The 60948-nt window shown below is 51.7% G+C and overlaps 3 protein-coding genes across 3 annotated transcripts in view; 2 read left to right on the top strand and 1 right to left on the bottom strand.

The window, feature by feature from the left end:
* Positions 1-17961: 17961 nt before the first annotated feature.
* Positions 17962-22692, top strand: LOC103630802 (inactive protein kinase SELMODRAFT_444075). The gene is made up of 9 exons (XM_008651868.4): positions 17962-18461; positions 19715-19857; positions 19934-20028; positions 20114-21114; positions 21188-21348; positions 21533-21609; positions 21700-21847; positions 21963-22112; positions 22201-22692. Exons 1-9 carry the CDS (start codon positions 18260-18262, stop codon positions 22399-22401), a joined length of 2178 nt encoding a protein of 725 aa, XP_008650090.1. The 5' UTR covers positions 17962-18259; the 3' UTR covers positions 22402-22692.
* On the bottom strand, positions 22669-23805 carry LOC103630801 (strigolactone esterase D14). The gene is made up of 2 exons (XM_008651867.3): positions 23408-23805; positions 22669-23245 (listed from the first exon to the last, which is right to left on the bottom strand). The coding sequence occupies exons 1-2, from the start codon at positions 23761-23763 to the stop codon at positions 22735-22737; spliced, it is 867 nt and encodes a 288-aa protein (XP_008650089.1). The 5' UTR covers positions 23764-23805; the 3' UTR covers positions 22669-22734.
* A 35430-nt stretch (positions 23806-59235) lies between these two features.
* LOC100194047 (carboxy-lyase) overlaps positions 59236-60948 on the top strand; it is a 3487-nt gene continuing 1774 nt past the window's right edge. The window contains exons 1-2 of the mRNA NM_001139106.1: positions 59236-59686; positions 60366-60463. Of these exons, the coding sequence (NP_001132578.1) occupies positions 59423-59686; positions 60366-60463 (362 nt within the window). The 5' untranslated portion in view covers positions 59236-59422. The remainder of the gene's footprint in view (positions 59687-60365; positions 60464-60948) is intronic.

Genomic DNA, 60948 nt, shown 5'->3' with positions numbered 1-60948 from the left:
GCTGTCCGAGGCTTCTCTTGCTTAGTTAAAGGAACCCTCGGCCGCTCTTCGATGAGCCGAAGCCGGAGGTAGCGGTGTCAGCACGGACAGAGGCGGAGTTGGCTCGAAAAGAAGACTTCGTCGGCCAGAGCCTGGCCGGGCCGTCCACTGGCGGGACCGACGCCGAAGTCGAGTTGCCGAGGCCACGAGCCGGGCTGATGTCCTTGGGGGACAGCTGGCTGAGGCTTCGGGGCGGCCGGCTGAGCTGTCTGCTCGAGCCGGATTCCTGGAGAAGACCCCACCGGCGATGGTTCGGGTGCGGTGCTGATGTCGTCCTTCAGAGTAAAGATCCTCCGATCGCGTCGCCGTCCGAGGCTAGGTCGGACTTCGCCAAAGGTGTAGTTGACGCCGAGGGTGCCGCCGCTCCCTTCGATTGTCAAGGTCCGAGCCTGCAGGGTCGGTTTATTTTGTAGTGTGTGTATGTTTTCTGCGGCCACCGAGGCCCAAACACGCTGTCGTCGTGTTGTAAAGCCGCGTTTCTTTTCCTCTTGTTTCGAGTATCTGGACTTATTTGTCGGTAACAGAATTGTTTGGCCGAGCGAGAGTTACTTTTCACGGAAGGTGATGAGTGAGGTATCCGTATCCCGGAGGCGTAGGAGTCCCTCGGCTCGGTCGGCCTTGCCGCTTAGGTGTACTCTTACTCGTCCGTAGGGTTCTGCCATCGATATAGTCGAGAAGGCTCGAAAAATCGTTTCGTCAGAAGAGTTTTCGAGCGTGAAGACTTGTTCGGTCCGCGGAATCACCTATCCGAGCGTGAGTTACTTATCGCAGAAGGTGATGAGTGAGGTATCTGTATCCCGGAGGCGTAGGAGTCCCTCGGCTCGGTCATCCTTGACTGCTTACGTGTACTCCGTCGTTTTCAGGATCCCACTTTCGAAGTAGTCGAGAAGCACGAAAGACATTCTGGCAGAAAAGATCTTTTTCCGAGGAAAATTTTGACGCAGAGGGGGTTCCCCCCTTCTAGCCCCCGAGGGAGGGTCGAGCTTTGCCGAGGCAAGGCTGACCCTTCCTTGATGGTTAGACTTTGTGTGTGAACGAAGTGTACGAACGACTTGAAAGCATCTTAAGGGTAGAAGCGACGTAGCTGTCGGATGTTCCAAGCGTTGCTGTAGACCTCGCCTTGACTGTTGGCCAGCTTGTACGTCCCGGGCTTCAGAACTTTGGCGATGACGAACGGCCCTTCCCAGGGAGGCGTGAGCTTGTGCCGCCCTTGGCCGTCTTGTCGCAGCCGAAGCACCAAGTCGCCCCACCTGGAGGTCTCGGGACCGAACCCCTCGGGCGTGGTAGTGTCGCAGGGACTGCTGATACCGCGCCGAGTGTAGCAAGGCTATGTCCCGAGCCTCTTCCAGCTGGTCCAGTGAGTCTTCTCGGTTAGCTCGATTGCTTTGGTCATCGTAGGCCCTCGTCCTCGGGGAACCATATTCTAAGTCTATGGGCAAGATGGCCTCGGCCCCATAGACTAGAAAGAACGGTGTGAAGCCCGTGGCTTGGCTTGGCGTTGTCCTCAGACTCCAGACTACCGAGGGGAGCTCCTTCATCCATCGCTTGCTGAACTTGTTGAGGTCGTTGTAGATCCGCGGCTTGAGTCCTTGCAGGATCATGCCGTTGGCGCGCTCTACTTGCTCATTCATCATGGGGTGAGCCACAGCGGCCCAGTCCACCCGGATGTGGTGATCCTCGCAGAAGTCCAGGAACTTTCTACCGGTGAACTGGGTGCCGTTGTCGGTGATGATGGAGTTCGGGACCCTAAAGCGATGGATGATGTTGGTGAAAAACGCCACCGCCTGTTCGGACCTGATGTTGTTTAGGGATCGGACCTCGATCCACTTGGAGAATTTGTCGATGGCGACCAGCAGGTGCGTGTAGCCCCCGGGTGCCTTCTGCAAGGGGCCGACGAGGTCTAGACCCCACACAACAAACGGCCAGGTGATGGGTATGGTCTGTAGAGCCTGAGCGGGCAGGTGGGTCTGCCTTGCATAGAATTGACACCCTTGGCAGGTGCGGACAATTCTAGTGGCGTCGGTCACCGCGGTCGGCCAGTAGAAGCCTTGTCGGAAGGCGTTTCCAACAAGGGCTCGAGGTGCTGCGTGATGACCGCAAGCCCCCGAGTGTATTTCTTGTAAGAGCTCCTGGCCTCCGGCAATGGATATGCATCGCTGGAGGATGCCTGAGGGGCTGCGGTGGTAGAGCTCCTTCCCGTCCCCCAGCAAGACGAACGACTTGGCGCGCCGCGCCAACCGCCGAGCTTCGGCTCGGTCGAGGGGTAGCTCTCCTCGGTGGAGATATTGCAGGTACGCGGTCTGCCAGTTTCGATTAAGCGTGACCCCGCTCTGCTCCTCCTCGACGCGCAGTGCCTCACCTTCGGGGGCCGAGGGTGCCTCGGGCCGAGCCGAGGGTTTCCTCGGGCTGGGCCGAGGTCTTCTCGGGCTCGGGCGTGTCGTCGGTCTTGACGGAGGGTTGATGCAGGTCTCGGGAGAAGACGTCCCGGGGAACCGTTGTTCGCCCCGAGGCTATCTTAGCCAGCTCGTCCGCAGTCTCGTTGTAGCGTCGGGCGATGTGGTTGAGCTCGAGCCCGTAGAACTTGTCCTCCAGGTGCCGAACCTCATCGCAGTAGGCTTCCATCTTCGGGTCGCGGCAGTGGGAGTTCTTGATGACTTGGTCAATAATGAGCTGCGAGTCACCGCGAGCGTCGAGGCGTCGGACCCCTAGCTCGATGGCGATGCGCAACCCGTTGACCAGAGCCTCGTACTCGGCCACATTGTTGGACGCCGGGAAGTGGAGGCGTAGCACGTAGCGTAGGTGCTTCCCGAAGGGCGAGATGAAGAGCAGGCCTGCGCCTGCCCCTGTCTTCATCAGTGACCCGTCAAAAAAATGGTCCAGAGTTCCGGTTGGATCGGAGCTGTCGGGAGTTGGATATCGACCCATTCAGCCACAAAGTCCGCCAAAACTTGGGACTTGATGGCCTTACGAGGGGCGAACGAGATTGTCTCGCCCATGATTTCCACCGCCCACTTGCAATCCTACCCGAGGCCTCTCGGCACTGGATGATCTCCCCAGGGGGAAGGATGACACCACAGTCACCGGGTGAGACTCGAAGTAATGTCGCAACTTCCGCCGCGTCAGGATCACCGCGTACAGCAGCTTCTGAATTTGTGGGTAGCGGATCTTGGTCTCGGACAGCACAACACTGATGAAGTAGACTGGCCTCTGGACGGGCAATGCATGCCCCTCTTCTTGCCTTTCAACCACGATCGCGGCGCTGACCACCTGAGTGGTAGCGGCGACGTAGATCAAGAGGGCTTCTCCGGCAGCGGGGGGAAACCAAGATGGGCGCGTTCGTGAGGAGCGCCTTCAGGTTCCCGAGGGCTTCCTCGGCCTCCGGGGTCCAAGTGAAGCACTCGGCCTTTCTTAAGAGGCGGTACAGAGGTAGGCCTCTTTTGCCGAGGCGCGAGATGAAGCGGCTCAGAGCCGCCAGGCATCCCGTGACCATCTGTACGCCTTTCAAGTCCTTGATGGGTCCCATGTTGGTGATGGCCGCGATTTTTTCCGGGTTGGCCTCGATGCCCCGCTCGGAGACGATGAACCCCAAGAGCATGCCTCGGGGGACCCCGAAAACGCACTTCTCGGGATTGAGCTTTACGCCTTTCGCCTTGAGACACCGGAATGTCACTTCAAGGTCGGAAAGGAGGTCAGAGGCTTTCCTCGTCTTGACTACGATGTCATCGACGTAAGCCTCGACCGTTCGACCAATGTGTTCGCCGAACACGTGGTTCATGCACCTTTGGTATGTCGCACCCGCATTCCTCAAACCAAACGGCATGGTAACATATCAGTACATGCCGAAAGGTGTGATGAAAGAAGTCGCGAGCTGGTCGGACTCTTTCATCCTGATTTGGTGATACCCTGAGTAGGCATCGAGGAAAGACAGGGTTTCGCACCCGGCAGTGGAATCCACGATTTGATCGATGCGAGGCAGAGGGTAGGGAACTTTCGGACATGCTTTGTTTAGACCAGTGTAGTCTACACACATCCGCCATTTCCCTCCTTTCTTTCTCACAAGCACAGGGTTGGCAAGCCATTCGGGATGGTATACCTCTTTGATGAACCCTGCCGCCATTAGCTTGTGGATCTCCTCGCCTATGGCTCTGCGCTTTTCTTCGTCGAATCGGCGCAGAGGCTGCTTCACGGGTCGGGCTCCAACTCGGATATCCAGTGAGTGCTCGGCGACATCCCTCGGTATGCCAGGCATGTCCGAGGGACTCCACGCGAAAACGTCGGCGTTCGCGTGGAGAAAGTCGACGAGCACTGCTTCCTATTTGGGATCGAGCTCGGAGCCGATCCGGATCTGCTTGGAGGCGTCGCTGCTGGGGTCGAGAGGGACAGACTTAACCGTCTCCGCTAGCTCGAAGTTGTCGTCATGGCGCTTCACATCTGGCGCCTCCTTGGAGAGGCTCTCCAGGTCGGCGATGAGGGCCTCGGATTCGGCGAGGGCCTCGGCGTACTCCACGCACTCCACGTCGCATTCGTACGCGTGTCGGTACGTGGGGCCGACGGTGATGACCCCGTTGGGGCCCGACATCTTGAGCTTGAGGTAGGTGTAGTTGGGGACGGCCATGAACTTGGCGTAACATGGCCTCCCCAACACCGCGTGGTAGGTTCCTCGGAACCCGACCACCTCGAACGTGAGGGTTTCCCTTCGGAAGTTGGAGGGTGTCCCAAAGCAGACGGGTAGATCGAGTTGCCCGAGGGGCTGGACGCGCTTCCCGGGGATGATCCCATGGAAAGGCGCGGTGCCTACCCGGACCGAGGACAGATCGACACGCAGGAGCCCGAGGGTCTCGGCGTAGATGATGTTGAGGCTGCTGCCTCCGTCCATGAGGACCTTGGTGAGCCTGACGTTGCCGATGACGGGGTCGACAACGAGTGGGTATTTCCCGGGGCTCGGCACGCGGTCGGGATGGTCGCCCTGGTCGAAGGTGATGGGCTTGTCGGACCTGTCTAGGTAGACTGGCGCCGCCACCTTTACCGAGCAGACCTCCCGACGCTCTTGCTTGCGGTGCCGAGCCGAGGGGTTCGCCACTTGCCCACCGTAGATCATGAAGCAGTCGTGGACCTCGGGGAACTCTCCTGCTTTGTGATCCTCCTTATCGTCGTCGCGGGCCCTGCCACCTTCCGCAGGTGGCCCGACCTTGTGAAAGTGGCGCCGAAGCATGGCGCACTCCTCAAGGGTGTGCTTGACGGGCCCCTGATGATAGGGGCACGGCTCCTTGAGCATCTTGTCGAAGAGATTGACACCTCCGGGAGGTTTCCGAGGGTTCTTGTACTCGGCGGCGGTGACAAGGTCCGCGTCGGCGGCGTCGCGTTTCGCTTGCGACTTCTTCTTGCCTTTCTTCTTGGTGCCGCGCTGAGTTGACGCCTCGAGGACATCTTCCGGTGGGCGGCCTTGGGGCTGCTTATCCTTCCGGAAGATGGCCTCAACCGCCTCTTGGCTAGAGGCGAACTTGGTGGCGATGTCCATCAGCTCGCTGGCCCTGGTGGGGGTCTTGCGGCCCAGCTTGCTCACCAGGTCGTGGCAGGTGGTGCCGGCGAGGAACGAGCCGTTGACATCCGAGTCGGTGACGTTGGGCAGCTCGGTGCGCTGCTTCGAGAATCGTCGGATGTAGTCCCGGAGAGACTCTCCCGGCTGCTGGCGGCAGCTTCGGAGATCCCAGGAGTTTGCAGGGCGCACGTACGTGCCCTGGAAGTTGCCGGCGAAGGCTTGGACCAGGTCGTCCCAGTTGGAGATCTGCCCCGGAGGCAGGTGCTCCAGCCAGGCTCGAGCGGTGTCGGAGAGGAACAGGGGGAGATTGCGGATGATGAGGTTGTCATCGTCCGCTCCACCCAGGTGGCAGGCCAGCCGGTAGTCCGCGAGCCACAGTTCCGGTCTTGTCTCCCCCGAGTACTTTGTGATAGTAGTCGGGGTTCGGAACCGGGTCGGGAACGGCGCCCGTCGTATGGCCCGGCTGAAAGCCTGCGGACCGGGTGATTCGGGCGAGGGACTCCGACCTTCCCTGCTGTCGTAGCGTCCCCCACGCCTGGGGTGGTAGCCTCGGCGCACCCTCTCGTCGAGGTGGATTCGACGGTTGCGGTGAGGGTGTTCGTTGCCGAGGCGACCCGGAGCCGCATGCGCTGTGTTGCGCGTGCGCCCGGTGTGGACCGAGGCTTCCCGCATGAATCGGGAAGTCGCGGCGCGATGTTCCGAGGGGTACCCCTGCCTTCGGGAGGCAGAGCTTTCGGCCCGTCGGACCGCGGCATCTTCCAGGAGATTCTTGAGTTCTCCCTGGATACGCCGCCCCTCGGTGGTAGATGGCTCCGGCATCACGCGGAGAAGTATTGCCGCTGCAGCCAGGTTCTGGCCGACCCCACTGGAGGCCGGTGGTGGCCTTGCCCTAGCATCGTCGGCGATGCGGTGCTGGGTGCTCTGGGGTAGATGACGCGCTTCTCCGGCCGGAGGTTGGCCTGCCCATTCCTGCCTGATGTCCCGGCGGAACGGCTCAAGTGTTCCTGCTCCCTCGTCGAGCCTGGCCTGCATCTCGCGGATTTGCTCGTGCTGTGGGTCATGACCCCCCGTCGGGACGGGGACCACAGCTAGCTCCCGAAGGATGTCAATGCGAGGCGCAGGCCTAGGGGGATCACCGTTTTCCGGCATACCAAGATGGTTGCCTTCGCCGGGACCCCCTAGATCGACGTGGAAACATTCACGACTTGGGCCGCAGTCCTCGTCGCCGAGGCTGCGGCTACCGTCGGAACAGTCGGAAAGGCAGTAGTCGCATGCGGTCATAAAGTCCCGCATGGCACTGGGGTTACCAAGTCCAGAGAAATCCCAAGAAAAGTCGGGCTCGTAGGTCGAGACGGCCGTCAGCCGGTCCCAAGGTGACCGCATACGATACCCCAGGGGGTTTGGACTCGCCTCTATGAAAGCGTCCACCGAAGCGAAGTCGCTTGGTGGGTCGAGGCTGAATCCAAAAGGCACGAGATGGGAATCGGTCGGTACCTCTTGGTCGACGGGCGGTGACGAAGTCGCGTCAGGGGCGGACTGCACCGTCGTCTCAGGTACGAGGGTGACGCCCAGCAAGTCTTTTGCGAGCGTGCCGGCGTCGTCCGTTTGCTTGGAGTTGGCGTGTTGCGGGGAGACGACGCTCGTCATCGTCTCAAACGCGAAGTCGATGCCCGACGTGTCCCCCGTTGGGGCGCCGGCGCCGTCGACTCGCTCGACAGCCGACGAGGTGCCGCCTCCTGCTTGGCCTTGGTTGCCCCGCCTCCTCCACCGTCGGCGGGGGAGGCGACGAGATAAACCCGAAAGTCGTTCTTCCGCCACATGGGGAAGACGTCGTCGATTCCGTCGCCGGCGGGCGGGTTGTTGGCCGCCATTGTCGCTGTCGCGCGGCGGGGGAAGGAGTATCATGTCGTAGCTACCGTCGAGGGACATGAACTCAAGACTCCCGAAACGGAGCACCGTCCCAGGCTGGAAAGGTTGCTGGAGACTACCCATCTGGAGCTTGACAGGAAGCTGTTCGTCAACACGCAGCAGGCCCCTACCTGGCGCGCCAACTGTCGGCGTTTCAACCCCGGGGGGTCCCTGGACCGACGAGTAAATTGTCGCCGCGTGCCCCAGCCCAGATGGGTCGGCGTGAGACGGAGCGCGAAGGGGGGAAGAAGCCGGAGGGAGACAGGCGTAAAAGGGGAAACCCACGGCCTTCGTGTTTGTCCCACGCCCAGGTCGGGAGCGCTTGCAGTAGGGGGTTACAAGCGTCCGCGAGGGAGGGAGCGAGAGGCCTAAGCGCGTGCCGTCCCGTCCTTCCCCGCGCGGCCAACCCTTTGTAAGAGGGCCCTGGACCTTCCTTTTATAGGCGTAAGGAGGGGGTCCAGGTGTACAATTGGGAGATGTAGCAGTGTGCTAACGTGTCTAGCAGAGAGGAGCTAGTGCCCTAAGTACATGCCATCGTGGCAGCCGGAGAGGTTTTGGCACCCGGTTCGTGTGGTGTCGTGGCCGTCGGAGGAGCGCTGGAGCCTGGCAGAAGGACAGCTGTCGGGGCTGTCGAGTCCTTTCTTACGTCTCCTTGCTTCCGTAAGGGGGCTGAGAGCCGCCGTCGTCATGGAGCATGCGGGGCGCCATCATTACTTGTTTACCAGGGCGAGCTAGATGGGACGTCGGTCTTGTTCCCCGTAGCCTGAGTTGGCTTGGGGTAGGGTAATGATGGCGCCTCCTATGACGTGGTTGGTCCGAGCCCTGGTTTGGGCGAGGTGGAGGCTCCTCCGAGGTCGAGGTCGAGTCTGTCTTTTGAGGCCGAGGTCGAGTCCGAGCCCCTGGGCCGGGCGAGGCGGAGACCGTCGGCTGAGGCCAGGGTTGAGTCCGAGCCCTGGGGTCGGGCGATGCGGAGTTCGTTGTCTTCCGGGGCTGAGCCCGAGTCCGAGCCCTGGGGTCGGGCGATGCGGAGTTCGTCGTCTTCCGGGGCTAAGCCCGAGTTCGAGCCCTGGGGTCGGGCGAAGCGGAGTTCGTCGTCTTCCGGGGCTGAGCCCGAGTCCGAGCCCTGGGGTCGGGCGATGCGTAGTTCGTTGTCTTCCGGGGCTAAGCCCGAGTCCGAGCCCTGGGGTCGGGCGATGCGAAGTTCGTCGTCTTTCGGGGCTGAGCCCGAGTCCGAGCCCTGGGGTCGGGCGATGCGGAGTTTCCTATGGCGCCTGAGGCCGGACATGGCTGCTGTTAGCCTCACTCTGTCGAGTGGCACAACAATCGGAGCGGCGCAGGCGGCGCTGTCCTCTTGTCAGGCCGGTCAGTGGAGCGGCGAAGTGACTGCGGTCACTTCGGCTCTGTCGACTGAAGTGCGCGCGTCAGGATAAGGTGTCAGGCCACCGTTGCATTATATGCTCCTGCGATACGGTCGGTCGGCGTGGCGACTTGGCTAAGATTGCTTCTTGGCGAAGACTGGGCCTCGGGCGAGCCGAAGGTGTGTCCGTTGCTTGAGGGGGTCCTCGGGCGAGACGTGAATCCTCCGGGGTCGGCTGCCCTTGCTCGAGGCTGGGCTCGGGCGAGGCTAGATCATGTCCCTTGAGTGGACCGATCCTTGACTTAATCGCACCCATCAGGCCTTTGCAGCTTTTGTGCTGATGGGGGTTACCAGCTGAGATTAGGAGTCTTGAGGGTACCCCTAATTATGGTCCCCGACACTTCGGGAAAAAGGTTATCTGAAGAAGAGGTTATGGAGGCCAAACACTACGCCCGAGAACTGAAATACCCGAAGGGGGCCGTAGTGTTCAATGGCACAGACGAAGATGATTTCCTTTACTGCCTCCCGGACAACAAAGAGATATCCGTCTGCCACATATGGCCAAAAGTTTGGGATTTCCGAAGCTATAAGCTGGCCTCTCTGCCACGTCGAAGGATGATCTTGCGGACAACCTTGCATAGAACAGTCTGAAGGTACAGAAGTTGTGAACTTAAAGTCTATGAACCTGGAAATAAAGTCTTTTATTCTTGTGCTAACGTTTTATTCTTCTTTTGTGCAGGGCTTAATTCTCAGCAACGCCCTGAGGGCGCAAAAGAATGCAGAGGATGAAAGCTTCACGATAGCTCTCGGCAACCTTCGATCAGAAGTCATCAAGCTGAGAAATGAAGCCTTGGAGAAGGACAGAATTCTACTTTCATTGGTGAGTAAAGTGAAGGAAGATGAAGCGAAATCCAATGCTCAAGCCGAAGCTCATAAAGCCGAGGTTAAAGACCTTCAGAAAAGGCTCACCGAAGCTAATGAGAATTTTGCACTTGCAAAAGCTAGTCAAGAAATTAGTGAATGGTCAAAAACTAGGTTAGAGAAAAATGTTGAGGAGCTTCGCGAATCCAAGGAAAGGTGCTTGGAGAAGTCCTTGGATTGCGGGGAAAAAATGAAAAGCAGCTTTGCAAAAGTAGGTGCCTATTCTCCCGAAGAAAACTTCATTCGAGGCGACCCCGAGGGCGTTATTGATTGGATAAGCGGGGAAGCCAAAGCTTTTGAAGAAATCTTGAACCATCGCGGGGATATTTGTGCTTTTTCTGGTGCTCGAGGTATTGCGACAATTCTGGAGAAGGCTGGTTGCGACCACATTACAAATGTTGCCCAGACTGAGGCCGCCTTCTCCACAGACGACACAAAAGACCCTTCGACTGAAGCTACTTTAGTGGGCGGAAAATTTTATTCTGATGTATGGGTGAACGGTAGCCGGGAATTGGCCAACGAAATTATAAAGAAAAATGAAAAGGAAACCCATGAAGCCCGAAAATAAGCTAGGCGAGCCGAAGAAGTTGCTGAACGCGAAAGGCGCATAGGTATTGTTTTTGAATTTTAGCTTCGGCTCCTATTTTCTGGCTTCGAACTAACAGTTTGCTTACTACAGCTGAATTGTCACCGCTGCCCGAGCCATACAACCCCCTAGCCGATCCGGTCATGACAGAAGCACTGGATATAATGAACGTGGCTAACTCCATCGTCGCTCGGCGCTGTGTCACCGCGTGCCCAGCTTCAGACCGTGCCCTACCGCCACTCCGGCCGGTTGCGAAGCGTGGGGGAGCTTCACCAGGGTGCGTCGGAAGTATCCGCGACATCGGTGGGGATAAGGGGTCCGTTGTGCCTGCGGAATTTCTCACCGGAGAAGTGATTTCCGCCGAAACTGCGTGTTGTCGTGGCCATCATCAACCAAGCGGCGATCCACGGTACGGGATACCCAGCTCAGCTCGCCTTGTTTCCCCGTTCGCGCTGCGCTAGACAGACCATAGTTCTAGGGCTCGGGCCGCCGGATGACCGCCTCCGGTGAGGCGCAGCCGCAATGTCGTCGCTGTGCCGAGCTCGAGGGAAGGGGGAAAACCAGGTCCGGGGTCGTCGATCTGACCACAGACAGTCCATATTAGATAGGCGCATACCCTTTTCGCTAAATTAGATTGAGCCATGTGTCCGGGATCGTGTGGCTGAACGTTGATCGTAAAGGTTTAATCTGAACCCTTTATTACCGATCTAACGACGGAGAGTAAACAGGGGGCGTGTCCTTTCAACACTTTACATCTGAGGGCTATAATTGGGCTCTGGCGTGGTCGGATCTCGAGCACTGGTTTCGGATCCGAGGGTCAAGAGCGGGTACTGGTTCAGTAACCGGGAGATCTTATCTGGGACGCTTATCTCTGATCCATCGGTCAGAATAAAAGGATACCACATCGGGTCGTAGATTTTGCATAAGAGCCCCTAGTGTTCGCAGTCCACCCTTATACGCAGAACCTTTCAATTAGGCCCAGAATTTTATGAAATTGATCCTGAACTTCTTTAAAATAGTACCCGCGGTCCACTGAATTGGTGTATTAATAAAATTAATTCTAAAAATGATTTCTAGTGTAAAGTTAATTCCACAAATTTTTTAATTCATAAGTAACACATTTTAATTCCTTTTTATTCCGTTCCAGTTGAATTAATTTTGTATTAATATTGTTTATCACCTGGTAACTCTGTTTTATCATGAAATATAGATTAGAATTGTCCACTTAGTTTATTCCATATCAAACACTTGAAATTTTGGAAAATCATAACTCTTTAACCATAACTCAGAATTTAATGATTCTCGAACCTACGATCTCGTTACGATGCGTAGAATATTATTATGTAGTATGTTCTCATGTTTGGTGTGATGTTAATTTCTCCTGTACTATGTTTGTTTGTATTGCTTCGAGTAGACGAGCAAGTGACCGAGGACCTCGATACCCAACATGTGAAAAATACTGAGCAGGAGCTCGTTGAAGGCAAGTTGTGCCCTTCACCACTTTTATTTATCCAATAATGTTCTCTATAATAATTTTTGCATGCTTAGAATTAATTTTGATGGGACCCAATAGGTCATCCTAGTTTGGTCATCTTTACACCTTATTTACCCCTGAACTTTTGGGTAATCTCTACTATTGCTATATGTGGTTTGAGTATTAAGGTAATTATTACTCATGGTCATACTTTATTATTGTTGTTCTATTATGTTCTTGATAAGACTATTGTGTTAATTAGAACATGAAGCTTAACTTGAGATAAACGTGCCACCACAAGGGTGGAATGGGACGCCCTTGGCCGACTAATTAGGAAAGCTAGTGGAGGTCTACCTTACCCGAAAGGGGCAAGGGCAGTAGGGGAGTTGTCGGTGTAGGGAGGTTATCGGGTTGATTTTGCTGCGATGGCTTTTCAGACGGGGGATTCCTACATTGCGCTCCCTAGACTGTAGCGGGTTTTCTAAAGCTAATGGAACTTTTGTAAAGGCCTCGTAGCGTTACCCTGTCTCACTTCCTTCGTAGAGGTGTATGGGGCCCGTATAACCCCGTGGCAGATGGGTAACATGACTTGTGGGTAAAGGGTACAACCTCTGCAGAGTGTAAAACTGGTATACTAGTCATGCTCGCGGTCATGAGCAGCTCAGGATTCTTGAATGATTAACTTATGAAAAATTAAACTCAATTTGTCATTTGCGTCGCATTGTTGTTTTATTATTAATTTTGATAGATTATTACTTTGGTTTGGTATATACTTACATTTAGTAAGTGCTAATAAAATTTGACCAACTTATTAAAAGCAATGCTCAACTTTAACCCTTATTTGTTGATCAGCCTTACACTACACATGAGCTCCCACCTTTGGTGAGTTCATGCACATTATTCTCCACAACTTGTTGAGCTATGATCTTGTGTGATCTCACCCTTGCGATATATAAATCCCCCATAGGTGAAGAGCAGTTAGCCCAGGAGGAGGTCTACAACGAGGAGTATGAACTTATCTAGGTGGCGTCTCTAAGTCAGCTTGATGGCGCCAAGGAATAATTATTAGTTCGTTTTATTGTTATCATTTATTTTTATAAGATACTTCCGCTATGTAATAATATTTGTGACATTTATCTCTATACACTTGGTCATTATATGTGTCGTTCTTCTTTGGCGCACATATGAGACGCACTCGGCTTTACCCCTTAAATCCGGGTGTGACACACTCCCATGCTATCTCCTTTAGCATTACTCATTATGTTCTTTATTTTAAACTTTATTCTGCAAACAATATAGTTTGCCGTACAAGATAGAATAAAATAGTGCAAACAAAATAAAATAGTATTTTGTATGATTATATATATGATCCGCTCATAAATTGCTCTGGTTTCCTTAAAAGCAATAAGCAATAAAATACTGTAGGACCCCCCTACAGTAACATTTACTTCAAAAAATAAATAAATTGAATCTACATTACTCTCACTTTTGTAAATTTAGGGTTCAAAACAGTATTTGCCATCGTTATCGTAATTTTCCACGCATTCACGATATCCCAGTTTTCCCTGGCATTAACGACTGCAAGTCCTAGTTGCCTACTTAATCAAGTGTTTGTTCCGTATTCTAGCCAGATTATAGCAGCGCTTCTAGCCACGTGTATGAAAATCTCTTAAATGTGAATACAAAATCTATAGAGTCATCGTGATAGTAGAAAATCGATTTCGCTTTTCCAAAACCCTACTGTCATCTTTATCTTATTTTGCACGCAATTCTCGTGGTAACCAGACAGGTAGATTATTCAGAAATCTCATAAAAAAAACTCAACAGACCCATGATAAAGTTCGTCACAGCACCACACAAATTTGATGGAAATAATGAAATTACAAGGGGCTTTTCAGTAAAAGAAATCAACGTCCTTTTGACTGGCTACGACTGACCATGCACGATGAGTCTTGAGACTTGGCAGGTGATCGGTCAGTCCGTCACCTATTTCTACGCTTTGTAGTCTTCAACTTGGTTCATCATTATCAGGTAATTCAAGTCTTTAAGCTGTAGATGGTAGATCTGGGGATTGGATTGGATTGGATTGGATTAGAAGAGAAAGGGAGGAGAGATGGGGAATCGGGAAGGAAAGTGGAGCGGATGGTGGTGTGGTCGGCGACTAGCAAATATAATGTTGCTCATCTCAGAGGCCAGATAACTGCCGAGTGGTTAGGAAAATTTGCCGAGCGCTGTGCAGTGGCGGATCTAGGTTTTCAGTATAGGGTGTGTCACAATAAAATTTTAAACATTATAAAATAGACATAACCCTCCCTTAACACTAGCATAGGATTTACAAAACACAATACAAATCTTAGAAATTAGGGATACCAGAGGCTGAATCGCTGTTGAGTGGAGGGCCAGAGGAAAGCGCTGCCCAGCTAACCATGAGGCGTTCAGGCGACGGTGTGTGATGGCAGGCGCTAGGGTGAGCTCTGTAAGCGCTACGCGACAAGGGGCACAGCCACAAGGGCATCGGACGCGCGTTGCACAGCTGAAGATTGAAGAAACGGTAGGTCGAGGTTGAGGAGAGTCTTGGTGGACGATTTAGGGTGTATCGTGGCCCACCTGTTCGCCCCTGGCGCTCATCGCTGGACGTACATAGCGTTGATAGGCATAGCTAGAGATGGCAATGGGTACCCGAAACCCGAAACCCGATGGGTTTTTACCCCATTAGGGTACGGGTTTGGGTCAATTTTCATACCCATGGGTTTATTAATGGGTATAAATGTATACCCGACGGGTTTATGGGTACGGGTTTGTTCCTATAGTACCCAAACCCGTGAACCCGTGGGTTTTTTTAAACCCGACCAAACTTAGTGCACATTGTCATTTTATTTTATAAACGAACAACAAACTTGTTATCTACTTATTTACTTCCTAATTTTTATCAAATAGTGAATGTATAAGTAGTTGGTGATAGTGTTGCTTGCTTGCTATTATAGTTATTACTAGTGTTATATATGTGGTGGATGTATAACTTAGTGCAAGGTAACTTGATTATACAACTAATTATTTGTATTTAATTCTCTCTACAAATATTTTTTATACCAAATCATGAACTCGTTCATTACATAAATTTTGGACCACGATCTCATTAATCATTACGATACTTATTGATTATAAAAAGAATAAGCATATTGGAGATAAAAACCCGCGGGTAACCCGTGGGTACCCGCAAACCCGATGGGTACGGGTTTGGGCAAAATTTCAAACCCGTCATGGGTATGAGTTTTTTAATGGGTGTAAATATTTTTCACGGGTACGAGTTTGGGATAGCAAAACCCGGCGGGTTTGTACCCGTTGCCATCTCTAGGCATAGCGTTGATAGGCTGTCTATGGGAGACCTACTCTTGAACCTCGTGGAGTAGCAGCTGCTGCGGAGACCCAGATGGACTCGACGATGAGCATTGCAGTTGCAGGGATGTGATTTGTAATGGGAAAAAAACGCATGGAAGATAATACAAGAGAAATTTATAATGGGCGGGATGTGATTTCGAATTGCACACATGGAAGAGAATACAAGAGAAGAGAGTAAAGCGCCATGATTTGATTTGATTAAAAGCAAGCATCGAAGGGGGAAAAGGGGGGTAAGCCCCACGAGGTCGAAGAAAACGCATGCAAGGCTGCCTCGGCACAGAAAAAGACAGCTGCGCGACGCATGCAAGTAAGCGCCAGTACATGCTAGTAATATGGTGTACTACCTCTCTCCCCATAAAAAAATGTCGTTCCTTTTATTAAAAAATCATAATTATTATTTATTTTCATTTAATTTAGTTTGTCATACCATTTACTTTAACTATAAACTAAAACTTTCTATATTTTCACAAATATTTTGAATAAGACAAAACGCTCAAACATGGTCTAAAAAAAGTCAAACGACAAACTTTTTGAGACGGAGGGAGTATTATGTATAGATGATAGATGTAGAGGAAATCGTTATAGGAGCTATACTTTAGGGGATGAGGGACGGTGAAAAAGTAAAATTTAGTGTTGGGAACCGTTGAAGCCCTAATAGCAACAACAGAACGGCAAGGTGGTGACCTCAATTTCAATCAAAATGAAACAAGGAAATAAAGAAGAGGGGGACTGAGGGGAGGGACCCACATCGAAGGTGAGGTCGACGTCACCACCGAACCGCACCGCTCGACTTGTCTTTCATGGCGCTTCGTTTCCGCCACTTGTTCATCCCATCTCGGTCCTGGGCACCCAATTCAGAATCTCTAATTCCAAATGCAGTGTCAAGCCTAAGCCGGTTGGGCGACATTCCTTCGTTTACGCTGCCAACAACCAAGGCTGTGGGCGGTCGTGTCGGCTGGAGGTGGTCGCGCGGCCAACTACCAAAGGCAGCTGCGGCCGGGGGCTCCTTCGATCTGCGAGGTGGCAGTTAGGTCTCCTCCGTTTCCATTCCGTCGTCGTCTTCTTCTTCTTCTGCTGCTACTACACAGACAGAACAAAGCGGGAGGATCCGTTGCTTTGCTTCCGAAAGGGGAGGGGAGGCCGTTCCATTTTGGAGCGAGCGGTTGCGAGTAATCCCATAAGCAGAAATAGGTAGGCAGGGGCCATCCCCATCCCATAATGGCTGATTTGGTGGATAGGGATCCATTGATATCTATGAAGGAGTAATCCCCTTGCTATTCAAAATTAGATAGTAAGCGGATTCCTTTCCATGGATCCTCTCGTGATCTATGTCCACCAAATCAATCCTAAAGCACCCTTTCTCACTACCACTTAGGCTGTCTCCAACAGCAAACGCTAGTGTTCGGTACGCTAAATATAGTGTTTCGTGTTGTTCACAAGGGCTCAAGCAACATCTTGTAAAAGGTTCGGTAAAATAGTGGTTGTACTTCTCGTGTGCTAAACCTGGCACACTTTTGTCCGTTCGCTAAAGCTTTTCGGCCTATTCTCTCGTGCCAGCTAGAACCTTCCCACCGCTCGTTGTGGGGCACGTGTCTCTGGTGTACAACAGAAACAGCTGATTCACGTTTACATGAACGAAAAAAAATCTCCACCACGTTAAAGTGTAGTTGTAAAATTTATTTAATAATTTTAATATAAATAATATTTTGCATTTTAGGTACTCATACATTTTTTTTATCATGAACACATGCTATCATAAAAAAACATCAAATTTTAAAAAAAGTTTACTTCATTTTTGCGTTACGTACCTAGTTTAAATTGTATTTAAATGAATATTATAAAACAATCAATATAGTGTATAAATTCTGTTATCACTGTAGATTTAGAGGACCGAATTTAAAAAACGTTGCTGGAGATGAAGAAGATATAGAAGGAGAAATCTTTTACGCCCCGTTTGGATCAATGGAATTGAATTCCATTCTAATAATAGTAATTTAGACATATATCAATTAAGCTAATTCAGTTTTATACAAAATATATTTGTATACTATTATTAGCAAGATATCAGAGATATTTATGTGCTATATTTTTACTGTAGAGGAGTGAGACGAAAAGTGTCACGTAAAGTTACAGAGTAGAAACAAATTCTACTACTGTATAAAATCATTTTCTATCCCCTATCCCATAAATTTGAGATAGACTAATATCTGAACTTTGGAAAGTGGTGGAATATCAAATTCCAAACTAAATAAGTTATTTTATTGAGTGAATTTCAATTCCTCTAAAATGAAGGGATCCAAACGCTCCGTTAGAGTAAACTGTATAAGACATAAAATATTTCTTTATAGTATGAAATTTAGAGGTCGTCTGTATAAGACATAAAATATTTCTTTATAGTATGAAATTTAGAGGTCGTTACTGGAGACACCTTAGGGGGTGTTTGGTTAGAGGGACTAAAGATTAGTCTCTAGTTTTTAGTCTTATTTAGTCCTTTTTTTGCCAAACACTAGGACTAAAATATGGACTAAAATGATTTAGTCTTTAGTCTTTCACATAGGTGCTAAAAGAGACTAAAAGCACACATGAGTGTATTCCAAGGACATTTGGGTCTTGTGGACAATATATTTAATGACTTTAGAATCTATTTAGTCCTTAGAACCAAACAAGTAGGGACTAAAATTTAGTCCTAGGACTAAAGTTTAGTCTTAAGACTAATTAAAACCAAACATGTCCTTAAACAGTCTCCACCGGGGGCGCTCCGCCTCCATCCCGAGTTCGCGACCCGTCGCCTCCCTCCTCCTCATTTTCAAGTTTTTGCTTGGTTTTCACCACTTCGCGTCCTGTCTCCTGTATGTGAGTCCTAGCGCCGCCAAGGAGGCCAGGCCACCACCGCTCCTGAACTGCACTGCGCTCTCCTCTCCGCTCCACCAGCGGCTGCCGGGCATCCAAGTCCAGTCGACACACAGAGAGGATAAGCCAAGAGCAGCCGGTGGGTGCGGGGTGAACCGTCTGCCTGGACCGAGGTTTACGAGTGAGATGACGGACGCCGGCGCTGGTTCCGGCCTGCAGACGCCGGACCAGGTCCCCAGGGGAGCGGGAGCTGGTGCGGTCGTTGTGGTGGCCCTTCGCGCCGCCGCCAGGGAGATCTCCAAGACGGCCGCCGTCTGGGCGCTGACGCACGTCGTCCAGCACGGCGACAGCATCCTGCTGCTCGTGCTCATCCCGCCGCCGAGCTCAGGTACCCTCTTCTTCAGCTTTCCATTCCATTCCATTCCATTCCTACTGCAGGTGCAGCACAACAATTGCTCTGTACCTACCACTAGAGCCCCCGTCCTTGAACCGCTGCAGTACAATTACACAGTGCCATTAAGCTGTCTGTCTGCCAGTATTGTTATGGTCTGGATGTGTATACACATAATAATCACTTCTATATGTTTTGCATATAAATAATTGTTAAACTTGTTGGAATCGGTCCACTAGCGTGTGACCCAATTCAATAAAAAAGTCAAGCTGGTGTGGAGAGATGACAAGGGACTTTTAGTTTCATATCGCCCATCTAGATAGGAGAGAACCAGATTATATGTGTGATTGTGTCCTACTCTTTACATTAGACAAATAAAGGACTATTGAGGCTGCCACGCTCGCTCGTGTTTCGCGTTATTTATCGCGTGACTTGTGACTTGCGACGATACGCGATCGCGTCGTGACGAGTTCTAAACGACAGTTTAATTTTTGTCTTTTATTTATTTGGTTATCAAATATCACACCTAGACTATCACGTCAACCAGGAGTAATGAGTACGCACGTTACGTGCGAAATCTCCGGGCGGTTGCATGTAGAGATATTTCAGGGGGTAGTTTCTGTAATTTAGTAGGTCGAATCAAGGGGTTGTGGCGGCCCGTCTATAAAGGGCAGACGTCCTTCAGTCGAGGACACGAGCGAATAGCAACCGACTCGTCCTCTTCATCTCAATTCTCTGCGTCGTCGCTTATCTGTCCTGCCGTCCCTTCATCTGCCGTGCAGCAGATCAAGGGAGAGCGGTGTCTGCGAACCGCCGCCGACGTTTTGACGACCTGCACCGCTGCACGGGTGCCGGCAAATCAGGTTTCTGGGAAGTGCTTCTCGCACGTCCGCTCGGGTTCTTTTTCAACACCCGTGGAAATCACTATGAGTAAATCTGCGGTTTTAGTTTATTGCGATGACGGTTTTATGGTTAGATCCGTTGTCGATTCTTCTTTTATGCGTTAATCTTGTTGAGTTAGTTCTGTTCTAATGTCGTGGATATTATCTGTCAGTACATCTGAGTTTTTTGTTTTATGCCGCATTATCAAATTAATCTTAGATTCTGTTATTTTCCAACAAAACTTTCAAATGCTCTGTCCTTTCCGGTGTTCTTTCATTGTCCTTTTATTTATTTATTTATTTTTTTAAAAAAAATTGAACAAAACGAACTCTCCCCATTATTATTATTATTATTATTATTATTATTAGGCAGGAAGTTCTGGGGCTTCCCGTTCTTCGCGGGGAGCTGCGCAAGTGGACACAAGGCAGTGCTGAATCAGAGGTCGGATGTGGCTGAGCTGTGCTCTCAGATGGTGCGGAAGCTTCGCGATGTGTATGATCCCAACAACAAGGTCGGTTTCCTGTGGATTGTTTTCCCCACCGCCTGGATTTCCTCACTCTGGTCACCGTACGTTTGTGTGTGTTTAGATAGACGTGAAGGTTAAGATCCTGTCCGGGTCACCTCCCGGCGCCGTGGCCAAGGAATCCAAGCGGGTGCAAGCAGCCTGGGTTGTGCTGGACAAGTAATGGAACCACACATTTTATCAGTCTCTCCTCTTGGTTCAACTGCTGCAAATTCGTCTTATAATAATAATATTTGTTCATCAGGGAGCTGAAGCACGAGGAGAAGCGCTGCATGGAGGAGCTGCAGTGCAACATCGTGGCTATGAAGCGCTCCCAACCCAAAGTTCTTCGGCTGAACCTGGTGGGATCGCATTCGCATGAGAGGGAAGAGTCGTCCAGACCACCTCCTCCTCCGGCGCCATCGCCACCGCCACCTGAGCCGAGCACGAGTCCGAGTCCGAGCCGAGTGCCATCGTCAGCGACACCTAGCAGCAGCCCAGAGTCAGAAGAAGCGCCCTTCGACACTAGTACCACCGACGTCGGAGCGTCCTGCGTCTCGAGCTCCGATTCGGACACGAACAGCTTTTCGACGAATAAAGGGACGACGACGACGACAACGACAGCGGCGGCCAAGGACAGCGTCCAGCGCTCGGACGCCGACTCTGAGAGTGAGGCTTCGTCGCTGGAGCCATGGATGGCTACCATTTTATTACAGACGCCTGCAGATAGGCTAGTCGGAAACCGGCCCAGGCCCAGGAGGACGCCCACCGCAGACTCTCTGCTCGAGAAGATCGCCAAGCTGGACCTCCTGACTGAGATCAGCGCGATCCGGAGCAGGTCCGACCTGAACTTCAGAGGGAACGTGAGGGACGCCGTCGCGTTGGACAGGAGCGCGCCGCCGGGGCCTCCGCCTTTGTGCTCCATCTGCCAGCACAAGGCCCCCGTGTTCGGGAAGCCGCCGCGGTGGTTCAGCTACGCGGAGCTGGAGGTCGCGACCGGCGGCTTCTCCCGCGCCAACTTCTTGGCCGAAGGCGGGTTCGGGTCCGTCCACAGAGGCGTCCTTCCAGACGGCCGGGCCGTCGCCGTGAAGCAGCACAGGCTCGCTAGCTCACAGGGCGACGTGGAGTTCTGCTCCGAGGTGGAGGTCCTGAGCTGCGCGCAGCACCGCAATGTCGTCATGCTGATTGGCTTCTGCGTCGAGAATAAGAGGCGGTTGCTTGTGTACGAGTACATCTGCAATGGATCGCTGGACACACACCTTTATGGTAAGATAAGATTGTCTTTCTGATTGATGACTAGAACTAGCTAGCATTGCTCCTCAAATGTTTCCCTCTCTAGACCGTAACAAAGAAACGCTGGAGTGGGCTGCCAGACACAAGATTGCAGTAGGAGCCGCCAGAGGCCTGCGCTACCTCCACGAAGAGTGTAGGGTGGGCTGTATAATACACCGTGACATGAGACCGAACAACATCCTTGTCACACACGATTTCGAACCACTGGTATGCAAAATAACTAAATCACTTTTAATACTTGTGATAGTGTGAATATATCTAATTGTGAATCATTCTATTCCCATTGGTGAAGTTTCATCCGAGTATATGAGGAGATGGTGTCCCATATTTTGACAGTCTCATCCGAGTATATGAGGAGATGGTGAAGTTTACATTTTTGATGCTGTGACAGGTTGGAGATTTCGGCTTGGCTAGGTGGCAACCTGATGGCGACATGGGTGTTGAGACAAGAGTCATTGGCACATTCGGGTAAGTTTGCAGCGCTAGCTAGCTTGGTCCGGTATGACCGTATGAGTTTGCAAATCCGAGCCTGTGTTTTTCTTATGTATATATGCGCAGCTATCTGGCGCCCGAGTATGCTCAGAGTGGGCAAATAACGGAGAAGGCAGATGTCTACTCGTTCGGGGTTGTACTAGTGGAACTTGTAACTGGACGGAAGGCTGTGGACATCAACAGGCCCAAGGGCCAGCAATTCCTAACCGAATGGGTACCTACATTTTTTTAATTATTATTATGAAATGATTTTCTTTAGCAATGAAACCAACTAGCAACTGGTTGGTTCATATTTCTGTCCTCGTTCATCTTGTTTTCGTCTGTAACAGGCTCGGCCTCTGCTGGAAGAGTGCGCCATGGACGAGCTGCTGGACCCTCGCCTGGGAGGGCGCTTCTGCGAGAACGAGGTCTACTGCATGGTGCACGCGGCAAACCTGTGCATACGGCGTGACCCTCATCTCAGGCCGCGCATGTCCCATGTAATAATAATAATAATAATAAAGTCATTCATTCCTCCGCCTATCATGTATATATATGGTGCTCACGCACGCCTTGTCTCTCTGGAAGGTTCTGCGCATACTGGAGGGCGGGGGCGGCGACATGGTGGTGGACTCAGCTGGCAGCAGGAGCTGGCGGATGCAGCAGCACCAGCGTTGGCAGGAGCAGAGCAGCCCAGCAGCTCAACGTGATTCATCACAGCGTGGGCAGGAGACTGCGGGAAGCCCGTGGAGTCGAGAACGAAGGCAGAACTTGTGCCATAGATACTAGCTAGCTAGCTAGTATCCCTTTCACTTCTCCGGGGGATCTGTGTTGCTGCTGTTCTTGTTCTTGATGATTTTTTTGGCTACTAGATGGATGAACTAGTGTGTGTATAGTGGTGGAGATTGTAGTGGTAGGCTCACATTACGTTACATATTTTTCACATATTGTTGTCATGAGGCGTGCATGGTTTGTGCATCACCACGTGTCCATAAAAGGACCTCCTGAACTATGTATGGGTGTTCTTGCTTGCAGGCCTTGTACTGCATGCATCGAGGGAGAAATGATGCGCGTATCCCATTCAAGTAACATCCGTTAACTTACAAGCACAGAGGCATCTACCTAGGCCGTGACATCGATGCCACCATCGGCCTCTTCTTCCGCTGCCGCCGCGCGCTCCTCGTTGGCTGCAGCAGCACGCTGTAGCACGCGCTTCAGCACGGCGAGCAGCTGCTGCGGCGCGACGAGCTGCGGGAAGTGTCCGACGGAGTCGATGACCACCACCTCCACCTCCGCCGCCCGCTTCATCCTGCCCCTCATGTACTCCGCCACGGCGGGGGCCGCCGCGAAGTCGTCCGACACCTGGACGACGGTGCACGGCGCGGCCACGGCGTCCAGGGCCCCGCGCTGGTCGCATAGGAAGATCATCCGGGCCACCTCCAGCGCCACGCGCGGGTGCATGGACAGGAAGCTCTGCTCCAGCTCTGCAGTGGCGGACGGGTCGGCGCCCGCGGCGTTGGGCACGAAGCCCCTCACCCAGGCGCCCAAGTCCGACTCCATGGCGGCAAGCATGGCGTCGATGCTCGCCCGGTCGAAGCCACCCACGTACCCCTCGGAAGGCGAGTCCAGGTACCTGATGACGACACAACCAATTAACTGAATGTGTATATGCGCCTGTCTCTGTATGCTAAGGTGGACAGACGTTGACTTGCCATAACCATAGGCAAAAGCAAGGTTGGGACGAGTGATGGCATGGCATGCAGCACAGCGCAGGAGCGATAGATAGATAGCTCACCTGGGAGACGCGCAGAGGAGGACGAGGTGGGCGAAGAGGTCGGGCCTCCTGGCCGATGCGATGCAGGCGACCATGGCGGACATGGAGTGGCCCACCACCACCGCGCCCCGCACCCCCTTGTCGTCCATGAGCGCGATAAGGTCGTCGGCAAACCTGCCGAACGTGTACCGTTCCGCTGCCTCCTCCCGTTCGCCGGTGAAGTCCCAGTCGAAGAGGATGACCCTGTGGTGCTGGGAGAGGGCCGGCAGGAGCTTGTCCCACAGCGTCTGGTTGGCGCCGTAGCCGTGGGCCAGCACCACCGTGCCGGCGCCGCCGCCGCCGCCGCCAACCTCCTTCGCGTTCGCGTACCACCGCATTGCTTTCCTACTAGCTAGCTACCTGCTGCCTTGCCGACGACACGACAGGACCGGACCGTAGGGTTTTATAGGAGGCGGCACTGGGCAGTGGACCCAGAGATTCCGCTGCAGTGCCCAGAAAGTGCTGCACTGTCGTCTAGCACCAACCGACGGCAAGCCAACGTACGTACGGTGGCGCCATTTCACACCAAGAACGTCCGCTAGCTGCTTGCCTTTTTTTTAATTATTGTTTTTCTTTTATCTGTAAATAAATAACGTAATCGAGTCATCAAACAAACAGCCGAACCACGATGCATGGCGCATAAATTAAATACATATACATACGAGTACGTCAACTTAAAGAGGATAGCTTTGAAAACCAAGCTAGCTGGAAACGTACGTCAGGCAGGCCCAGTTTCCACGATATTATCTTTGACAATAATCGATCCTTTTAAAAGCAAACAATCTTTATAGTTTTATAACACATAAATTACAAATTATTTCTTATATTGAATATAAAAAACATAAACCTCACATCGTGCATCTGTATAAACTTAACTTGTTGAAATCAATGGTCAAATATGCCGACGTTTGAATTTGTACCTTCATTTTCAAAATGATGCAATTCTTGGTGAATTCTGGTTTTAGCATAAGTAAGTATATTAATGCATTTAGCATAAAGTATAGTCCTACATTATTTGCCGTCCGTATCATGGACGTCACATATTATACAGCATATGCTGCCAAACCCTTGTCCTCCATAATACTATTCCCATCAAATGCCTCCAAAACTCAACTTTTTAATACAATTGGTGCTAGCCGGCCGGCCGGCCGGCTTTTTTCCATTTTGTGGTCGACGTCACGATTGTGACCTGCATGGCTACTGCCTACTAGTTGCAGCTCGATCGTGACAACCAGATCAATACAATAACCACGTACGTACAAAAACAATATATGAACCCACTAGAAAATAAAATAAAAATAGGGCTATTTGTTTGGAAGAAAAATGAACATCCATTTCCTGCGATAATAAAAAAACAACTACTCATCAGCTATCCAATCATGTGTACTCGCTCCGTCCTAGTAAAATTGAGTACGGAATAATAAATGGATCGAGATGGTATTGCGGCATGACGATATATATAACAAACTTATGATAAATATTGTTATTCTAGATGAGTTCAACATTTGTCATTCACAAATTTATCTATCCAAACCTGAATTTAATCCGAAACTTTCACGGTACCCACTATGCTGGGACTGTTACTCCAAGAGCCCCATGCCGCGTTTACCTCTCCTAGCTATCCCAGCCATCCGATATGGATAACTTCGCAATAGGCCACCACCAAAAAAAAAACACACACTAAGATTTGTAAAGTCATATCGAAACATAGGGCCCACCAAATCCACAACGATATAATGATCCGGAGCACATGATCACTACATCACAGTTTATTTTTAGCGATAAATAAATTTACCAACTTATGATGGGTCGATATAAAGACAGGTTGATATTTCAGCGTTGGTTGCTAAACAAATTAGGTTGCCCCATCCGCTAGTGGTGGCCTGTGTGGGCATATGGCCTAGCTTTGCCCACCCAAATAAGGTAACTAGATTTATTGCATTTCTTGTTTCTAGATATGCGTATCTGTTCTCATGTATCTAGTTTTACCTTTCATACCTAGTGCTACAATTTGTATTTACTCTTGTTTAAAAAAAATGCATGCCTACTAGGTTAATCATATGGTAGGATTACTCATTTTTAATTCATATTCTTGAGCAAACCTACATGGTTTAAAAAGTTTATGTAAGCACGACACATAGCTTATTCAATATTCCTAAGAAAATGATACATCAATTGATATTTTAAAATACTACAAGTGATATTGTTGGGGGCCTTCCTCTTTCGAATGTCTCTAAAAAACACGGTTAACGCTAACCATTTGCTTTCAGCATACTGAATATTACAGGAGCTTCATCATCAGAAAAGTTTCGGTACAACACAAGAGGAGCGAAGCAAACTTTGTCTGACAAGCTTCATCACTGTGAAACAGGTAGACAATGTGGCTTCGTCACAACAAAAAGGAAGTACAACGAAGCACGCTTCATCAAGCAGGCTTCGTCACGGCGAAGCAATGAGACAATGCAAGGAGAAGGTGTTGTTCAAGTTATTAAATACAAATGGTGATGTTACTCTTGTGGCATTTTGTAAACTCTGTATGTAATCGTTGAGGACATAAATGTAATAGCGTACGAACCCTTACGATTGCCTATAAATAGATGAACAGTACCCCCGTACTGTTCACGCTGGATTGTAATTGCTCTCGCGTCAACATCTTCAAACAAGTCGAAGGTATCAATATAATATGAAATCCGTTAATATTCTTATGTATATCATGAAATGAATATATGAATGAATGAATAACATACATCGTCTCTATGAACTCTTATTCTCATGAATGATGAAGATGTATTCTTCATGACCTTCGTTCGAAGATCGTTATATCTGAAAGGATATAATGCTTCGAACGACGAAGATCCTTAATCTTTAACAATTGTGTTGCCTTGTTCTTGATTAACAACATTTGAGAACAAGTGACCAACATTGGCGCCCACCTCCGGTGAACTCAAATGACCAGCTTCAACACAAGGAACTCGAACAACCACCTTCGTCATGCCGCCAAAGAAGGCAATAGCGCCAGGGGCTTCCCTTGCACCGCTGGACATCAACCAAGAGGGGCTCCCTTTGAGAGAGGCCCGAAACCAAAAAAGGAAGGCCATAAGCCCAACACCACAAGAAGAGTAGCCAGATCAAGAGATCAGAGATCTCGAGGCCATCCACCAACAAGTGAAGAGAAGAAGGGAGAAAATGCTTCGGCTCTCTGAACTCCAAAAGAAGATCGATGAAGCTGCCAAAGAGATGCGTCATCTCACACAAGACAACGAGCAAGGACGAAGGGCATAACAGAGAGAGCTTCGTCAGGAAAGCCCAATTTATGATGATGTATGGTATGATGATTTAAATTATGGTAACTTTGCTTTTGATGATGGTTCACCCCTAGAAGCAGAATTGCAGGCTACCCAATGGCCGCCTTCGTACAAACCGCCACAACTCTCCATGTACGACGGGCATTCTGACCCGAAGCAGTTCCTCATGAGTTACGAAGCAACTATATCATCATATGGTGGCAACACCACTGTCATGGCAAAGTCCTTGATCATGGTAGTCATAAGTGTGGCGCAAACATGGTATTCTTCTCTTCGGCCGGGAACAATCATGTCGTGGCAGAAGCTGAAGGATATGCTAGTCACCAGCTTCCAGGATTTTCAGACGAAGCCAGTGACAACTCAAGCTTTATTCCAATGCACACAGGTCCATGAGGAATACTTGCAAGCGTATGTCTGAAGGTTTATGCGTCTCAGAGCTCAGGCGCCAACGGTGCCTGAAAGTTGCCTAGATGGGGGGTGAATAGGCGAAACCTGAAATTTATAAACTTTGAACACGCACTATACCAATGGTTAGTGTTAGAAACAATTCAGAGTGTGGAAGATATTTCTTCTTGCTATGAGTTGCTCAATCAATGCAGATAACCTTGGGTGCAAACTCAAATCAATATGAGCAAGGAAACTTTAGAGAAAGGAAAGGGGAGAAACAAATCGAGTGAAGATCAACACGAGTGAACATGGCGATTTGTTTACTGAGGTTCGGTTCCAAAGAACCTTGTCCCCGTTGAGGAGGCCACAAAGGCCGGATTTATTCCAACCCTTTCTCTCTCTCAATCGGTCACTTAGACCGATTGAGTGCTTCTCCTTAATCACACGGGTCACTAAGACCCCGCAAGGATCACCACACAATTAGTCAAAAGAAACACAAATGGTCCTCTCTCAAGTCACTAAGCACTTGAGTTGATTTTTGAACTTGGAGAGGATTTGATCATTTGATCGTGTCTTGGAGTGTATGTCTTTGCTCTTTAGCTTACTCTTTAGCTTCCGCATTTATATTAGAGCATTTAAGTTTCAATCTTGTCTTTATACTTAAATTGTTTAGGATTGAAACTTAGCTATTGCAGTAGAGATAGCAACCGTTAGACAAAACCTAGTTTGCACATTCTAGTTTGATTATTTGCATAGGTTTTGCTATAGGGATTTATTTGTGGCCTAGTTTAGACATAGTTTTTAGAAGTCCTAATTCACCCCTCCCCCTCTTAGGCGTCACCCGTTTCCTTAAGTGGCGATGGTACAGTGGCACATGGATCCAGTCCGGTGCACCTGACAAGACTGCAAACCTTCGGGACAGTCACATACCAGAACAGTCTGACAGGGGGTCCATAAAATTCCCTTAGCACTTTTAAATAATAGAACTTCTAAGTAACGGATATAGTTGTAAACATGTCATCTAAGTCTTTCCATAAAAATCCCTTAGCACTTCATCGTATCATATTTAGAGGACATACATACTAATTATGTTTAAGACCAAATTATCCATAATAAGCTTAACTGTATTCTCGTATCCAACACAACACAACGTTCTTGCATCTAAAAATCCAACGCTCGCAGAAAATAGCTTCGATGTGGACATTCATATAAGCTAGGCAGGAATGGTGGCTTCCAACAACATGTGTAACTTAACACTACTAGAACAATGGCTTCTTTGGTTGCATAACAACCAAACAAGCTATACCGTATACATGAATAGAGACCAAAGTTGTAAAAGTCACGTGCAAGTTTATGGGTTGGGTCTCCAATCCTGTCCAAGGGCCAAGGCAAGTCTGGGAATTGCTGCTGGGTGTGGGCGTGTGGCATGACGCAGGAGCGGACAGTGGCTTCTTCCTTCTTGAGAGGAGACCGGGTGTCCTGTCTCGTCTTCCTTGCTTCTCCTTGCAGAGCAGAGGCAGGTCTGAGTCCGTGAGCCCATCAGACAAGACATTCAGCCCAAGCAAGCGGCCTGTGCAATGTCGATGTCGATGGCTTGGCTTCCGATAGCTTTCGTTGACAAATGGGACGAGCGGCAACGCTGCTGCGTGTCCGTGTCCGTGTCCGGTGGGTATTTGCATTGCTCCTCCAGTCCACTCCAGTCGTCCATCCTTCGCCGGCGGCCGGCCAGGCAACACCGACGTGATTGCCGCCGCACGTGCTAGTTGCTGCCCATGCCCACCTCACGTCGGCGTGTTGGCATCGCCGGCCGGCAGACACGGCCCCGACCGTGACGCGGACACCCGTCACATTCACGGCCGTGTGTTCCGTGCACCAGTAGCAGTTGTCGGATCGTCGGAGTAGTAGTGTGCTACTGTGGTAGCGTCAGCATGTGAACGCCGGCGAGCACCATGGGTGTCCGCCGGCGCGCTGAAACACGCCAGCAGCCTAGCGCTCTTCTCTAGCAATTTCTTTTTAACATTTAATCCCTTGCTTTTTTTTTTGAATCCTTTTAAGAATCCAAGGACAAATATGTCTGTCTAGCATTAACCAACAATCTATTCGCTTGACTTTAATTCGTACTTATTCTATATTGTTTTTGTCGCTATAAATTGCAGTTGCAGTAGACCAAACAGCTGACTTTAATTCGAAGGGAAAAGACAATAAAAAATATATTTAGCATTATTAACCAAGACACTAGCTGTTTAGTGCATACGAACATACGCTAGCTGTTTGCTTGGACGACTTGCTTGTTGACCAGCTTGATGGACTGTTAGCTCAGCGATCTACCGATAACCATTGCTCAAAGTCAAAGGTACTGGAGTGAGTGGATAGTGATACCCATTGCTCAAATACAGTGTCAAACAGTATTATGATCTGTACTTAATTTCGCAGAAATCTTTCTTCGTTGGACATTGCAGCAGAATTTGGCGACCTACTAGCATTATCAGCATGTGTTGATTTTAATACCCGGTGGTTTCGGTCTCATTGACCCGTTTTAAGGTTGTTTGTTTGCTTACCAATGTTTTACGAAGCATCAGTTAGCAACTCACCTCCTTCAATTCATTGCAAGCTGAGACTGAGAGGCATGGGCTGGTATGATGATAATGATAGCGACCGGATCCTCATGTCTCTTGTGCTCAACAACTTTATACAACGCGGATCTCACTACTTGTACCTGTGATGCATGCTGATCATGTTACGTACGTCAGCTATATATATTTGCCGCATTACCAACTACTTTTTTTTCGTTTTTGTCGACGCGTCAAGTATAATTCCTCCGTCCACAAATCAGGAATCAAACAAGTCTACATTTAACCAAATCTACACGAGATGTTATTAATTAATAATTATGATACCGAGTAAGCATCGTTAGATTGAGCATAGAATATATCATTATACTCTCTCCATTCTTTTCTTATTTTTTACGTTTTAGTATAAAATAGACTAGCAGACGGCAAATATTCGAGAATTAGATAGTACTAAATATAACTAGGAACGTAAACTTGATATTTCAACCTATGAAACGTGCGTGTACATAAAAGGGTTTAGCTCATCTCAACCCTAGAATTGCATTCTTCTTGCGACACAGTTGTTAGATTGCTGTGATCCTTAGGATCTCCCTAAGTTCCTCCTCCTTAGAATGTCAATCCAATAGAAGTACACACCGATGATGAGTTATTCCTAATCTAACTGAGGTGTGAACTTCGGTATACCTTCTTAGCTAGCATTGATGGTGGGATTGGTGGCGACGTTATCCTCTGGTGGTCACACCCGAAATTCGGGACAAATCTAGAAACATCGTATATTTGTGCTAGGATCATATTTTATATATATGATGACTTTAATCTATAGAAACTAATGCCATAAACTTTATTACATAAATAAATTGTCTTTACAAAATAAAATAAAATAAACAAAAGAAACTGAACGAGAACGGTGACTCCGCGCATTGGTTGACTGGGGTGACAAGAGCCTAGAAATCCTCGAACTCTTCATAGTAATCATTTTTCTGGTGTCCTTGTACTGAGCGACAAATTCAGCAACAAGTAGTACACTTATGGTTGGTACTCAGCAAGTGTCGGGTACGTGAGAACAGGGTACCAAAAAGGCCTCCCAAAGACGGCCCACTAATAGACTGGCTCGCCCGCCGAACAAATACTGCCGAGGTGGGGCTGCCAACCAACCTACCCGCCGAGCAACCCAGCAAGGTAGGGCCACCGACCAACCTACCCGCCGAACACCTACATTGAAAGGTAGAGATGACCTAGTACTATCGAGCCACGTCGGCACGATGGGACATCACCGAGCCGTGCCTAGACCGTGCAAGCGGTACCGAAGGGTCTCTATCAAACACGACGCTGGATATGTATCCCCGCTGACCAGTGGGACCGAACAACCCTAGCCGCAGGGACCTTAGCATCGTGGTCTCTACATTGACCCATACGCCAGAAGGGGCGGGGCAATATGCCGTACCAGGCATACACCTATAAATGATGAAAGGTGACGCTAAGGGGATGACGGAAGATGAAGCTATACTAAAGACACCCCTAAACCTCACCTCGATTTGACTCGACCGGACCCACCAAGCATCACTACGTCTATATCGGAACATCTATAGGAACCCATTGACGGGCGGACAAGACCCGACGCCGTACCAGGGTACGACGACGCATGATCCAGCAGACGACACCATAAAGGCTACGAGGCCCAAAGGCGGGAGGTCGAACTCCACCTAGGAGAATACAAGTTCTCATTGTAACTTCTACCCTTGAGCTATAAAAGGGCAAGACAACCCCCATCCAAGACATAATCTCACAGCTTCACACAAACACCCAACTTTAACATGCTCCAAGCAATACTACTGTCAGCACTGCACTAGACTAGGGTGGTGTTTGAATGCACTAGAGCTGATAGCTAGCTACTAAAATTATCTAAAGACATCCAAACAGTCTAGCTAATAATTCAGCTATTAGCTACTTTTACAAATTAGCTAACAGTTAGCTTGCTATTTGTTAGCTAGCTAATTTCAATAGCAATTTTTTAGCCTACTACCTATTTGAAAGTTGCCTAGAGCGGCGGGGGGGGGGGTGAATAGGCGGAATCTGAAAATTATAAACTTAAGCACAACTACAAGCCGGGGTTAGCGTTAGAAATATAAACAAGTCCGAAAAAGAGGGTGAAAACAAATCACAAGCAAATGAAGAGTGAGACGTGGTGATTTGTTTACCGAGTTTCGGTTTTAGCAAACCTACTCCCCGTTGAGGTGGTCACAAAGACCGGGTCTCTTTCAACCCTTTCGCTCTCTCAAACGGTCACTTAGACCGAGTGAGCTTTCTCCTTATCTCATGGGTCACTTAGACCCCGCAAGGATCACCACACACTTGGTGTCTCTTGCCTTGGTTACAAAACACTTGAGAACAAGAAATGGGAAGGAAGAAAGCGATCCAAGCGCAAGAACTCAAAAGAACACAAATATCACTCTCTCACTAGTCACTATTTGATTGGAATGATCTTTGGACTTGGGAGAGGATTTGATCTCTTTGTTTGTGTCTTGGAGTGAAGTCTAGAGCTCTTGTATGAGGTTTGATGGCTGAAAACTTGGATGCATTGAAGTGTGGTGGTTGGGGGTATTTATAGCCTCAACCACCAAAATGGTCGTTGGGGAAGGCTGTTGTCGTATGGCGCATCGGACAGTCCGGTGCGCTAGCCACGTCACCCAACCGTTAGGGTTCGACCGTTGGAGCTTCTGACAACTGGGCCACCGGACAGTCACTGTTCACTATCCGGTGCGCCTTCTGACGCCTGCTCTGACTTCTGCGCGCACAGGCGCGCACTATAGCGTTTCACTGTTCCTTTGCAGACAACCGTTAGCGTGAAGTAGCCATTGCTCTGCTGGCACACCGGACAGTCCGGTGTTACACCGGACAGTCCGATGAATTATAGCGGAGCGGCCTCCCCAAATTCCCGAAGCTGGCAAGTTTGAGTTGATCCTCCCTGGTGCACCAGACAGTGTCCGGTGGCACACCGGACAGTCCGGTGCGCCAGACCAGGGCACACTTCGGTTGTCTTTTGCTCTTTTTATTTGAACCCTTTCTTGGACTTTATATTGGTTTGTGTTGAACCTTTGGCACCTGTAGAACTCATAATCTAGAGCAAACTAGTTAGTCCAATAATTTGTGTTGGGCAATTCAACCACCAAAATTCATATGGAAATGTTTGACCTTATTTCCCTTTCAATCTCCCCCTTTTTGGTGATTGATGCCAACACAAACCAAAGCAAATATAAAAAGTGCAGAATTGAACTAGTTTGCATAAAGAAGTGCAAAGGTTGCTTGAAATTAAACCAATACTTATTTCTATTAGATACGCATGGATGGTTTTCTTCTTATTTAAAATTTTGGACCACGCTTGCATCACAAGTTTTGTTTTTGCAAATTCTTTGTAAAATTCTTTTCAAAAACCTTTTGCAAATAGTCAAAGGTACATGAATAAGATTGAAAGAAGCATTTTCAAGATTTGAAATTTTCTCCCCCTGTTTCAAATGCTTGCTTTTCCTTTGACTTAACCAAAACTCTCCCTTAATGAAATTCTCCTCTTAGTGTTCAAGAGGGTTTTACAAGTTTTTGAAGATGCTAGAACTTTCTTCCCCTTTTGAACATAATAAGATATCAATTTGAAAAACTTCATTTTTAAAATTCGGTGGTGGTGCGGTCCTTTTGCTTTGGGCTCATACTTTCTCCCCCTTTGGCATGAATCACCAAAAACGGATACTTGTGAGTGAAATATAAGCCCATACACTTTCTCTCCAATGGCAAACAAATAGATATGAGTGAAGATTATACCAAAGTGGAGAGCGATGCGGAGTATCGGCAAATGTCAATGGAGTTGAGTGGAAGCGTCGTCTTTGCCGAATACTCCATTTCCCTTTCAATTTTATGACTAAGCATAATAATACACTTGAAAACACATTAGTCATACACATAAAAGAGATATGATCAAAGGTATATAAATGAGCTATGTGTGCAAAGAATCAATCAAAATTCCTAGAATCAAGAATATTTAGCTCATGCCTAAGTTTGGTAAAGGTTTTCTCATCTAAAGGCTTGGTAAAGATATCGACTAATTGATCTTTGGTGTTAATATAGGCTATCTCGATATCCCCCCATTGTTGGTGATCTCTCAAAAAGTGATACCGAATGGCTATGTGCTTAGTGCGACTATGTTCAACGGGATTATCCGCCGTGCGAATTGCACTCTCATTATCACATAGGAGAGGAACTTTGGTTAATTTATAACCATAGTCCCTAAGGGTTTGCCTCATCCAAAGCAATTGCGCGCAACAATGGCCTACGGCAATGTACTCGGCTTCGGCGTAGAAAGAGCTACGAAATTTTGTTTCTTTGAAGCCCAAGACACCAGGGATCTTCCCAAGAACTGATAAGTCCCTGATGTGCTCTTTCTATCAATTTTACACCCTGCCCAATCAACATCTGAATATCCAATTAAATCAAAAGTAGATTCCTTGGGGTACCAAAGGCCAAACTTAGGAGTATAAACTAAATATCTCAAGATTTGTTTCACGGCCCTAAGGTGAACTTCCTTAGGATCGGCTTGGAATCTTGCACACATGCATACGGAAAGCATAATATCCGGTCGAGAAGCACATAAATAGAGTAAAGAACCTATCATCGACCGGTATACCTTTTGATCTACGGATTTACCTCCCGTGTCGAGGTCGAGATGCCCATTGGTTTCCATGGGTGTCTTGATGGGCTTGGCATCCTTCATTCCAAACTTGGTGAGTATGTCTTGAATGTACTTCGTTTGGCTAATGAAGGTGCCCTCTTGGAGTTGCTTGACTTGAAATCCTAGAAAAAACTTCAACTCCCCCATCATAGACATCTCGAATTTTTGTATCATGATCCTACTAAACTCTTCACAAATAGATTTGTTAGTAGACCCAAATATGATATCATCAACATAAATTTGGCATACAAACAAATCATTTTCAATTGTTTTAGTAAAGAGAGTAGGATCGGCCTTTCCGACTTTGAAGCCATTAGTGATAAGAAAATCTCTTAGGCATTCATACCATGCTCTTGGGGCTTGCTTGAGCCCATAAAGCGCCTTTGAGAGTTTGTAAACATGGTTAGGATACTCACTATCTTCATAGCTGGGAGGTTGCTCAACATAGACCTCTTCCTTGATTGGTCCATTGAGGAAGGCACTCTTCACGTCCATTTGATAGAGCTTAAAGCCATGGTAAGTAGCATAGGCAAGTAATATACGAATTGACTCAAGCCTAGCTACGGGTGCATAGGTTTCACCAAAATCCAAATCTTCGACTTGTGAATACCCTTTGGCCACAAGTCGGGCTTTGTTCCTTGTCACCACACCATGCTCATCTTGCTTGTTGCGGAAGACCCACTTGGTTCCTACAACATTTTGGTTAGGACGTGGAACTAAATGCCATACCTCATTCCTCGTGAAGTTGTTGAGATCCTCTTGCACCGCCAACACCCAATCTGAATCTAGAAGTGCTTCCTCTACCCTGTGTGGCTCAATAGAGGAAACAAAAGAGTAATGTTCACAAAAATGAGCAACACGAGATCGAGTGGTTACCCCCTTATGAATATCGCCGAGGATGGTGTTCTACCCCTTTTAACAAGAATAAAGCATTTGCTACCAAAGACTCTAAAATATGAAACATTGGGCTTTTTACCGGTAAGGAGTTCATATGATGTCTTCTTGAGGATTCGGTGTAGATATAACCGGTTGATGGCGTAGCAAGCGGTGTTGGCCGCCTCGGCCCAAAACCGATCCAAAGTCTTGTACTCATCAAGCATGGTCCTTGCCATGTCAAGTAGAGTTCTATTCTTCCTCTCTACCACACTATTTTGTTGTGGCGTGTAGGGAGAAGAGAACTCATGCTTGATGCCCTCCTCCTCAAGAAAGCCTTCAATTTGTGAGTTCTTGAACTCTGTCCCGTTGTCGCTTCTTATTTTCTTGATCCTCAAGCCGAACTCATTTTGAGCCCGTCTCAAGAATCCTTTCAAAGTCTCTTGGGTTTGAGATTTTTGCTGCAAAAAGAATACCCAAGTGAAGCGAGAATAATCATCCATAATAACTAGACAGTACTTACTCCCGCCGATGCTTATGTAAGCAATCGGGCCGAATAAATCCATGTGGAGTAGCTCCAGTGGCCTGTCAGTCGTCATGATGTTCTTGTGTGGATGATGAACACCAACTTGCTTCCCTGCTTGACATGCGCTACAAATCATGTCTTTCTCAAAATGAACATTGGTTAGCCCCAAAATGTGCTCTCCCTTTAGAAGCTTGTGAAGATTCTTCATCCCAACGTGGGCTAGTCAGCGATGCCAGAGCCAACTCATGTTAGTCTTAGCAATTAAGCAAGTGTCGAGTTCAGCTCTATTAAAATCAACTAAGTATAGCTGACCCTCTAACACTCCCTTAAAAGCTACTGAATCATCACTTCTTCTAAAGACAGTAACACCTATATCCGTAAAAAGACAATTGTAGCCCATTTTACATAATTGAGAAACTAAAAGCAAGTTTGTCGGGGACCATAATTAGGGGTACCCTCAAGACTCCTAATTCTCAGCTGGTAACCCCCATCAGCATAAAGCTGCAAAGGCCTGATGGGTGCGATTAAGTCAGGGATCAGTCCATTCGAGCGACTCGATCATGCCTTGCCCGAGCCTAGCCTCGGACAAGGACCGCCAGCCCCGGAGGATTTTCGTCTCGCCCGAGGCCCCCCTCCAACGGCGGACACATCTCCGGCTCGCCCGAGGCCCTGCCTTCGCTAAGAAGCAACCCTGACTAAATCGCCGCACCGACCGACCGAATCGCAGAAGCATTTAACGCAAAGGTGGCCTGACACCTTTATCCTGACGCACGCCCCCCGGCAGAGCCGAAGTGACCGCCGTCACTTCGCCGCTCCACTGGCCGGCCTGACAAAAGGACAGCGCCACCTGCGCCACTCCGACTGCAGTGCCGCTTGACAGAGTGAGACTGACAGGCAGTCAGGCCCTGCCAAAGGCACCATAGGAAACTCCGCTCCGCCCGACCCAGGGCTCGGACTCGGGCTAAGTCCCGGAAGACGGCGAACTCCGCTCCGCCCGACCCAGGGCTCGGACTCGGGCTAAGTCCCGGAAGACGGCGAACTCCGCTCCGCCCGACCCAGGGCTCGGACTCGGGCTAAGTCCCGGAAGACGACGAACTTCGCTCCGCCCGACCCAGGGCTCGGACTCAGGCTAAGTCCCGGAAGATGGCGAACTCCGCTCCGCCCGACCCAGGGCTCAGACTCGGGCTAAGTCCCGGAAGACGGCGAACTCCGCTCCGCCCGACCCAGGGCTCGGACTCGGGCTAGGTCCCGGAAGACGACGAACTCCGCTTCGCCCGACCCCAGGGCTCGGACTCCGCCCTGGCCTCTGCCGAACGACCTCCGCCTCGCCCGACCCAGGGGCTCGGACTCGGCCTCGGCCACGGAAGACAGACTCGACCTCGGCTTCGGAGGAGCCTCCACGTCGCCCAACCTAAGGCGCAGGCCAGCCACGTCAACAGGAAGCGCCATCATCACCCTACCCCGAGCTGACTCGGGCCGCAGAGAACAAGACCGGTGTCCCATCTGGCTAGCTCCGCCAGATAGGCAATGATGGCGCCCCGCATGCTCTGTGACGACGGCGGCTCTCAGCTCTCTTACGGAAGCAGGAGGATGTCAGCAAGGACTCAACCGCTCCGGCAGCTGTCCCTCCGCCAGGCTCCGTCGCTCCTCCGACGGCCACGACATCACACCACCTGGGTGCCAAGATCTCTCCGGCTGCCACATCGGCATGTACTTAGGGCGCTAGCTCTCCCCCGCTAGACACGTAGCACTCTGCTACACCCCCATTGTACACCTGGATCCTCTCCTTACGCCTATAAAAGGAAGGACCAGGGCCCTCTTAGAGAGGGTTGGCCGCGCGGGGACGAGGACGAGACAGGCGCTCTCTTGGGGCCGCTCGCTTCCCTCTCCCGCGTGGACGCTTGTAACCCCCTACTGCAAGCGCACCCGACCTGGGCGCGGGACGAACACGAAGGCCGCGGGATTCCCACCTCTCTCACGCCGTTCACCGGCCGCCTCGCTCCTTCCCCCCTTCGCGCTCGCCCACGCGCTCGACCCATCTGGGCTGGGGCACGCGGCGACACTCACTCGTCGGCTTAGGGACCCCCCGGTCTTGAAACGCCGACAGTTGGCGCGCCAGGTAGGGGCCTGCTGCGTGTTGACGAACAGCTTCCCGTCAAGCTCCAGATGGGCAGTCTCCAGCAACCTCTCCGACCCGGGACGGTGCTCCGTTTCGGGAGTCTTGAGTTCATGTCCTTCGACGGCAGCTACGACATGATACTCCTTCCACCGTCGCGCGACAACGACAATGGCGGCCGACAGCCCGCCCGCCGGCGGCGGAATCGACGACGTCTTCCCCGCGTGGTGGAAGAACAACATTCGAGCTCGTCCCGTCCTCTCCCCCGCCAAAGGAGGAGGAGGCGGGGCAACCAAGGCCAAGCGGGAGGCCGCGCCTCGTCGGCTGTCGAGCGAGTCGACGTCCCCAGCGCCCCAATGGGGGCGCGTCGGGCGTCGACCTCGCGTTTGAGACGAAGGCGAGTGTCGTCTCCCCGCGACACGCCAATCCCGAGCAAGCGGACGACGCTAGTGCGCTCGCGGAGAGCTTGCAGGACGTCGCCCTCGTACCTGAGACGACGGTGCAATCAGTCCCCGACGTGACTATGTCGCTGCTCGTCGACCAAAAGGTATCGACTGATTCCCATCCTACGTCATTTGGACTCAGCCCCAACCCGCCTAGCGACCTTGCTTTGGCGGGCGCTCTCGTAGAGGCGAGTTCAAACCCTCTGGGGTTTCGCATGCGGTCGCCTTGGGACCGGCTGGCGGACGTGTCGACCTACGGGCCCTCTGGGTCCGAGGAAGATGACGACCCCAACATCTGTTGGGATTTCTCTGGATTTGGCAACCCCGGTGCCATGCGGGACTTCATGACCGCATGTGACTACTGCCTCTCCGACTGTTCCGACGGTAGCCGCAGCCTCGACGACGAGGACTGCGGCCCAAGCCGCGAATGTTTCCACGTCGATCTAGGGGATCCCTCCGAAGGCAATCATCTCGGCATGCCGGAGGACGGTGATCTCCCTAGGTCGGTGCCTCGCGCTGACATCCCACGGGAGCTAGCTGTGGTCCCCGTTCCGGCGGGGGGTCACGACCCATAGCTCGAGCAAGTCCGCGGGGCGCAGGCCAGGCTCGACGAGGGAGCAGGAGCGCTTGAGCCGATCCGCCGGGACGTCGGGCAGGTATGGGCGGGCCAACCCCCGGCCGGAGAAATACGCCACCTGCCCCAGGGTTTCCAGCACCGCGTCGCCAACGACGTCAGGGTCAGGCCGCCACCCGCATCCAGTGGGGTCGGTCAGAACCTGGCTGCAGCAGCGATGCTTCTCCGCGCGATGCCGGAGCCATCAACCACCGAGGGTCGGCGAATCCAGGGAGAGCTCAAGAATCTCCTGGAAGGCGCTGCGGTCCGACGGGCCGAGAGCTCTGCCTCCCGAAGGCAGGGATACCCCTCGGAACCTCATGCCGCGACTTCCCGATTCATGCGGGAAGCCTCGGTCTACACCGGGCGCACGCGCAACACCGCGCCTGCGGCCCCGGGCCACCTCGGCAACGAGCACCATCATCGCGACCGTCGGGCCCACCTCGACGAGAGGGTGCGCCGAGGTTACCACCCCAGGCGTGGGGGACGCTACGACAGCGGGGAGGATCAGAGTCCCTCGCCTGAACCACCCGATCCGCAGGCCTTCAGTCGGGCCATCCGACGGGCACCGTTCCCGACCCGGTTCCGACCCCCGACTACTATCACAAAGTACTCGGGGGAAACGAGACCGGAACTGTGGCTCGCGGACTACCGCCTAACCTGCCAACTGGGTGGAATGGACGACGACAACCTCATCATCTGCAACCTCCCCCTGTTCCTCTCCGACACCGCTCGCGCCTGGTTGGAGCACCTGCCCCCGGGGCAGATCTCCAACTGGGATGACCTGGTCCAAGCCTTCGCCGGCAATTTCCAGGGCACGTACGTACGCCCCGGGAATTCCTGGGACCTCCGAAGCTGCCGGCAGCAGCCGGGAGAGTCTCTCCGGGATTACATCCGGCGATTCTCGAAGCAGCGCACCGAGCTGCCCAACATCACCGACTCGGATGTCATCGGCGCGTTCCTTGTCGGCACCACCTGCCGCGACCTGGTGAGTAAGTTGGGTCGCAAGACCCCCACCAGGGCGAGCGAGCTGATGGACATCGCCACCAAGTTCGCCTCTGGCCAGGAGGCGGTCGAGGCTATCTTCCGAAAGGACAAGCAGCCCCAGGGCCGCCCATCGGAAGATGCTCCCGAGGCGTCTACTCCGCGCGGCGCCAAGAAGAAAGGCAAGAAGAAGTCGCAAGCGAAACGCGACGCCGCCGATGCGGACCTTGTCGCCGCCGCCGAGTACAAGAACCCTCGGAAGCCCCCCGGAGGTGCCAACCTCTTCGACAAGATGCTCAAGGAGCCATGCCCCTATCATCAGGGGCCCGTCAAGCACACCCTTGAGGAGTGCGTCATGCTTCGGCGCCACTTCCACAGGGCCGGGCCACCCGCGGAGAGTGGCAGGGCCCGTGACGACGACAAGAAGGAAGATCACCAAGCAGGAGAGTTCCCCGAGGTCCGCGACTGCTTCATGATCTACGGTGGGCATGCGGCGAATGCCTCGGCTCGGCATCACAAGCAAGAGCGCCGGGAGGTCTGCTCGATGAAGGTGGCGGCGCCAGTCTACCTAGACTGGTCCGACAAGCCCATCACCTTCGACCAAGCTGATCACCCCGACCACGTGCCGAGCCCGGGGAAATACCCGCTCGTCGTCGACCCCATCGTCGGCGACGTCAGGCTCACCAAGGTCCTTATGGACGGGGGCAGCAGCCTCAACATCATCTACGCCGAGACCCTCAGGCTCCTGCGCGTCGATCTGTCCTCCGTCCGAGCAGGCGCTGCGCCCTTCCACGGGATCATTCCCGGGAAATGCGTCCAGCCCCTCGGATGACTCGACCTTCCCGTCTGCTTCGGAACGCCCTCCAACTTCCGAAGGGAGACTCTGACGTTCGAGGTGGTCGGGTTCCGAGGAACCTACCACGCGGTACTGGGGAGGCCATGCTACGTGAAGTTTATGGCCGTCCCCAACTACACCTACCTGAAGCTCAAGATGCCGGGCCCCAACGGGGTCATCACCGTCGGCCCCACGTACAAACACGCGTTCGAATGCGACGTGGAGTGCGTGGAGTACGCCGAGGCCCTCGCTGAGTCCGAGGCCCTCATCGCCGACCTGGAGAGCCTCTCCAAAGAGGTGCCAGACGTGAAGCGCCATGCCGGCAACTTCGAGCCAGTGGAGACGGTTAAGGCCGTCCCCCTCGACCCCAGTGGCGACGCCTCCAAGCAGATCCAGATCGGTTCCGGGCTCGACCCCAAATAGGAAGCAGTGCTCGTCGACTTTCTCCGCGCGAACGCCGACGTCTTCGCGTGGAGTCCCTCGGACATGCCCGGCATACCGAGGGATGTCGTCGAGCACTCGCTGGATATTCGGGCCGGAGCCCGACCCGTCAAGCAGCCTCTGCGCCGATTCGACGAGGAGAAGCGCAGAGCGATAGGCGAGGAGATCCACAAGCTAATGGCAGCCGGATTCATCAAAGAGGTATTCCATCCCGAATGGCTTGCCAACCCTATGCTTGTGAGAAAGAAAGGGGGGAAATGGCGGATGTGTGTAGACTACACTGGTCTCAACAAAGCATGTCCGAAGGTTCCCTACCCTCTGCCTCGCATCGATCAAATCGTGGATTCCACTGCTGGATGCGAAACCCTGTCTTTCCTCGACGCCTACTCAGGGTATCACCAAATCAGGATGAAAGAGTCTGACCAGCTCGCGACTTCTTTCATCACGCCCTTCGGCATGTACTGCTATGTCACCATGCCGTTCGGTTTGAGGAATGCGGGCGCGACGTACCAGCAGTGCATGAACCATGTGTTCGGCGAACACATCGGTCGCACGGTCGAGGCCTACGTCGATGACATCGTAGTCAAGACGAGGAAAGCTTCCGACCTCCTCTCCGACCTTGAAGTGACATTCCGATGTCTCAAAGCGAAAGACGTCAAGCTCAATCCCGAGAAGTGTGTCTTCGGGGTGCCCCGGGGCATGCTCTTGGGGTTCATCGTCTCCGAGCGGGGCATCGAAGCCAACCCGGAGAAGATCGCAGCCATCACCAGCATGGGGCCCATCAAGGACTTAAAAGGCGTACAGAGGGTCATGGGATGTCTCGCGGCCGTGAGCCGCTTCATCTCACGCCTCGGCGAAAGAGGCCTGCCTCTGTACCGCCTCTTAAGGAAGGCCGAGTGTTTCGCTTGGACCCCTGAGGCCAAGGAAGCTCTCGGGAACCTGAAGGCGCTCCTCACAAAGGCGCCTGTCTTGGTGCCTCCAGCTGACGGAGAAGCCCTCTTGGTCTACGTCGCCGCGACCACTCAGGTGGTTAGCGCCGCGATTGTGGTCGAGAGGCAAGAAGAGGGGCATGCATTGCCCGTTCAGAGGCCAGTTTACTTCGTCAGCGAGGTACTGTCCGAGACCAAGATCCGCTACCCACAAGTTCAGAAGCTGCTGTATGCAGTGATCCTGACGAGGCAGAAGTTGCGACACTACTTCGAGTCTCATCCGGTAACTGTGGTGTCATCCTTCCCCCTGGGGGAAATCATCCAGTGCCGAGAGGCCTCGGGCAGGATTGCAAAGTGGGCGGTGGAAATCATGGGCGAGACAATCTCGTTCGCCCCTCGGAAGGCCATCAAGTCCCAGGTATTGGCGGACTTCGTAGCCGAATGGGTCGACACCCAGCTGCCGACGGCTCCGATCCAACCGGAGCTCTGGACCATGTTTTTCGACGGGTCGCTGATGAAGACGGGAGCCGGCGCGGGCCTACTCTTCATCTCACCCCTCGGGAAACACCTACGCTATGTGCTACGCCTCCATTTCCCGGCGTCCAATAATGTGGCTGAGTACGAGGCTCTGGTCAACGGGTTGCGGATCGCCATCGAGCTAGGGGTCAGGCGCCTCGACGCCCGCGGTGACTCGCAGCTCGTCATCGACCAAGTCATGAAGAACTCCCACTGCCGCGACCCAAAGATGGAGGCCTACTGCGATGAGGTTCGGCGCCTGGAAGACAAGTTCTACGGGCTCGAGCTTAACCACATCGCTCGGCGCTACAACGAGACTGCGGACGAGCTGGCAAAAATAGCCTCGGGGCGAACAACGGTTCCCCCGGACGTCTTCTCCCGGGATCTGCATCAACCCTCCGTCAAAATCGACGACACGCCCGAGCCTGAGGCGCCCTCGGCACAGCCCGAGGCACCCTCAGCTCGGCCCGAGGCGTCCTCGGTTCAGCCCGAGGTACCCTCGGCCTTTGAGGGCGAGGCACTGCGCATCGAGGAGGAGCGGAGCGGGGCCACGCCTGATCGAAATTGGCAGACCCCGTACCTGCAATATCTCCGCCAAGGAGAGCTACCCCTCGACCGAGCCGAGGCTCGGCGGGTAGCGCGACGCGCCAAGTCGTTCGTCTTGCTGGGCGATGAGAAGGAGCTCTACCACCGCAGCCCCTCGGGCATCCTCCAGCGATGCATCTCCATCGCCGAAGGTCAGGAACTCCTGCAAGAGATACACTCGGGGGCTTGCGGCCATCACGCAGCGCCTCGAGCCCTTGTCGGGAATGCTTTCTGGCAAGGCTTCTACTGGCCAACGGCAGTGGCTGACGCCACTAGAATTGTCCGCACCTGCGAAGGGTGTCAATTCTATGCGAAGCAGACCCACCTGCCCGCTCAGGCTCTGCAGACGATACCCATCACCTGCCCTTTGCTGTGTGGGGTCTGGACCTCGTCGGCCCCTTGCAGAAGGCGCCCGTGGGCTACACGCACCTGCTGGTCGCCATCGACAAATTCTCCAAGTGGGTCGAGGTCCGACCTCTGAACAGCATCAGGTCCGAGCAGGCGGTGACGTTCTTCACCAACATCATCCATCGCTTCGGGGTCCCGAACTCCATCATCACCGACAACGGTACCCAGTTCACCGGCAGAAAATTCTTGGATTTTTGCGAGGATCACCACATCCGGGTGGACTGGGCCGCCGTGGCTCATCCCATGTCGAATGGGCAAGTAGAGCGTGCCAACGGCATGATTCTACAAGGGCTCAAGCCTCGGATTTACAACGACCTCAACAAGTTCGGCAAGCGATGGATGAAGGAACTCCCCTCGGTGGTCTGGAGCCTGAGGACAACGCCGAGCCGAGCCACGGGTTTCACGCCGTTCTTCCTGGTCTACGGGGCCGAGGCCATCTTACCCACTGACCTGGAATACGGCTCCCCGAGGACGAGGGCCTACAACGATCAAAGCAACCAAGCTAGCCGAGAAGACTCGCTGGACCAGCTGGAAGAGGCTCGGGACAAGGCCTTACTACACTCGGCGCGGTACCAGCAGTCCCTGCGACGCTACCACGCCCGAGGGGTCCGGCCCCGAGACCTCCAGGTGGGCGACCTGGTGCTTCGGCTGCGGCAAGACGCCCGAGGGAGGCACAAGCTCACGCCCCCCTGGGAGGGGCCATTCGTCATTGCCAAAGTTCTGAAGCCCGGAACGTACAAGCTGGCCAACAGTCAAGGCGAGGTCTACGGCAACGCTTGGAACATCCAACAGCTACGTCGCTTCTACCCTTAAGATGTTTTCAAAGTTGTTCATATACCTCGCACCCACGCAAAGTTTAGTCATCAAGGAAGGGTCGGCCTCGCCTCGGCAAAGCCCGACCCTCCCTCGGGGGCTAAAAGGGGGGGGAACCCCCTCTGCGTTGAAATTTTCCTCGAAAAAAGATCTCTTCTGCCAGAATATCTTTCGTGCTTTCCGACTACTTCGAAAAGTGGATCCTGAAAACGACGGAGTACACGTAAGCAGCCAAGGCTGACCGAGCCGAGGGACTCCTACGCCTCCGGGATACGGATACCTCACTCATCACCTTCTGCGATAAGTAACTCGCGTTCGGATAAAGTGATTCCGCGGACCGAACAAGTCTTCACGTTCGGAAGCTCTTCTGCCGAAGCGATCCTTCGAGCCTTCTCGACTGAGTCGGTGACAGGGCCTCATGGACGGGTGAAAGTGTGCGTAAGCGGCAAGGCCGACCGAGCCGAGGGACTCCCACGCCTCCGGGATACAGATACCTCACTCATCACCTTCCACGAGAAGCAACTCTCGCTCGCACAAACATCCCTGTTACCGATAAAAAAGTCCAGATACTCGACACAAGAGGAAAGGAGACGTAGCTTTACAACACAGCGAGGGTGTGTATTCTGGCCTCGGCGGCCGCAGAAGGCACACGCTACAAGACACTCTGATCCTGCAGACTCGGGTCTTGACGCTGAAGGGGGCAGTAGCACCCTCGGCATCAACGACGCCTTCAGCGAGGTCCGACCTAGCCTCGGACGGCGACGCGGTCCAGGGATCCCCACTCTGGAGGACGACGTCATCGCCACGCCAGGGACTTCTCCGGGAATCCGGCCCGAGCAGGCGGCTCGGCCGGTTACCCCTGGGGCCTCGGCCAACCATCTCCCAAGGGCGCCAGCCCGACCCGAGGCCTCGGCTGATCAACTCCGGTGTCGGTCCCGCTAACGGACAACCCGGCTAGGCTCCGGCCAACCAGGTTTCATTTTCGAGCCAACTCCACCTCTGTTCGTGCTGATATCGCTACCCCTGGCCTCGGCTCGTCGAAGAGCGGCCAAGGGGTCCCTTTAACTAAGCTAGAGGAGCCTCAGACAACAAGGTCAACCGAGCCGAGGGACTCCTACGCCTCCGGGATACGGATACCTCACTCGTCACCTTGACACGGGGCGACTCATGCTTGGTGAAGCGGTTCAGATAATCAACAGGCGAGTCTCAGTGCTCGAAAATGAGGAAAAAAACACGGCTCCGTGCCAAAATTACATACATGTTCAGGCCTCGACAGCCATAATGAACAAAAGCACTGGCATTCAAAGTGCCATTACAAACGGAACTCCGGTTCCCCCTCCGCAGGTACGAACAACCCCACTCGACAGGGGTGCGCCTGCGGAGCAACAGAAAACCGACGAACGGCGCGCCGTCACCCGCTCCAGCAGCGGCAATGACGACGACTTCTGCTCCGGGGGGCCGAACAGCGGCAGCACTGACCTCAGGGCGGATGCTGCTGCCAGGAGGCCCCCGCCCATGCCCAAACTCGTGAGGCAAGGACGGGCAGAAGGCCGTAGAGTTGGAGGTCGGTCCGTGGCCGGCCTTGGCTACCTCGCCGGCGGAAGAACCTCTTCAAGCTGCCGTGGCAGACGCCGGCGCCGCGAGCAGCTCCGAAGCCACTCGCGTCCGAGAGCCAGGCACGGTGCAGCTGCCGACGCCACAGACGACGACCGTCCTTCCCTCCGATCACTGAGTGAAGGAGCGGGCCACCGCCCACGCAGGGGCCGACCCCAACTCGGCACACTCCCCTCCCCAACCCTGGTGATGAAAATCCTTGAGGCTGAGGGAGGGGTAGAGGCCGCAGCCCGACTCGCTTTCCCCCACCATCAAGCTGGAGGTCACCATCTTGGGTGACCACCAGCGGAGGGGTGCAACCGAGCTGCATGATGAAAATCCTTGAAGCCGAACGATGGCTGAAAGGTACCAACTCCCACGGAGTTGCGTTCCCCCAACGATGAGGCGAAAAGACGGCGGGTATCCCCCATCCGGGGGGCTTGGAAGGTGGAAGGACGCGATGCATAAGGGAGCGAGAAGACATGGTCGCCTTCCGAAAGGGGTCGCCCTCCTTTTAAAGGCAACTCTCCCTACTTGCGCCCCCAACCGTCACGGGCTGAGTCTTCTCCAACACGCTCCAAGGCCCTCCCCTGCGGCGCGGGGGCTGAGTCCCGCATGTCATGCAAACCGGCTCAGAGCAAAAGAAGCCAAACCGCCGCGCGTGGTGCACACAACCACCCAGCGGTTACAAGCGACCCTCCACTTTTGCCCAGACCAACGGGCGAAAGAGGCGGGCAGCCATGCAGGCGACATGCAACCGCGCCAAGTGGACGCGCTTCTCCGACTCCCGACACGCCCAGCATGGAGGCCCAAGCCCACGCGTCACACAGCCGGCGCGCCGGATGCGTCATGCAAGCAACTGCACCGCCACTTGCGCCACCACCGCGCCTCCTCGATTGCGAAACCAATACCGCGACTCGAGGCGACCCAGCGCACGACCCAGCAGCGCCAGCCTGGCGCGGTGGTCAACGTGGCCGAAAGTGGGCCGGCAGTAATGACGGTGGCAGGCGGGCGGGAGCAGCGGTCACGTCGTCAGCCAAGCTCACGTCCCATCCGGGGGCAGCAAGAGAACCCTCTCTCACGGCGTGAAGACAACGCGCCCGTGATCCGTTCCTCGAACGGCTCGCGCACGCGCGACGACCGCCCCGCCAACCACTCGCCCCGTCGCATTAACTCCGCGGCAAGACAGGCGGCGCTCCCGGCAGGAGAAGTGGGCGACGCTTCGCCTTCGCCGTAATAACCGCGCCAAAAAAGGTACGCCACGTCGTTCGATTTCATATCCTTTTCCTTTTCTCCTTTTTCTCTATCTCTTGCAACAGGGACCGGGAAACGGGGATACCCCGAAAAGGATCCTTCCCCGTGAAGGAACCAGGCTCCGAGCCTCCTTACTGATCAGAGGTTCGAAGGCTGGCCCCCCGAAGGGTTTCGACAGCCGCCTCAGATCGCGTGGGCCCTACACCCACTACTGGTCAGAGGTTCGAAGGCCGGCCCCCCGAAGGGTTCCACGGCCGCCTCAGGCTACTCGGGCTCCGCGCCCATTACTGATCAGGGGTTCAAAGGCTGGCCCCCAAAGGGTTCACAGCCGCCTAAGACGCCGAGCGAGGGATGACCAGGGGTACGTTCGATACATAACCAAGGCTCGGGCTGCGCTCCGAGGTACCCTAGGACATTTCCGAGACCAGCGGGAGCGATCTTGTAACAGAATCCCATCAGAGGGAGGCATCGAGCCCTCGGACACCGTCGCCAGGGGACCGGGTCCGGCAGATCACCCGTAGGTACTTTTGGGCGTGCCTCTGGGCCCCTAGCCGACCCCTAACGAACGGGGCACGGACGTCCACTCGGATTACCCGCTTGCAGCTCACCGGAGACACCATGTTCGGCGCCCATCGATGGCAACATGGCGCTTTCCCCCCTCCTCCTTGCGGAAAGGCGACGCAGGGGCGTATGTAAAAAAGCCGAGTCTGTCCCTGATCGCCCTCTCGCCCTGTGCAGAGGCTCGGGGGCTGCTCTCGCAAACCCGGCTCCGGCCGAACCGTTGACAGCGTCAACATACCAGCCCGAGAACTTGGGCCCCGACCGTACACCCGGGCTACGGCCAGTTCGCATGAGGGAACAACCAGACCAGCCGAAGCATTACGCAAGGCATTAAGACCTCGAAGGAGTGAAACCACTCCTCCGAGGCCTCGGGGGCTACACCCGGCGGGTGCGCTCGCGTGCACCCACCGGAACAAAGTGCAACCGAGAAAGGCTGGTCCCCTTGCAAAAAAGTGCGACGAAAGCCTCCAAGAGAGTGCTAACACTCCCTTCGAGGCTCGGGGGCTACTGTCGGGGACCATAATTAGGGGTACCCTCAAGACTCCTAATTCTCAGCTGGTAACCCCCATCAGCATAAAGCTGCAAAGGCTTGATGGGTGCGATTAAGTCAGGGATCAGTCCATTCGAGCGACTCGATCATGCCTCGCCCGAGCCTAGCCTCAGACAAGGGCCGCCGGCCTCGGAGGATTTCCGTCTCGCCCGAGGCCCCCCTCCAACGGCGGACACATCTCCGGCTCGCCCGAGGCCCTGCCTTCGCTAAGAAGCAACCCTGACTAAATCGCCGCACCGACCGACCGAATCGCAGGAGCATTTAACGCAAAGGTGGCCTGACACCTTTATCCTGACGCACGCCCCCCGGCAGAGCCGAAGTGACCGCCGTCACTTCGCCGCTCCACTGGCTGGCCTGACAAAAGGACAGCGCCACCTGCGCCACTCCGACTGTAGTGCCGCTTGACAGAGTGAGACTGACAGGCAGTCAGGCCCTGCCAAAGGCACCATAGGAAACTCCGCTCCGCCCGACCCAGGGCTCGGACTCGGGCTAAGTCCCGGAAGACGGCGAACTCCGCTCCGCCCGACCCAGGGCTCGGACTCGGGCTAAGTCCCGGAAGACGGCGAACTCCGCTCCGCCCGACCCAGGGCTCGGACTCGGGCTAAGTCCCGGAAGACGGCGAACTCCGCTCCGCCCGACCCAAGGCTCGGACTTGGGCTAAGTCCCGGAAGACGGCGAACTCCGCTCCGCCCGACCCAGGGCTCGGACTCGGGCTAAGTCCCGGAAGACGGCGAACTCCGCTCCGCCCGACCCAGGGCTCGGACTCGGGCTAGGTCCCGGAAGACGACGAACTCCGCTTCGCCCGACCCCAGGGCTCGGACTCCGCCCTGGCCTCTGCCGAACGACCTCCGCCTCGCCCGACCCAGGGGCTCGGACTCGACCTCGGCCACGGAAGACAGACTCGACCTCGGCTTCGGAGGAGCCTCCACGTCGCCCAACCTAAGGCGCAGGCCAGCCACGTCAACAGGAAGCGCCATCATCACCCTACCCCGAGCTGACTCGGGCCGCAGAGAACAAGACCGGTGTCCCATCTGGCTAGCTCTGCCAGATAGGAAATGATGGCGCCCCGCATGCTCTGTGACGACAGCGGCTCTCAGCTCTCTTACGGAAGCAGGAGGACGTCAGCAAGGACTCAACCGCTCCGGCAGCTGTCCCTCCGCCAGGCTCCGTCGCTCCTCCGACGGCCACGACATCACACCAGCTGGGTGCCAAGATCTCTCCGGCTGCCACATCGGCATGTACTTAGGGCGCTAGCTCTCCCCTGCTAGACACGTAGCACTCTGCTACACCCCCATTGTACACCTGGATCCTCTCCTTACGCCTATAAAAGGAAGGACCAAGGCCCTCTTAAAGAGGGTTGGCCGCGCGGGGACGAGGACAAGACAGGCGCTCTCTTGGGGCCGCTTGCTTCCCTCTCCCGCGTGGACGCTTGTAACCCCCTACTGCAAGCGCACCCGACCTGGGCGCGGGACGAACACGAAGGCCGCGGGATTCCCACCTCTCTCACGCCGGTCACCGGCCGCCTCGCTCCTTCCCCCCTTCGCGCTCGCCCACGCGCTCGACCCATCTTGCCTGGGGCACGCGGCGACACTCACTCGTCGGCTTAGGGACCCCCCGGTCTCGAAACGCCGACAAAGTTATAGTTTAAAGAATCTACAAGAAAAACATTGGAAATAGAATGGTCAGGAGATATAGCAATTTTACTAAGTCCTTTGACCAAACCTTGATTTCCATCCCTGAATGTGATAGCTCGTTGGGGATCATGGTTTTTCTCATAGGAGGAGAACATCCTTTTCTCCCCAGTCATGTGGTTTGTGCACCCGCTATCAATAATCTAACTTGAGCCCCCGGATGCATAAACCTACAAAATAGATTTAGGCCTTGTTCTTAGGTACCCAAACGGTCTTGGGTCCTTTGACATTAGAAACAAGCACCTTGGGTACCCAAACACAAGTCTTAGAGCCCTTGTGTTTGCCCCCAACATATTTGGCAACTACTTTGCCTGATTTGTTAGTTAGCACATATGATGCATCAAAAGTCTTAAATGAAATGTTAGGTTCATTTGATGCAATAGGAGATTTCTTCTTAGGCATTTTAACATGGGTAGAACGCCTAGAGCTAGAAGTCTCATTCTTATAAATAAAAGCATGGTGAGAATGAGTCTTCTTTGCATGAATTCTTCTAATCTTATCCTCATGATAACCAGCAGGATATAAAATATAGCCCTCGTTATCCTAAGGCATGGGAGCCTTGCCCTTAACAAAATTAGACAATCTTTTAGGAGGGGCATTAAGCTTGACATTGTCTCCCTGTTAGATGCCAATGTCATCCTTAATGCTAGGGTGTCTCCCACTATAAAGCATGCTTCTAGCAAATTTAAATTTCTTATTTTCCAAGTCATGCTTATTGATTATAGCAGTTAAAGTAGCTATATGATCATTTTGTTGTTTAATTAAAGTAAGGTGATGGTGAATAGCATCTACATTAACATCTCTACATCTAGTGCAAATAAAAACATGCTCAACGGTAGATGTAGAGGGTTTGCAATCATTTAATTCAACAATCTTAGCATGTAAAATAGCATTCTCATCTCTAAGATTGGAAATAGAAATATTGCAAACATCTAATTCCTTAGCCTTAGCAATTAATTTATCATTCTCAAACTTAATGCTAGCAAGAGATTCATTCAACATGTCAATCTTAGCAATTAAACTAGCATTATCATTTCTAAGATTAACAATTGAATCATCACAAACATTTGATTTCTCAACCTTAGAAATTAATTTGGTATTTTCATTTCTAAGGCTAGAAATAGTGTCATGGCAAGTGCTAAGCTCACTAGTTAATTTTTCATTTTTCTCTACCTCCTGAGCATAAGCATTTTTAGTCTTAACATGCTTTTTGTTCTCCTTAATAAGGAAGTCCTCTTGGCTATCCAAGAGTTCATCCTTCTCATGAATAGCACTAATCAATTTATTCAATTTCTCTTTTTGTTGCATGTTAAGATTGGCAAAAAGAGTAAGCAAGTTGTCCTCATCATCACTAGAATTATCCTCATCACTAGAAGTTGCATACTTAGTGGAGGATTTTGATTTTACCTTCTTCTTCTTGCCGTCCTTTGCCATGAGGCACTTGTGACCGACGTTGGGGAAGAAGAGTCCTTTGTTGACGGCGATGTTGGCGGCGTCCTCGTCGGAGGAGGAGTCGGTGGAGCTCTCGTCGGAGTCCCACTCCCGGCAAACATGGGCATCGCCGCCCTTCTACTTGTAATACCTCTTCTTCTCCTTCTTCTTCCCCCTCTTGTCGTTATCCCTGTCACTATCACTAGATAAAGGACATTTAGTGATAAAATGACCTGGCTTACCACACTTTCTTGGAGCGGGGCTTGTAGTCTTTTCCCCTCCTTTGCTTGAGGATTTGGCGGAAGCTCTTGATGATGAGCGCCATCTCCACATTGTCGAGCTTAGAGGCGTCGATGGGGACCCTACTTGGTGTAGAGTCTTCTTTCTTCTCCTCTGTTGCCTTGAATGCAATGGGTTGTGCCTCGGGTACGGAGGAGGAGGCGCCTTGCTCGATGATCTTCTTGGAGCCTTTGATCATCAATTCAAAGCTCACAAATTTTCCTATTACTTCCTCGAGAGACATTAGTTTATATCTTGGATCACCGCGAATTAATTGAACTTGAGTAGGGTTAAGAAATACAAGTGATCTTAGAATAACCTTGACCATTTCATGGTCATCCCATTTGGTGCTTTCGAGGTTGCGCACTTGGTTTACCAAGGTTTTGAGCCGGTTGTACATGGCTTGTGGCTCCTCTCCTTGGTTGAGCATGAACCGACCGAGCTCCCCCTCGATCGTTTCCATCTTGGTGATCTTGGTCACCTCGTCTCCTTCGTGTGCGGTCTTTAGTACGTCCCAAATCTCTTTGGCACTTTTCAACCCATGCACCTTATTATACTCCTCTCGACTTAGAGAGGTGAGGAGTATAGTAGTTGCTTGGGATTTGAGGTGTTGGATTTGGGCGACTTCGTCCGCATCATAATCTTCATCACCTACGGAAGGTACCTGTACTCCAAATTCAACAATGTCCCATATACTTGTGTGGAGTGAGGTTAGGTGAAACTTCATCATTTCACTCCACCTACTATAATCTTCACCATTAAAAGCCGGTGGTTTGCCTAATGGGACGGAAAGTAAAGGAGTATTTTTAGGAATGCGAGGGTAGCGTAGGGGTATCTTACTAAACTTCTTGCGCTCATGGCGCTTAGAAGTTACGGACGACGCGTCGAAGCCAGAGGTGGATGGCGACGAAGAATCGGTCTCATAGTATACCACCTTCTTCATCTTCTTTTTCTTGTCGCCACTCCGATGCGACTTGTGAGGAGGTGATTCCTCCTTCTTCTTGTTGCGGACTCTCCCGATGGAGCCTTCCCATGACTTGTAGCGGGCTTATCACCGGTCACCATCTCCTTCTTGGCGTGTTCTCCCGACATCACTTCGAGCGGTTAGGCTCTAATGAAGCACCGGGCTCTGATACCAATTGAAAGTTGCCTAGAGGGGGGGTGAATAGGCGGAATCTGAAAATTATAAACTTAAGCACAACTACAAGCCGGGGTTAGCGTTAGAACTATAAACGAGTCCGAAATAGAGGGCGAAAACAAATCACAAGCAAATGAAGAGTGAGACGTGGTGATTTGTTTTACCGAGGTTCGGTTTTAGCAAACCTACTCCCCGTTGAGGTGGTCACAAAGACCGGGTCTCTTTCAACCCTTTCCCTCTCTCAAATGGTCAATTAGACTGAGTGAGCTTTCTCCTTATCTCACGGGTCACTTAGACCCCGCAAGGATCATCACACACTTGGTGTCTCTTGCCTTGGTTACAAAACACTTGAGAACAAGAAATGGGAAGGAAGAAAGCGATCCAAGCGCAAGAACTCAAAAGAACACAAATATCACTCTCTCACTAGTCACTATTTGATTGGAATGATCTTTGGACTTGGGAGAGGATTTGATCTCTTTGTTTGTGTCTTGGAGTGAAGTCTAGAGCTCTTGTATGAGGTTTGATGGCTGAAAACTTGGATGCATTGAAGTGTGGTGGTTGGGGGTATTTATAGCCCCAACCACCAAAATGGTCGTTGGGGAAGGCTGCTGTCGTATGGCGCACCGGACAGTCCGGTGCGCCAGCCATGTCACCCAACCGTTAGGGTTCGACCATTGGAGCTTCTGACAACTGGGCCACCGGACAGTCCGGTGGTGCACCGGACAATCACTGTTCACTATCTGGTGCGCCTTCTAATGCCTGCTCTGACTTCTGCGCACGCAGGCGCGCACCGTAGCGTTTAACTGTTCCTTTGTAGACGACCGTTGGCGCGAAGTAGCCGTTGCTCCGCTGGCACACCGGACAGTCCGGTGTTACACCGGACAGTCTGGTGAATTATAGTGGAGCGGCCTCCCCAAATTCCCGAAGCTGGCAAGTTTGAGTTGATCCTCCCTGGTGCACCGGACACTGTCCGGTGGTGCACCGGACAGTCCGGTGCGCTAGACCAGGCACACTTCGGTTGACTTTTGCTCTTTTTATTTGAACCCTTTCTTGGACTTTATATTGGTTTGTGTTGAACTTTTGGCACCTATAGAACTTATAATCTAGAGCAAACTAGTTAGTCCAATAATTTGTTTTAGGCAATTCAACCACCAAAATTCATATGGAAAGGTTTGACCTTATTTCCCTTTCACTATTAGCTCTAGTGCATTCAAACACCCCCTAGGGTTTCGACTTGAACCAGTATAAACCATTCGTTTCAAATTCACCTTCGAGCCCCCGTAGCTCACCATTCGGAGTGAGTTCGCGCTAGCACTCCTGCCGAACACAAATCTTATTGTCCCTCGGTTCCAGAGAACCATGACAGTTGGCGTGCCAGATAGGGGGTAGGACGCCTAGCCTGGCCCCATATCGATGACACTCCGTTCACCCACTGACGAGCTCCACCGAGGAGGATTCGCCGACGTATGACGAACGACAAAAAAGCGACATCTCAAGATGCTCGTCGTCAATCTCACACTACAGGAAACTGGTTAAAGGACGTGGGTGAAAACCCGTCGAACTTACCGTAAGAACGTGGGTTTACCGACGAATATAGCCGACAACGATTTTTGGACGAATTTAGAGAAGTAAGTTCGACGGCCCCATCGAACTTAACATTAAGAACGTGGGTACCGTCGAACTTAATATTAAGAACGTGGGTACCGTCGAACTTAACATTAAGAACGTGCGTTTTTAAGTTCGACGGAGACCGTCGAATTTTTTCCCATAAGTTCGACGGCACCCAGGTTCTTACAGGTTAAGTTCGACGGGGCCACGTGGCCATCGACCTTTGTGTCCTGCGTGGGTCTGCGAGGACTGCACAATAAGTTCGACGGTACCCACGTTCTTACGGGAATGCTTCAGATAACAAGATATTGCCTAACAGAATACCAGTTTTAGTAACTATATCAGTACTACCAAACAATTGAACTAAGAAGCAATTTCTTTTGCAAGAGAAGATTAAAAGGCAAGTTTCCCAGAGTTCATGTAACGCACCTTTACGCACTTACACAAAAAAAGAAAGGAAAAAAAAGCTTGGCAAGATGATTAACTAATTCAGTCTAGACTTGTTAATTTTGTTCAACAGCATTCCTTGAATTTAGTCCTGTGACCCCAATACACTTCACTATTAACCATCATAGTTATCAATCTCAAAAATATTTACAAAGCTGCTAACCAATGCCAAGGTGTAACTTTTGGGGCCTCGAAAGAAAGGTCACCTAGAAATTTGGTTGTCATTTTCATATTTGCTATACATTATAATATGCACACTAAAACTGAGAAACAGAACATGTAGACCTGAGGCAATTAGCTAGCACACACCTACCCTTCGAGAGCATAACACAAACTGCATGTTCGATGATCGTCTCTAGAATTATTTTCTAAATTTGGTCAAAAGTTTCTTCTTTCATCCCTCTAGGCCGTCCAAAGTGCCTCGTATATAGCTTTTGCGACTGCTTTTTACCAGAAACATCAACCTTCTCTACATTGACCTATGTGAACACAAAAGGTTGTTTGCGACTTTCAGCATAGTAGCACAAAAATGCATGGTATCTATGTGTAATGACCCTTCACAGACACACCAGTCACAAAAGGACTACACTAACATAAACGCAACCACAGTTTCAAGATTATTTGATGAAGATTATTCATCTCAGTACCAAATGTAACATGAGGGAAGCAGAATAACATAGCGTGTATACTAACACTTTTTTGAAAAAATATACCAACACTTTAGGTATTGAGGGGATGCGGTCTAACCTTTTCAACCATGTGCTGGAAGGTGAAGTCGAAACAACGACACACCCCTTGCTGGAGTCGGAGTGCAGTGGAATGGGCGTCGTGGGTGCGGCGGCAGGCACCAGTGGGGAGAGGAGGAGCCCGAGCTGGTGGGGATGGCCTTACCGTGTATGACGGCGACAGGCTGCTATGGTGGGGGATGGCTTCTCGCTCTACAGCGGTGGGGGAGGGACCTCACGTGTTGGTTGCTTCCTGCTTGTGGTGGGGTGCGGCGGGCGGCAGCGGGCGAGCACGGGAACGTCTGCGGGAAGTGAGGATGGAGGAGATTGCGTCCGCCCGGATGGAGGAGATTGGAGGCGCGTAATCGATTGTCCTCGCGCGGATGGTTGAGATTGTGGGCACGGGGGCAAGGTTGTCGTGCAGGCGTCGATGCATGCGGGCGGGTGGGGCGCATGGAAGGGGAGGCTGCTGGAGCAGCGCCGAGGCAGGGGTGCAGAGTCGGGGGCAGGGGCGTGGGCCTAGGAGTGGCAGCGCTTGGAGGTGACGCTGTGTCAGGGAGGCGCGTGGGGCTAGGCACGGAGCCAGAGAGGCGCTGGAGGCGACGTTCGGTGGCGGCGACCAAGGAGGCGGGGCATGACGGCAGGGTGGAGGCGCAGGGTGGCGACGGCGGGGCGCGCAGGGTGGCGGCGACGGGGCGCGCGAGCTGGCGGCTAGCGGCGGGCGCGAGCGGTAGGTAGCGGGAAAGGAGAGGAAGAGAGACGCACTGGGTTAGAGATTTAGGTTTTTGGGTTAAGTTCGACGGTGTCCACGTGGCCCACGAATTTAATTTAAGAACGTGGGTACCCTCGTTCCTAATAGGTTAAGTTCGACGGGTTTGGCTAGGGCCCACGAACTTAATTTAAGAACGTGGGTACCCACGTTCTTAAAAAACCCATGAACTTAACTAATGTAAGAACATCGGTACCCATGTTCTTAACAAAACCCACGAACATTTATCAGTTTCTTGTAGTGTCAAGCCACGCCTCAACAGCCGCGCCAACACCATCAGGAAGACGGCGGGAGCCTCGAGCACTTTGCTTGAGGTTACCGCCGTAGGCTCTCCCCCATGCTCCGTCATTAAGAATAGTGATGGTTGGATGGATAAAATTTTGAGCAGAGTTTGTGTTCATAGAGTAGATATTCTTACTTGAAGGGTGGATTGCAGGTGAAGCAACACCTTTATTTAATAAGACGGTCTATTCTCCCCTCGAAATATGACTCAAACAACAGTACCATAATTTCGATGATGAAACATTGTTACCATCATCATACATATTCGTGATTGTATTCTTGAAGTGGTCGATCTAGGCTCAGTGTAAATAGAGATACTCAGTGTAGTATGTGCAATCGTTGATGTAGCCGTTCGCTCGGGGAAGAAGGCAACCGCCGGATTGAACGAAGACAATGAGTAGTTGCGTAGATGGACTTCCTGAAAACTTGATCACTTGTCTAACCATGCCACACCCTTGCTACTATTGACTCATGCCACACTCTTCACAAAAGGAGTGTTCCATGTGAGCTCTAGCACTTTGATCCAACTATACTACTGGCGCTCTTCACATCTTGCTCTACCTAGTGTTATTATTTTCGCCTCCTCTCATGGTGAGCACAATACCACTCACAAGTCTTTATCCGGAGCCACGGAGCCATGCTAGTCTCTATGCGAGCTTCACGACAGAAACCATATTTTTAAACGGTTTAGGAGACGGCAAGTTTCATAATTTAACCATCTAGTGATATACTATCTCTATTTATAAATATATGACCGTTATTTTTTTCAAAACTTTAATCACCCATCTTATTTAAAAAATGTGATATATTATTTGTTTTATTATGGTTTGTTTTAATTTAAGGTCGTTTGAACGTTGCTTAAAATTTATATTTTCGGATAAATATTTTAAATGGGTTGAGTGGTTAAAATGTTCGAAAAAAGTTAAACATATTATATATTTGTGAACTAAGGGAGTAACTTGCAGTATCTTAATGCAACATATTAGCAACTATTCGCCTGCAATATGATCCATTCTCATAAGCACGATGCACGGGTCAGAGAGCGCTCTAATACTCAAAAAAACTAGAACATAATACAAACTCCTAAATTAATACTCCCTCCGTTTCTTTTTATTAGTCGCTGGATAGTGCAATTTTGTATTATCTAGCGACTAATAAAAAGAAACGAAGGGAGTACATACTAGTATAAGACCTGCCATGCGAGTGCACACAACTATATTTAATATCTATAAAAAATAATTTTGATATCAAAGTGATCGTATGTACCACATAACAAATATCAAACTGATAATTATCTTAGACAAAAAGGCTAAGAAATGTATAAGTTAAAAAAGAATATGACTTTGGTCGCTCATCCTATTTCAGCCAGTGAGCTGGTATTTGGAAGAGCATATGGCTGACCGAGCTCGGTTCGACTCGGCTTGTCCATTTCACGAGCTGGGGAAACAGGCTCGGCTCGCGAGGCACACCCTGATATTATATAATTGCATTATATAGTGAATTATTAGTATATAAATATAAAATATATAGATACCGTTCATTATTATGAGTAATTTAAATTATTAATTGTCATATATCTATCATGAAACGCTAAGAAACAAACTGATAATCTATAAAATTAGTCAATATCCATCATTATTCTACATATTAAGTAATTTGGCACAACTCGAGAGCCGGCTCGGCTCGGCTCGCTCGAGGCTCGCGAGTCTCTCCGAGCTCGAGCCAGCTCGCGAGCCTCGAGCTTATTTTCTAGCCTTAGTGTTAGGTTTGGATGGTTTCTTATAGCTTATTTGTGATGTAACAACCTATTAGACTAATTGTTAGGCTAGAAGCCGGTTCGCACATGACACACAAACTGGTGCTTTAAAGAAGTATATATATATAAATAAGTATTGATATCTTATAATATGCTTATAAAATATCTATATTGATTTTTGTTTAATCAGAAAATAAAAATATGACTTAACAGTAAAAATATGTCTCAATTTTAAAATTATCAAAGTAAACTTGAATTCCCCTACTCGCATAATAAACTGCTAGAGCAGTAGCACTAAATCTAATTAAATTAAACCATAGCGTGTCTGCATGAAAGATAAGAAATGCGTACAGTTTTTTATAAAATTTCAATTCATCGCACGTGTCATCGACTAATAACATAAAAGAAAAAACACTCCTGCGGATGTTTGTTCACACAATAGTGCTGTGATTGATCATTGATGATGAAAGAAAAACAGGACAAACGTGTGGGTCCCGCGGACGGAGCAAGGAAAAGGAAGCAACCCTAGTGAAGGCCACACCCAAGCCAAGGCAAAAAGGCGCGCCTATAAATCGTCGGAGGGGAGTGGAGAGACGTGCGTGCCGGTGCCTCTGCCTCCTCCCACCCCTTCTCACGACCTCCCTCCGGGCAGGACACCATAACAACGACCGCCCGGCCGCAGCCACTGCTCTCTCTCTGTCTCTGTCTCTGTCTCAACAACCCGCCGCTACCGCCACCCGCACGTTCAACTACCAACTGATCGAGGGGGCGCGCCGGTTGATCGGGAGCAGATCGCTCGCTACTGGGACATAGCTAGCTAGCTTGTAGTCGCTCGCTGCGCGTCCCGCCGCCATGACCCCAGCCACGGCGGTTGCCGTCGCGTCCGAGGCGTGCGTCCTCTCGGACTCCACGGTGGCGTCGTCGTCGTCCACGGCCGAGACCGCCGCGGCGCGCGCGGAGGTTCCGGCGGCCGGCAGCACCGATGAGACGGGCAGCGGCGGCGGTGGGGCGGCGGAGCGCCGGTCCCGCTTCCGTCGGATCTGCGTCTACTGCGGCAGCGCCAAGGGGAAGAAGGCCAGCTACCAGGATGCCGCCATCGACCTCGGGAACCAGCTGGTACGTACGCGCATCCGGTGCATGATCCACAGCACACTCTCTCGGGAACCAGCTAGTAAGCACTGGAGCGTTCCGTTCCGATCAGTTCCATGGGAGTTCATTGCGATGTGTACATTTGGAGACGCACGATCAATCTGTTAATTCCTCTCTTACATGCATGTTGGTTTGAGCATACTGTACTACTTGTTGTTAATTTGGTCGCCATGTCGTGTGATTGGGTCATTGGGATGGGAGGTTCTCGACTCGTCGATCAGGAATGAATTGTGTGTGCACATCATCGGCGTCGTTGTGGCCTTGCCTGTTCATCATGAGCTCCCAGCCCTCCTGCCTTTGTATATCAGAGGAGACGAGGGAGAGGACAGGCCAGGTGATGGTCTAATGGACAATCCGCTCTACAGCCAGTCCGACGCCTTGCCATCTACATTTCCTTTCCCGTCCCCCCTTGGGGCTTGTGAGTTGTGACCCTGTCTGTGCTCTGCTGGTCCTCACCTCGATTGCTTTGCCGGAACGGAACCCCCTTAACTCTTGCATGTTGCATAACAGTGCATCTGCAAGGTTTTGTTTCATCTTGTTTTCCTCCCATGGACGTGAACGAATTGACTAGACAGGCTCATGATGCATGATTGTGTCTCCCTTCTGTTTCATCACCAACACCAATGCAAACGTAATGGCCGTGCAGGTGGAGCGGGGCATAGACCTGGTCTACGGCGGGGGCTCCATCGGTCTCATGGGATTGGTCTCCCACGCAGTTCACGCCGGAGGTCGCCATGTCATGGGGTTAGTATCCATCGCCATCTCTCATCTCTCTCGCTCCCCTTTCTTCCTATGCCCGCCATGTAGGTTGCTGGTCCTTGCATGCCATGCGCTGTCTGGTCTGGTCGTCCTGGGGTCTTCCCGTCTGGGCGCTTTGTTTTGTTTCCAGGCAGGCACCAACTCGGTGTCGCTGCACCAAAACTGCAGCCTTGGCTTGCTGCAGGAATGGCAGCTTTGTTTCGGCCGTCAGCCCAGCTGTTGGGGTCTGGGCGCTCCATTGCCCGTTGGGGGAGAGCAGGGAGCCATGCCAGTTGCAAATGTTTCACCGAAGTGGAAGCAACTTTTTGGTCTTCTTTTCGAAAGGCTAGTTGGTTCCATGCATGCTCCAAGTGCTCGACTGCGTGCAAGCCGTAGCCGGCGAACCAAGTCTTTGCCCCTCTCTAGCCTGCCCATTTCAAGTGTTATGTCTGGGCTTACCTGGAAAAGGATCAGCTGCTTGCTCCTGCACT

This window comes from Zea mays, chromosome 6, assembly GCF_902167145.1.
Source record: "Zea mays cultivar B73 chromosome 6, Zm-B73-REFERENCE-NAM-5.0, whole genome shotgun sequence".
NCBI lineage: Eukaryota > Viridiplantae > Streptophyta > Magnoliopsida > Poales > Poaceae > Zea > Zea mays.
This window is presented reverse-complemented; position numbering and strand designations above follow the sequence as displayed.

Coding starts and splice junctions, on each gene's coding strand:
- LOC103630802 (XM_008651868.4), top strand. CDS start 18,260: ATGACGGACGCCGGCGCTGGTTCCGGCCTGCAGACGCCGGACCAGGTC. Junction 18,462..19,714: donor CATCCCGCCGCCGAGCTCAG/GTACCCTCTTCT, acceptor TATTATTATTAG/GCAGGAAGTTCTGGGGCTTC. Junction 22,113..22,200: donor TCAGGCCGCGCATGTCCCAT/GTAATAATAATA, acceptor TCTCTCTGGAAG/GTTCTGCGCATACTGGAGGG.
- LOC103630801 (XM_008651867.3), bottom strand. CDS start 23,763: ATGCGGTGGTACGCGAACGCGAAGGAGGTTGGCGGCGGCGGCGGCGGC. Junction 23,246..23,407: donor CTCCTCTGCGCGTCTCCCAG/GTGAGCTATCTA, acceptor TGTCGTCATCAG/GTACCTGGACTCGCCTTCCG.